Raw genomic sequence first — 72089 nt, forward strand, 5'->3', positions numbered from 1 at the left:
GTCATTTATTTTATTGAAAAACTACTAAACTATGTTCATTTTACCAGATAAGACCCACTGAGCTATGCATCTTTTTTTCAGAAGCGACCTGGCTACACCTAACGCTAGCTCTATGAAGTGGCTGAAATGTAGAGGAGCAGCCAAATACTCCAAACGCGTGGTGTTGATTCCAAAAGTGGAGGGTTAACCGGAGGACCCACAGGAAATGCACGTGACCATGGGGAGAGAGAGAGACAGAGATGCAAACTCCAAATATACAGGAGGTGTCAGGTTCAGGATGCAACCCACGACCTCCTGCATACCAGGCAAGGTAGTTAACATCTCACCAACGAAGCGCCTCGATCTGCAACGTGAGTATGATTGTCTATTAACAGTCTCCGTGTGAGTATATGCTTATCTCTGTGAGTCTGGCTTTGTATGAGACGCTGGGTCTCTGTGAGAGTCTACAGCTTTATGCGTGAGTCTATGGCTCTGTGTGAGTGTATGCCTCTCTCTGTGACTCTATGGGTCTATGTGAGTCTGTCGGTCCCTGTGTTAGTCTATAGGTCTCTGTGTGATTATGATTCACTGTGTGAGTCTATGGGTTTCTGTGTGAGTTTGTGTTTCTCTGAGTTTGTCTATGGCTCTCTGTGTGAGTCGTGATGTATGTTAACAGTTTCCCAGAATTCTCAGTGTTTGACATTAAAAGCATTTAATGGAGCTGCCCCAAAGTGTTTAGAGTCACCTAGTTTTGTTTATTTCCCTCATTTAAACTAACTCTTATAAACTCACTATAGCAGTGGCGTAATAACTAAATCATCAACTCAGAGCGTGGTGTGGCAAACGGTCACGTAGGGTCCCAATTTTTTTTATCTACTTCTTCATACGGTTGGATGCACACTATTATTTATCACGGCTCCTCTTGCCCTAATCGCATCATAGTTATGTTAACGGTCTTCTAGAAATGCAGCCACTAACATTTCTGAAGTTGTTACCTCTTTGCAATATTATGTTACTTCTCTAATTAAATTAAAAGTGAAACGTAAATGAAAGCATTTCGGTTGTCAAGGGGGTTCCCCAACTCGTAGCTTTGGCCACCCGGTGGGACCAAGGCACCCGCTGCCTGCCCCCACACTCGTTACTCTTCTCCACTACAGCTTAGGTATGAATGTAAATATTACAACACTAGAATTTCGGCGAACTATGGCCACCTTATTCTAGCTCGTAAAGAGGGCTTCTCGGCACTTCGCGCCTTTCCCGTGGCCCCCATTGATGTCCTCTTCTCGCCACCTCCGCCCTGTTGTATCTGTAATAAAAGGACTCAGACACTTCTTGCTGACTCCGTGTCCTTTATTTGGGGTTCGCGTTCTCCTTCCCACACGGCACTCCTCCTGAGACTCTCTCCCTGGCAGCCCCACATCTGCCTTCGCTCCCGTAGCCTTCCACGCTCCTGCAGCTCCGCTGCAGGCTCTTGGTACAGCCCTCTGGCTGCTCCCCCAGCAGCTCCATCGCTGCTCCCTGTTCCTCCGTGCGTGGCGATCTCGCCACCTCCCAATGTCAGCCCTTCGTGGCCTCTATGGCTATCTCGCCATTTCCTACCTCATTCCTCCACTTTCTCTTCCACCCCGCTGGCTGGCGCCGTCATGAGCCCCTCAGCCACCAGGCTGAGGCACGGCGACCACCCAACGTGTTCACCACCCTTCACTCCCCCGACTGACCCAGATAGCTTCCTGTCTCCCCGCTATAACTTCTCCCCCACGTCACCCTGACTCCTCCCTCTCGGATCGTCATATCCGCCCCGCCCATTTACGCCCGCATTACACTACCCTCCCCCGTAGAGAAAATCCCAGCCGTCCTCGGCTGAAACAGAACAAAATAATGCGGGCGAAGACATCACAATCAGGAGTCCCCCAGACACAACGGAGATTATAACAACAACAACACAAGCAACGAAAGGGGAGGTATCAGGAACTGGAACAGAACACCGGCCTGTCCTCCGCACAACAACAACAAGAATAAGAATGGCACAATGAACAAAAACGGCAACTGACACGCAAGAACGGCCAACGCGCACAACCCAGAAATGTGATGTTTTAGTGCGTGTCCATGTTGCAGTTCCATCCGCTCGGCTCAAGTCCAACGTCAAAGAGCAAGTGGTAGAGCAGAACGACGAACGGTGCTCAATTGCTCCTTCAAGTCCTCATCCAGCTAGCACACCAGGTAACACCCAGTGCGACGGGAGCTGAAGAATCTGTGACGAGAAGGAGAATCCAATCCCCTGAGGCACAGCACAACAACGCACATCCGCATGTCGTACACGACAGCCACCCGGCCTCAGGGTAGTGGAGATGATGTAAATCCAGCCCGCTTAAAAAAACTCCCCATAAATACCCAAAATAACGCAATGGATGCCCCAGTATTTACATTTTAACAACAATATTATTTACACGTGACAACAACAACAACAAAATTTTCTGCTCTTACCCACCAGCAGTCCTCCCTTGAGGACCAGCACAGACATCGCACGTACACAGCATGTACCCACGGTCACTCTCAGCAACCCAACAAAGCGCCTAATCGCACACCCTCGCGTGGAGAGAGCCACGCTCCCCAGCGGTAATGTTTAACTCGCCCTAACCCCCACCGTGGTCGTCAACCCACAGCAACATCCACTGACCATACTCTCAGCTAGTGCAATTTCGGGGATGAGCAGCAACTCGGCCACGCTCCTCCCTTACTATCCCATCAGAGATGGACACACACCAGCCTCGTATAGTCCGATGCTTTATAGCCCAGGGAAGGTTCATCCCCCAGCAATGCCAGACCCCCTGTACTCCCCCCACGGGGCAATGTTCTCTTATAGAGACAATAACACCCTAACCCAGATCCCGTGAGCCCCCGGCACACCAGGTTCAGTTTGCCACCGCACAACTGAACCATGACTCCCCGAGCCATATGAGCACATGGCCCATTAGTTTAAGACATACCACGGAGGTTTCGCCTCCGGGCTGTCAGGTCAGCCATCAGCCATAGCCCGATGTGACCACAACTCGTGCATCACCCAATCAACAATGGCAGGCATAACAGATGGAATATTTGCCCCACCCCGGTTTTTCACGCGCGCTCAAAATGGCGTCCCCCTTCGCCCAGCGCGTTCGCGCAATCTCTCGCGCGCACTCAAAATGGCGGCCCTTTCCGCAAAGCGCATCGTCGCCATACCCCGCGTGCGCGCAAAATGGCGGCCCAACGTGCGAACACGTGGCCAGTTTTCTCCATTAGTGCACCCCAGCTTCCCTTAGCTGGGGGTCACAAGACGCATCCCCCGTCACGTTATAACAACCCCACCAACGATAGACGCACAGCCCCAGCTTGCTGCGCACAGCTGTCATATCGTGGAATTTTTAACCAATATTTTACCAACCACATTGGTTACACAACCCAACTCGCAAAGCAACTCGTGGCTGCATGCGATCAACCGAATACGCGACGCCACTTGGCGCCAATTTACGATCCCATTAGCATTAACATCTAAACCACCCACAACGGCGTCATCGCGCACCCTCATTCTCAAAAAGCTCAATTACCCCTATAATATACACGCAATCTCGTGTGCACAACACCCATACAACCAAATTTTTGGGTCCCCCTCTATAATATACACGCAATCTCGTGTGCACAACACCCATACAACCAAATTTTATGGTCCCCCTCTATAATATACACGCAATCTCGTGTGCACAACAACCATACAACCAAATTTTTGGGTCCCCCTCGAATTTGTTACCAATTTCCAACAGGTACGCACAATATAATAACAATCCCAATTCCAATAATCAACCACTGCATCGCACCCCATAACCATACAGAACAGTATAACAGCACATACAATCAGCATATTGCGATCACACGCGTACATTTAAACACAATAGCAAGCAGATCTGCAGGCAACCAACACACCATTAATCCTGTCGTAACTTTGCAGCAACAACACAATTATTCTCTCTCTTGCAACAATCGCATCGCACACAGCACCTCGCAGCACAATACACCAAAAAAAAATATTTTTTTTTTTTTCCCAATTAAGCCCATCGCACAAGGTAACCCACAATATACAGCGCAAGATACCCGACGCTCCCAAGTTAATAATTAACTTCACCATCAAGATAACAACTCCACGCAGCAGCCCACACACACAATTTGACACTCAGCAACTACAGCAGACTCTCCGTCCATTCTCAACACACGCACACACTTATATTGACACCAAGCAACAAGCAGATAGCGCGTTCATCGTTATTACACACACATACACACAGTCCGAACCGCGCTCCGCACAATCGAGTCATAAGAGAAACCCAAAATAGCCCCCCGGCCCTCGAAAGATGAGTGAGGTGTGTGTTAAGGCCGGGTGCGTATCGTTATGACTCGCCCGGGGCTGCAGCAAGAAGAGGACGGCAGGGTGGCAACTTGAGACGCCTCGCAGAACTCGTTCGGCGACTTGACGGCTCCGTTGTCACGCACCCGAGCCAGGACGGGAAGCTCCCGCCCCAGCAGCTGCAGCATCGGCGTCTTCTCCTCGCAGCACCCCCTCGAAAAACAGCAGCTCACAGCAGGCTGCTCACCCCGTGGCACCTCCAGATGGCAGCGCAAGGCTGCCTCTCCGCCGCGATGTTGAAGATGGCGGCGTCCTCCCGCCGCGGTGAAGACAAGATGGCGGCTTCCCGCCTTTTCTCCCCTGCCACGCCCAAGATGGCGTCTTCGTGCCACGTGGCAATGGCGCTGGCAGCGCAGGAAAGGCAGAGGCCTGCGGATCACCACCGGGCCTCCCCGACGTCGTCCTCGGCGTGGTGAACTCACACAGTCGCGCCAGCACGATTTTCAAGGTCCCCATCTGCATCACCATCTGTCTCCATCGTAAGTTAGCGTCCTCCGGCACAGACAGGTCCACCGACGCGGCGACACCTTGCTCACCCGGACCCGTACTCGTTCCAAAACGGATCACCTCTTCCATCGCAGGCAGGTCCACTGTCTGAGGAAGGTCGTCGTCGTCGTCGGATGATGTAGCAGGAATATTTTTTTTTTTTTTCTTCTTTCTCTCAGGTGTTTTGAGATGCCGTTTCACTTCTGACTCCAGTGTAATAAAAGGACTCAGACACTTTTTGCTGACTCCGTGTCCTTTATTTGGGGTTCGCGTTCTCCTTCCCACACGGCACTCCTCCTGAGACTCTCTCCCTGGCAGCCCCACATCTGCCTTCGCTCCCGTAGCCTTCCACGCTCCTGCAGCTCCGCTGCAGGCTCTTGGTACAGCCCTCTGGCTGCTCCCCCAGCAGCTCCATCGCTGCTCCCTGTTCCTCCGTGCGTGGCGATCTCGCCACCTCCCAATGTCAGCCCTTCGTGGCCTCTATGGCTATCTCGCCATTTCCTACCTCATTCCTCCACTCTCTCTTCCACCCCGCTGGCTGGCGCCGTCATGAGCCCCTCAGCCACCAGGCTGAGGCACGGCGACCACCCAACGTGTTCACCACCCTTCACTCCCCCGACTGACCCAGATAGCTTCCTGTCTCCCCGCTATAACTTCTCCCCCACGTCACCCTGACTCCTCCCTCTCGGATCGTCATATCCGCCCCGCCCATTTACGCCCGCATTACATATCTATGCCGAAACACGAGGGCGGCTGATGGTTTCATGACAAAAAAAGGGGCATTTATTTTGTTTAAAAATCGCCAGTGGTCAAATCGACCACTGATAATTTTTAAAAGGGCGTATTGTTGTATCTATGCCCCTTTTTCCAAAAATTAATATTAAGAATAATTAGGCCAAATTTTTTTAATATATATTTTTAAAAATTAAATAATGAAAACAACTCACTACTCGCCACATTCCACGCCGGGCATCTGGGAAAGTAGAATGCCACCAAAAACAGCAAACGTCAGGAACACCCTACCACCTTTGTCTTCCAACGGTTCGGCACAAACATGCCAGCCATCAAATAGAGAGGGGTCTGGCCTCGGGATGACCCACTCAGGGGGAGAAGGGGTCAAAGGGTCGCGAGGGGGGGTCGGTGCCTGGCATAGCTGGGGTGCCTGTTTTTCGGTTGTTGTTTCTCTCGCAAGAGATGCGCAGAGTGGAGGAGTTCACGTTTTTGGGTTTTAAACACAAACGCACATCACGCAGTGCAGTCTGGTTCGAGTCGCGCTCAGTCTTGCAACTCGGCTTGCGACGCAGCGTTGCGAGGGAAGCTCGCAAGGGAGTGGGGGCGCATTGTGCCTCGAGGAGAGATGGGAGGAGGAGGGGTCGTTAGAGTCGCAGAAGTCTGAGTTCAGTCTGGGTCGAGGCTGGGTTTCAGCCGTGCTCCGGTGGCGGTGCCGTCGTGAGGGAGCAAACACCGATACCGATGGCCGGCGTCGCTTCTCGCAGAACGAAGTGGCGAGGTGTGGTCGAGGTGCGAGTGAAACTGACGGAGATTTCAGTTATCATTCTCGAGCAATAGTGAAGTCAACTCAATGTCAACTCAACGTCAACCCAGCAACGAACGACAGCATCGTTCATCGCCAGAGTGCTCCAAGCCGGTGAGCGCGCACAGCCGCATCGTCCAGAGCCTGAGCCAACGCAGCCCTGAAGTAAGGGCGGGTGTCCGTGTGAAGCTGGCAGCGATCAAGGAGAGAGCACGGAGAAAATGAGGAAGAGGAGAGCGCCATCGAATGCGCCGTGTGTTTAATACACACACATATCGACCAACACCCGCTGAGAACAGAGAAGACGTCCAGCGGTGGCGACGACGGAATCATCGCTCACCACGATGGCGAACGTCGTGCCGACGCCACTCATCTAGCAGTGGAGAGAGAGAGCGCACGAGCAGCACGACCCGGGCGTCACCGAGCGTCGTGCCGACTCGTCATCCAGCAGTGGCGGAGCTGCGCACTATCCGACGACGAAATCATCGCGCGCCACGACGGCGAGCGTTGTGCCGACGCCACTCATCTAGCAGTGGAGAGAGAGAGTGCACGAGCAGAGACACGCCCGAGCGAGGGAGCAGGACCGGCTCGCTGCGGCCACGCCCAAGCGAGAGGAAACCTTTCTGGCCGCTGGTTGTATCCCCTCCCCCACCCCACAAGGTCCGACACAGCGCCCTTCCTCTACTTAAAATATTAATTTTACAAGGGGACAACGCACACACAGGACACACACGAATAAGACTTTCAAAAAGTTATCTTTGTGTTTCAAAAAGGGTTGCCATTTCAAGGTGGTGCGTTCAATATCAACTGATCATGCAAAGCAGTTGCTGCCGTCGAGTTACATGAATAAGAAGTGTTTTAGTCATTCATTTTTGTTAATTGCATAATCTTGCCGATGAATCTATTGATGTATGCTTTCGCCTTTGCATATTAGTGTCATATGTTTGTTTAGAATTAAAATTGCTTAACACAAGTGGGTGGGTGTTTCTTTCCAAGTCCATGCAAAACTCTTATTTATAAGAACTGTATCCTGCGTTGAGATATGAATTTGGAGACCTAACATAATATAAACACACTAAGATAATCAATAAATGTTTAATCAAAGATAATCGTTTTATCCTGATTGATACAACTCTGGATAACGAAGCTAAGTATAATTATCATAACTGCACACATTAACATAATTACAAGCATTCGCATACATTAATACGATCATCTCAGTGATTATCATAATTTATGCAGATAATTTTAAACATTAGCATAATGTATGCAAATTAGGCATTTTTAATATTTTCATTTTCTTAATCAAAATTTCATAATCCGTCATATACAACAGCCCCCCCCCCCATGTGTGCAGATACATCTCACTATATTGTATGTAGGGTGTGTAGGCACATATGCCTACAAAAGTTATAGAAATATACATATATTTGGGAGGGGTTGTCCACTTTCTAAAACTTTTTGATTCAGGCCTTCTGAAAGGCTCTTATAATTTAGTTGACGGACATAAGGACAAATGCAACAGCATACTTTTATCATGTATTATTGTTATTTTAATTAACTTTATTTCAATCTTTAATTGCGTGGAATGCTTTGATGTTTTCTGCCTGCCGAGTCGTTCTTGAGTAAGATCCTCGTAGCACATGGGTTTTACTGAGTGAGAAATAAACGTCTGAAAAAGTAGAGTGGACGGCTAAATGCGCACGATAAAATTGTGCAAACGTTTTGCATGATCTAGGATAGCTACATATGGCTTCAGAGTGCCTTCATTCAACAATTAATTGATCATGGCTGGCTGATGATGATGATAATGTTGACTTAACTAGTCTTTTTAGCTCAATGGGCTCCACTCGGGAAATACACTTCTGATCCTTCTCATACAGATCTATCCTACCTCCGATTAGTGCGGATGGCTACGTATGGTGAGAAAGGAGTTCAGCATACATACATACAGTAGAAACCCACACACCCACATATATTGAACATTTTCGAACTGATTTTTGTGTTTAAGTTTGTTGTCCTTCCACCACACCTCCAATTAGTACAGTTGGCGACATGCGGTGCAAAAGGAGTTCCACACGGCAAAACCTATGCCGCTATATAGCTAGGCTCACTGGCGGTGAGGCTATGGGTTCTCTCGGAGAGCATCGTTATCTTTATGAACCCAGATCAAGCGTTTCACCTTAATGGCCGCGTTAGTGGCCTCCTCGTCCCAGCAGTACTCTGGAGATAATATTTTACTCGGCTTGTTGTCGATAAAATAGCGGTTCAGGTGACTTTCGTCGTGCCAGATGGCTTCAATCTCAGCACTGCGATCTTTAGTGATTGCCTGGAAAATGTTGTGCGTGACGTTCTTCATATGTGACCTGCGGCCACCGAACACGGCCGCGTGGTAGTAGAAGTCTCCTTCTCCGTTCGCAACGTAGGCCATAGACTCTGGCCGGCGCTCATAGGTGAACATCGCTGGGTCCAAATTGAAGAACCACGAGTGGAGGACGACCACGGTGCTGCCCAGAACTTCGGGACCCCAGCGGTTTGTGAACAGCAGATCCACGTCGAAACAGAAAACATACTCCTCCTTCACGGTCGTCTCAACAAGCCCATTGATGATCTTGAAGCGATCCATGCAGATGTCCTGCCAGCGTGGGCGCTTTTCCACCTGAAAAGAAAATTACACATGCCGCCAGAGTCATTGTCCTCTGCTTTCAGTTTGGTCAACAAACTCAGTGATGGTGCGACTAAAATGTTTTGTTCATTTTCTTTCAGTCAACAATTACTCTTTGAGTGAAATAAGTTCATCAAACGTGAAATCACTATCGCTAGCATCCGTCCCTCCAGAAAAAAAAAACATATTTTCTCCCCTAGCCCATCATCATCATTATCCTGATACTGCCTAACCTCACCCCCTAGCGAGAACAAGGCATACCCCAACTCCTATCACTACGCCTACCCCAAATCCTATCACTACCTCAACTTATATCACTACCTCAACTTATATCACTTGCCCAACCCCTATCATTAATCCCAAGCCCTATCACTACTGCAACGCCTATCACTACCCCAACCCCTATCACTACCTCAACCTTTATCACTACCCAAACCCCTAACATTACGCCAACCCCTAGCACTAACCCACCCCTCATTAAGCTTTGCAGCCTGTTTTCCTGTCACTATAACTACACGACGACTCTGAGTAACCCCACTCTTTACTATCTCAACCATTATCATATTAAATACAATTGTATAATTGTTGTAAAGCGCCTTGAACCCGGGCACTATATATATAACACATCTATATAATATACAACTGTACCTATCAAAGAACCAAGTACGATAATAACAACAATAATAAACTCGGTATTAAAAAGTCAATTTCAAATTAGTAGACTCAAAGCGCTGCTGCTGTCCTATCACATGAATGTCATGCACGTCGAATTGACGAATTGAGGATCTACGCATGACATCTGTCTTGCCAGTTAAAATTATAATTGTTATTGTAGCAGACACTCCCCTCATCAACACACCAAGACAGGTCAGGGTTCCAGTCCATTTATTTCCCCTCCATAACGTACAGCTCCCTCCCTCATCCACAGCCCCCTCCTTCATCCACAGCTTTCTCCTCCATCCACAGCTTCCTCCTTCATTCACAGCCCCATATTTAATTCACACTTCCTTATTTTATTCATGGCTCCCTCTTCTATTCACAGCTCCCTGCATCATACAAAGCTCCCTCCTTTATGTACAGCTCCCTCCTCCTTCTACAGTGTCCTCCTTCATTCACAGCTCCCTCGTTCATCCACAGTTCTTTCCTTCATCCACAGCCTCCTCCTTCATCCACAGCAATATCCTCCCGTCCCTTCTCCAATGCCCCCTTTATCTCCACGGTCCACTCTTCTATTTCCTGCCCGCTCCCCTCATCCCTGTCACCTCATTCCCAGACACAAATCACATATCGTCATACTAAATTCAACTTTTTTAAATCTTACCAAGTAAAGTCCACTGAGCTTTATAGTTATTTTTCAGAAGTGACCTGGCTATCACAAATGTTAACCCAATGAAGTGGCTTATCATCACGTGGAAATTTATTTCAGCCAACTACTATAAACGCACAATTCTAAATATGGAGAAAAAATGCCAGAGGACCCGGCAAAAAATCCTGGTGACCATGGGGAGAACATAACAAACTCGATTACAAAAGGGTTAGAGATGGGATTGAACCGACGACTTCCTGTATACAAGGTGAGGTAGTTAAAATCTCGCCACCTCCAGGATTTGTAGACCTAAATCGATTATTCATTTTCTTTGGTTCTTTCGGTAAAGTCACGTAGATAGTAAAATAAAAATTAAATGAATAAAAATAATAAACAAAAAACACTAATGTAGGCTGTAGCCTGGTTCTTAATCTGAGTGAGTGTTCTGGCAGTCTAAAATGTAGACTGTAGCAATAGTTATTAAGCTGGGCGAATGTACTGACAGTCTATAATGTAGACTGTAGCCTGGTTCTTAACCTGAGTGAGCGTACTGGCAGTCTATAATGTAGACCTATTCTTGGTTCTTTTGGTAAATTTTTATTCTTTTTTTTTGCTTGATAGTAGGGTTTTCACATATGTCCACGAGTAGCAGGTCAGAACGTTACAACAAGAAACGATACAAAACATGATAGGAGTACAAAATGTAGGAAAGGTAAGCAAATCACAAAAAAATAAAATAAATACAAATCAACAATTTTAAATTGACCAGGTAAAGCCTGTTGTATGTATGCCCCTTTTTCCAAAAACTTATATTAAGAACAATTGTGTTAAATTAAATAATGAAAACAACCCACTACTCATCACATTCCACGCCGGGCATCTGGTAAACGTGGAATGCCATCAAAAACAGCAAACGTCAGGACCTCCCCGCCACCTTTGTCTTCCAACGGTTCGGCACAAACATGCCAGCCATCAAATCAGGAGAGGGGTCTGGCTTCGGGATGACCCACGCAGGGGGAGCAAGGGAGTTAGAGGGTCGCGAAAAGGGTTTATGACCTGACATTCCTGGGACGTCTGTTTTTCTGTTGTTGTTTCTATTGCAAGAGATGCGCAGAGGGGAGGGGTTCACGTTTTTGGGTTTTAAGCACAAATGCACATCACGCAGGGCAGTCTGGTTAGAGTCCTGCTCAGTCTTGTGACTCGGCTTGCGACGCAGTGTTGCGAGGGAGGCTCGCAAGGGAGCCAGGGCGGAGGCTTGCCGAACCATCAACACCAACCATGGGTGCCGTGCCTCGAGGGGAGATGGGAAGAGGAGGGGTCGTTACGGGCTGAGTTCGGCATGGACCGACAGAGTATCGCTAAAAGTTTGATTCTACATTGTGCGCGAAGCTGGCGGTGGCACGCCAAGGGAGAGTGCACGGAGATATTACAAGAGCAGTGGAAAAAGCCTGGACCAGCGCAGCCCTGAAGGAAAGGCGGGAGAGGCACCACCGGGTACCCGCGTGATGAGCTGCGAGCGCTATTGGGCACCGCCGAAGGCGAGCATCGTGCCGACTCAACAATCAACCTGCATCTTCTTGGTTCTTTCGGTAAAGTCACGTAGAAGGGAAGTAATAAAATAATAAAAATAAAACGTAATAAAATAATTCTCACGACGTTTCGGCCACAACGCAAGCAGCCGTCCTCAGGTGAAGACCAGGTCTGTCGGGGAGACAGCGTCTTAATGAAACACCACTACGCTTGGAGCGTATATTAAAGCTGGGTTGGAAGGGGGGAAGGGCGCCTTGACAAAATAATTTGCATATCAAGAGCAATTTAGCATATTTATGGGAAATGCAGGTATGTGATTAGTACTAATTGTGAAATGCGTAGGAGGTGGGCGGGGGGTTTCAAAGTCATATTATGCCCGTGCATTATGCAAGATTAGCAGCATCAAAGGGAGGGGATAGGGGTAGCATTAATAAAGGGAAGGAATGTTAATAGTGTGTAGCTTCAGTAACTGAACAACCACGTAAAAAACTAAAGTATAAACTACATAGTATCATCAGAATACTAAATATACTCTCCAATAAGCTGAGCTACTAACAGTAAGTAATACATTACAATTCTATGTCGCAAAAAAGTAGAATATGCTTCCAGCTAAACTTTTCCCTTACATCACACGGGTCTACCCCGTACTATATGCTGCCATAGACAAACCCAACATTAAATTATATACTGTATTACTATACACCACCTTAGATGGCTTAGAATAATACATAGTGTAATATTACACTATGTATTATTCTATCCACCCTACTGTATATCACACTGCTGTATATTCACTATACAATTACGATACTATATATTGCCTTATACATTGTATTAAACATTACAATTTTATACTATGTATTATTATACAATCTGCTATACACTATACCATTGACTGTCGAGTGAAAGATACTAAGAGGAAGCAACGAAATATGTCAATGGAAGAGTGGGTGGTAGGAGACTTGCAGCGGAGCAAAGAATCCATTCCCTGCAGAGAATACAAGATATATAGTCATGCCAGTGAGTGGACTGCGGTCTGAAAGTCACCGTGAACGTGAACACAATCACTCATCTAGCAGTGGAGAGAGCGAGCAAAAAAGCAGACACGCTTGAGCGAGGGAGCAGGGCGGGAAACTCCCGGCTCTAAAAAAATGATTAATTTTACAAGGAAACAACGCGCACACAACACGCACACGAATAAGACTTTCAAAAAGTTATCTTTGTGTTTCGAAAAGGGTTGCAATTTCAAGTTGGTACGTTCAATATCAACTGATCGTGCAAAGCAGTTGCTGCTGTCGAGTTACATGAATAAGAAATGTTTTAGTCATTTATTTTCGTTAATTGTATAATCTTGCCGATGAATCTATTGACGTATACTTTTGCCTTTGCATTTTAGAGTGTCATATGTTTGTTTAGAATTAAAATTGCTTAACACAAGTGGGTGGGTGTTTCTTTCCAAGTCCAAGCAAAACTCTTATTTATAAGAACTGTATCCTGCGTTGAGATATGAATTTGGAGACCTAACATAACATAAACACACTAAGATAATCAATAAAGGTTTAATCAAAGATAATCGTTTTATCCTGATTGATACAACTCTGGATAACGAAGCTAAGCCTAATTATCATAACTGCATACATTAACATAATTGCAAGCATTCGCATAAATTGATACGATTATCTCCGTGATTGTCATAATGTATGTATATAATTACATACATTAGCATAATTTCCGCGAATTACGCATTTTTTATTTTATTATTATTCATTTGTATTATTTTTAACAAAATTTCATAACCCAGCATATACAACAAGCCCACTGAGCTATGAGCTTTTTTTCACAAGCAATCTGGCACGCTAAATATAGCTTAACGAATTTGCTTATCAAGTGTACATGTGTAGTGACAGAGAATGAGTCACTGTAGCGCGTGCCGCTGGGCGATTGGTTGACAATAGAATTAGGGGTAACAGCCGTCCTACCAGTTGCACGGGTGGGTAAGGCACGGAGCCCTCTGGGGGATCCAGAGGGGTGTGGGGCTGAGGGCGGAGCCTGGCCATGCTGTTCAGGATAAGGCGAGCTCCAACTCACAGTCGGGGCTGCTACGATCTGCAGTGGAACTCGTCGTGCCGTCGTCGTTGTGATCATCTACACTCAGCAGCCGTGGTCTTCATCTTTGTTTTGAGCAGGTACGGGTGGTGTAGGAGAGAGTCCATTCCTCATCTTGTGCGCCTGCGTACCTGCCTGCGTACCTGCCTGCGTACCTGCCTGCGTACCTGCCTGCGTACCTGCCTGCGTACCTGCCTGCGTACCTGCCTGCGTACCTGCCTGCGTACCTGCCTGCGTACCCTGGCTATTGGGCCAGTGGTTGCCTCTCGAAATCGCAGGTGGACATGGAGAACTGCCGTGCTGTCCAGGCGAGCCAAGAAGACCAGGCCATGTCGACAGCTGACGAGGTGGGAACCGCCACGACTCGACCATCTGGAGGACGTGGGTCCGTGAAGGAGGGCGATGTGGCGCAGGCGTCAACCTCGACTGGGAGGTGGCGGGCTACAGAGGACGCCTGGAGGCAGCGACCAAGGAGAGCAGAGGTGCCGGCGCGGAGGGAGGTGACCTCCGTCAGTTTGGGCCAGAATACTGTGGAAGCTGAGGACTCAACTGGCCAGCGGGCACAAGGCGACCAGAACAAGATTACTAAGGTAGATGCAGAATCTGGGGGCAGAGCAGCATCAGAAATGTGTGGGGCGTTGGTGCGGTGGACCGGGGGTAAGCTTCACACCGGTCCATGCTACGCGACACAACGGCATTCGGGTGGCCTTTAAGGAAGACGTACCAGATGAAGTAACGATGGACCACTAGACTTTTTGCGCGGACAGTGGTTGGGAGGATGCTGCAAGTCGAGCCTATTGACCTGTTTTGTTTAATAGCTTTGCCAGACGGCAGGGGCGCAACAGAATAAGGATGACGAGGGATCTTTCGTGAGGACAGCAAAAAGGAAGCGGAGGACACCGAGTACTTCACCGGGATCTGCCCCCTGGGAAGGTCCTCGACCGTCAGACTCGTCAACTGACTTGGTTACGACTGAATAAGAAATAACAACCAAGACGAGCCAAGAGAGGGGGTTTGCCCCGAAACCCATGAGTGCTGAATGTCTCCTGGACTTGGTAGACATGAACTGTTATTCATTGCTGGAGGACGTCTCTGAGCCGGACTAGACACCCCTGGTCATTGAGCTCTCCATGGCTGCATAGCATCAGCCAATGTGAGGGGAATTTAGGGTGTGGTTAAGCGTAGAGCAACGGTGCATTATCTGCAAACTTTAAGGAAAAACATTTATTTCCTGCAGGAATGCCACCTGCCGTACTCCCTCGGCCGGGCGAAGCTGTTTGAGCCCTGGGACGGGCACTGTTTTTGGTCACGGGAGCAACTCTAATAAGTGCACTGGGGTAGCCATCCTCCTAGGATGTAGAAGGGTCGAGGTATAGGAAGCCCAGGAAGTGGTCCCTGGCCATCTCCAATTTGTCGACGTCACATACGACGGAGCTGCAGTATGCCTTATTGACGTATGCAGAGAGAGTGAAACTATGGGGCCAATATAGCTGCCCTGCTGGTTACGCATAAGCATGTCGTATTGGGGGGTGATTTCAACTGCCCGCTCAGCCTGTCAGATGTGCTGTCTACTTTTGGTGGCCAGAAGATAGACCCCTCTTCTAGGAAAGTCAGTGCCTTGTTTAAGGATATTCATTTAACTGACACCTTTAGGTTGCTGCACCCAGCACGCCCAGGCTTCACTTGGGCCAGTAGTTCAGGTTCTCTACTTTCAAGAATAGAGGAGTATGTGGAGAATGAACCATTCTCATTTTCGGATCACAAACTGATTACGGCAAGGTTACAAATTCCAGGTGGATTACAGATAGGGAAAGGGATCTGGAAGATGAACGTGAGTGTCTTAGCAGACGAGAAGGTGACGAGGGCTTTCATCAAATGCTATGAGGAATAGAGAGGCCTACGGTGCTGCTTTAGCACTATGGCAGAATGGTGGGAAATGGTCAAAAGCCAGACAAAGGAATTTTTTCAGGTACACAGCGAAATAATGAGCGTCAGAAATGAGTTAAGGGGCCTGAATTATCAGCTAGAGAAGGTGTATCGGCTGCTGAAACTAGGTTTCCAGTGATGGACGAAGTAAGACATCTAAAGGATAAAATCTCCTTGTCGCTTGAGAGACGGGTAGCACAGCTCGTTTTTAGGGCACAGGTTAGGGCAGTAGAGGAGGGGGAAAAGTGCACGCGCTTCTTTTAAAAAAAGTGTAGGAAGCCGGAAAGCATAATCCATGAGCTAATCAGCCCTAATTTGGGCAGACTGACGCAGACAGAAGGCATCGTTGAGGCGGCGCGAGACTACTATACGGACCTGTATGGTCATATGACATCGGAGGCAGAAGCCCGGGATTTCCTTCTTCGAGAAATTAAACAGAAGGTCAGGGCTCCTGATGAGATGAATAAACAAATTTAAATGGAGGAACTGGATGAGGCGGTGAGAGGTCTACGTTTGCACAAGACACCAGGGAATGACGGAATACCGGCTGATGTTTTTTGCCAAATTCTGGGACACCATCAAGCATGACTTATAATTGAACAGGGAAATTTTGGCAGGGGGTCCAGTACCAAAGTCCACGAGGGAAGAGGTAATATCCTTTATATATAAGGGGAAGGGGCCCGCAGCGACCTTGGGAGCTGGCACCCAATCACCCTGCTAAATACGCACTATAAGATTTTAGCCAAATCCATCGCAACACGACTAGGAAAAGTGGTAGAAGAACTAATACATGCAGACCAGACATGTGCGGTCTCAGGTAGGAATATTTCAGACAATTTTATTTTACAAAGAGAGGTCCTAGAGACCACGGTGGATGGGGGAGGGTTACTTGGGCTCATTAATTTAGACCAGGAAAAGACTTTCGACCGCATATCGCATGATTATTTGTTTTCGGTTTTCGCATGCATGGGGATAGGAGAGCGTTTAGGTGGGTGGGTGGGTGAAAAAGCTAGATAGTAATCTTTCTAGCAGGCTTTTGATAAACGGGGTCCTTTCTGAAGCAGTCCCAGTTAGATCGGGCGTGAGACAGTTGTGCCCCATGTCACCAGTCCTATTCGTCATGTGCATGGAACCGTTTGCCCAGGCGGTCAGAGCCAATCAGAAAATTCGAGGGGTGCACACCCCGGGGTGTAGAGAACAAAGATAGCAATGTAAAAGGATAATGTTGCGGTGTTCTGCAGGGATGTTTCCTCGGTTTGGGAGGGACTGGAACTTGTAAGACATTTTTTTTTAATTTGGCCTAGGGATCCAGGATTAATCTGGATAAGAGCGAAATTGTGATTTTTGGAGACCCTAGGCTGTTTGAAGGTCGGCCAACACAACTGAGAGTGAAGGTAAAAGGGATTCATATCCTGGGGGTCACCTTCTACCAACAGGAATCTGCAAAAAATAACTGGAATACAAAAATAAAGGCAGTGAAGGGCAGGCTGGCCAGGTGGATGACCAGCAACCTCCCCATGGAAGGAAGGATATTGGTGTTGAAGGTAGAAATGCTTCCTAAGCTCAACTACCTGGTGCACATCTTCCCGCCAGTTGCGAAAATGGTGCATTGTATGGAGACATTGTTTTTCGAGTTCATTTGGGGAGGCGGGGTGGACTGGGTGAAGAGGAAGACGATGTACAAACACCCTGCAAACGGTGTCGCGCGTACCCTGACTACGATTTTTTTTGTAATACGTTCCGCTTTTTTTTCCAGATGGGTCCCAGGCAAAGGCTCCATATTTTTTACAGTATAGGCTGGCATGGCTCCTTCGTAGATTAGGGATGGCTCCATTGCCTTGCGGAAAGCCCCTCGCCTGGACACAAGGGTGCCTATGTGCCGCGGTAAACAAGTACATCGCAGAAGATGCGCCGACCCTGGTAAGAGAGTCGTGTCACCCACGGAGTGTCCTTGTTGAGATTGGCAAAAGGGAAACCTGCGCAGAGGTACCAGGCACACGGAGTGCCCTACACCATCAAATATGGGAGAACGTTGCGTCTGAGGCCTTAACAAAGACGCAAAGGGACATATTTTTGTTTGGTCGGCCTGGGACAGGTTGCCATGGAGGGCGTTTATACATTCCCGCAATATGACCCACACCCCTAAATGCACAACGGGCTGTAATTCGGACGAGTACACTAGTCATCTTTTTGTGCGATGCCCCTTTGCACTGGAGTTGTGGGAGCTATGCCAGCCTTTGCTAGCCCGTTTTTATCCGGTCAAGGTCACAATTCCAGATCTTATTTGGGGAGTTTTTTGGCGGAAAGCAGGAAGGGCTTTCGCCCAGACATGGGCCGTTGTGGGGGCTATAAAAGAAGCCTTGTGGAAGACGAGTTGTTCTGATGCTCTAACGTACCTACATCACGCCTACCGAGGTTTACCACCTAACCTGTAGGCTGATCGGCCGGGTGGTGGAGGTAGACAAGGCAAAAAAAAGTGTAGTGACTGTGAATGTCAATGTGGTGCCGGGCTTACGAAGCCACAGCGGATAATGTTGTCATTATGTGCAGCCCGGTTACTGGGCATAGAGTAATCCAGAGAGAGACGACCAATTAAGATGCATATTAGTGATTGGTTGGCTGAAAATGCAGACACGGTGTAGGTGCCCCAGAGTCTGCAGATTGAGGAAAAAGAAGCGGAAACCATGTGCGAGGGGTGATGAGAGGACGCCAGCTTAATGAGTGCGTTTAATGAGTAGCAATATAAATATGGCAACGTGTGAGGCAGGGAGTTGAGTTGGTTGGAGTGAAGAGAAGAGTGAACACAAGAGAAGTCCCGGGCCCTACTCTCCGCACCTCGTCCTCTCCAGCGGTGATGGCTGATCCACCATTGGAGGTAAGGGCGAGGTTGGAGAGGCGAGGGTAGACAGGCTAGCAATAGAGAGGCTAGCGGAATTCTAAGTGTGAGTGCGCGAAGACTAGCAGTAGAGAGGCTAGCATAGTATATAGTGGAAGGCTAGCAGTAGATACGCTAACAGAGTATATAGCGAGAGGCTAGCAGTGGAGAAGCTAGCAGAGTGTATAGCGAAAGGCTTGAGGTGGAGAAGCTAGCAGAGTATATAGTGAGAGGCTCGCAGTGGAGAAGCTAGTAGTGTATAGTAATACGCTAGCAGTGGAAAGGCTAGCAGAATGGACGGTGGGAAGCTACCAGAGTGTGTAGTGATATGCTAGCAGTGGAGAGGCTAGCAGAATGAGAGAGTGGAGCGAGCAGAACGTTCCATACAGGCTATCAGTGGAGAGGCTAGCAGAGTGAGAGAGAGCGGGCTAGCAGAGTGAGAGAGAAAACAGGCTAGGAGAGAGAGAGCAGGTTAGCAGTGGAGAGGCTAGGAGAGTGAGAGAGAGCAGGCTAGCAGTGGAGAGGCTGGAAGAGAGATAGAGCGAAGCAAGTGGGAGAGTTGCGACGAAGTTACATGGTGTTGAACGTGAGGAGTCCTGTTCGTATAAAAGTGACACAGAAGAAATACAATTTGTCCGTGTAAAATAACGCCACTACATTTGGTGTCGAAGTGGTAAAGAACTACGCAGCCATGTCAAAGAAAGCGGCTAAAAGAAAACTTACCCGTCGACTCTTCCGATGATGAGAATGCCGAGGAGGTTGTTCCCACCACGGCTCCCGAAAATGTTGCTCAGCCAGCGGAACCAGAGGACCGGCTGCCCTCGGCATAAGTGGGTGAGCGCGAGAAAACTCCGGCCAGCACAACGAGACGGAGTTGGTGGGACGTTGCTGCACACTTGGAGACCACGCTGGCAGCAGTTACATACATGTTCAACATGTTGATGGCGGCGGGCTGAACGATGTCTACGGGGATGGCGACGGAATCGACGGTCTTCACGTCCCTTCAACAACGCCGATCTTGTCCGAGAAGTTTCAGTTTAATTTATTAGGTGCAACTGCAACAAAACAAAAACATGAACAAGAAACATCTTAAAGTGACTACGTGCAACAAAAAAATCCTGGAAAAACAGCAAAGTCTTCCATGACCGAGGGTGACTAGACGGCATTTCATCGACGCTTTGAAATGAGTGTATTGCTCTATCGACTGGTCGGAGCACGAGGCATTGTGGGCCCTGCCAACGGCCCTCGACGATAACTTGCTGGCCATTTTCTACTCCATCACCCAGACCGATCGATCATCACTCGCCGAAGCCTGCGCTGCGATGGCAGCTATTTTCGAACCACCGTCGACCATCTGAAGGAAGTTCCAGCTTAGAAAGCGGGGGGTCATGGAGTCACCCTTGGTGTTCCGCAGTGCTCTATTAGCCCTCAGACGGGCAGCCTATTTCTCCTTGAATCAGGCAGCTCTCGACTCGCTCGCCCTGGAGTGGCGCATCTGGACCGCAGGGAAGAGCCAAGCTGCAATGGCGTGCACGACAGAGAAAGGGGACTCAACGGCCACCGACAGCAGCACTGGATATGCAGCACTGGTCTTTAAGTTCACGACGTGCAGAGATGCGAGGAGGTCAGTCGCCGGTTGGGTGGCCACCATGGCGCGGACCGCCAAGAGGATACGCCTCACGTGGGTGCTACAACTGCGGGCGGATGGGCCACATCGTCAGGAACTGCCGGCTGCATGTTGGCGGTATGCCTGGAGCTCCTGCGACCTACGACGTCAATGTATCTTCACTCCGAGAACCACAGGAGAGTCGCGACACATCATGAACATGGCCACTCCATCCCCATCACTCATCCTTACCGCGTTGCCCTGCCCTGTAAATGCTCATCACGACGGGTTGTATGACGATGGTAAATGGTGTTCGTTGGCTTATCGGGCGTTCGGTGCCATGCCGGGTTCGTTGGACATTATGGCGCTTATTCAGGGGGTAGAGGTCTGAGTGGTAATCGACATGGGTGCTTCGGCTACCCTCGTTTCACTGTCGACTCTTCGAACGTTGCCAGCCTCACCCCAACCACTAGAGCAGGTGGACGGGCAATGAAGGTAGTCTCGGGATTGTGGGTCGCATGATTGCTATGATACAAATAGGGGATGTACGCATGGATGGCCCTGTGTTGGTTTCCATTACTTTGGCCGTGCCATGCTTTTTAGGCGTGGATTTTTTGCGCAGGATGCCCCTTAACATTCGGCTGGATAGGGGCTGTATTGAGATGCCATTGGGACAGCATCTGAATTTTTTGAAAACATCTATAAAGTATACCGCGATCGATGCTGTTATGCAGGCTATGGTTTGCCGCACGGTACGTGTTCCACCAGCCACGCAGATGTTTGTGCCACGACGTCTGCGTAAACACTTGCCCTTGGCGAACCCGGCGGAAGGGGTCTTGTTGACCCCCTCTAATACGGTGTCGCGGACACCCTCCTTGGTGGAGGCATTGACTGTGGTGTCGGCAAATAGCGACCCTTTCATTCAAGTCGTTAATGCGGGCATACGCCGATTGTTATTCAGGAAGGCACTGTATTGGCACAGGCGATGGCAGCCGCGGGTACAGAACAGAGGGCATGCATGTCAGGGGAGTTGTGGGCCGAATTGAGGCATTGATATGGATTGGTGATACTGAAAGGACGGGCCCAGTTGGTTTCAATTTCATTGGCAGTGCCTTGTTTATTGGATGGATTTTTTAAGAGGATGCCCCTCCGGATTTTACTTGACCAGGGTTGTGTGGAGTTACCGTCGGGGCTAAGGTTGAGGTTTTTGGAGTCCTCTACTGGATGGTGTATGGCTAATGCTGTGGTTCGGGCCCTTGTGCGTGAAACTGTTAGGGTCCCCCTGGTGCACAGATGCTCACTTTGATAGGGGCTCAAACGATAGTGAGGGGGTATCAGGAGCCCTTCCTGCAAGTATTGAATGCTGGGCTAGATACCGTGGTCATACAGGCGGGTACGGTGTTGGCCCATGCGACGGCTGCGTGTTGTGAAGAAAAGGATGATGTAACCACTCGGGTCGTGACCACAGTTGAACGGGAAGTGGTGTTGTATGACTCGTGGAAGGATCCGTTGTGCATGGGTAATCCGGATTTGTCGTGGTAGCAGAGGGGCGAGTTGCGGGCATTGCTTTGGGAATTCTCTGATGTATTTAGTAAGGGTAAATTTGATGTTGGCCGCACGTCCCTGATGCATTACCAGATTGATACGGGTGGCGCCGCTCCCATTTGTCAAAACTCATTTCGGTTAAGTCCAAAAGAAAAGGACTTCGTTCGTCAGGCGGTCGACGAGTTGGTGGCCACCAATATAATATGCAGTCCGTGAGGTGCTCCCATTGTCCTGGTTAAAAAAATGGGAGTTTGCGGTTCTGTGTGGACTTTTGGAAATTAATTAAAGTCTCTGTGGCGGACGCGTATCCTCTCTCACGGATGGACGATTCGTTGGATGCCTTGTCGGGGGCGCGGTTTTTCTCCACCCTGGATCTATTGTCAGGGTTTTGGCAGTTGCCCCTGGAAGAAAGTTCAAAATCCAAAACAGCGTTCCAGACACCACAAGGGCTGTTTCAATTTAACGTGCTTCTGATTGGGCTTCACTCAGCTCCGGCCACTTTCCAGCGACTTATGGAGTTGGTACTGTCGGGGCTCCAATGGGAGTCATGTCTGAACTATTTGGATGACGAGATTGTCTTTGGTCGCATGTTCCAGGAACATTTGCAGCGGTGGCGTGTGATATTTGTTAAAATGCGGGCAGCTCATTTTAAATTCAAGCCGCAGAAATGTTACCTCTTGCAAAAATCCGTTCAAATCCTGGGACAAATTTTTAGCGAGTCTGGGATCGCCACAGACCCTGACAAGACTGCGTGCATACGTGCCCCCCCCCCCCACATCGGTGGGTGAGGTCCGCAGTTTTATGGGGTTTGTGTCGTATTACTGCCGCTTCGTGCCCTGGTTTGCGACGATCACTAAGCTGCTCCAGAGGTTGTCGGTGGGGAAAGGAGGAGGAAGGCTGCATTTGTTGCACTGTGCGACGGCATCGTTAACACGCACCCCCTTTGATACCCTGATTTCTCCTTGCAGTTTACGTTGGAAATGGACGCTAGTGATACTGGGATCGGCGCCTTGTTGTCACAGGTGGAGAACGGGGTGGAGAGCGTGGTCGCGTCTGGGTGCTGTCCCCCGCAGAGCAGCGCTATTGTGTTTATGCGCTGCGAGTTGTTGGCTATTATGCACTTTGTACAACAGTACCACCCATACCTCTACGGTAGGCAGTTTATGGTATGCACAGATCATGCGGCTTTGCAATCAGCCGTCCGCAACAACTCTCGGGATGGTTGGAAATCTTGTAAGATTATTCATTCGAAGTCACCCATGGGAAAGGGTTGTGCCGCTGCAACCCGGACGCTCTGTCACGGTTATGGTCGAATAACAAGTACACAGGTTTGATGGGTGCCAGCCGTTGTAAGCAGGTAGATGAGGGGGAGTCAGGTGCCGTCGTAGCATCGGTGGATGCTCCGCCACCTGTACCAGGCGTGGCGCATGATAATACTATTGGTCTTGCGCACGAGGAATGGGGGCGCCTCCTAGCGGAGGACGCCTCCTTACTAAAGTTATGGCACCTTGTTGATGCACCAAGCGATAGGAAGGGTCCAGGGGGTATGTCCCCCGTGGTCCTCCGAGATGGGCTACTTATGCACTGGGGAACGGAGGTACAGCGGTACTGTATCGTGGTGCCAACTGCTCTGCGGGGTAGAGTAATGAGAGCTGCCCATGTGCGATTGATGTACCTCGGGTGCAAACAACGTTGTCTACATTTAAGCGGACTTATTTGGGCCCAGAATAGCAGAGAACATTCACAATGTGCTCAAGGATTGTGTAGCTTGTGCCCGCCAGAAGCTCCTGGCGAGACTGACCCGACCACCGCTGTAGTCAATTGGGGTGTCTCGTGTGAACGAGCATGTTGCCTTCGACATCCTCAGGCCATTTTATACAACTCCGGGGGAAATAAATTATTGCTGGTAGGGATAGAGTACCTGTCACGGTGGCCGGTGGCATGGCCCTACCGGATCAGTCGGCGGCATGGCCCTATCGGATCAGTCGGCCGCGTCCAATATGGACGCGTTCCTGCATGGTTATGTATTGGATAAGGGGGCTCCGGAACATTATTGCAAGAGGTACGAAGAAAATTCAAACCTCGCCCTATCATCCTCAGACTGACGGGATGGTAGAGCGTTTAGATAGGACATTTACGACCATGTTTTGCCAACAGGTTAACAAGGTACAGTCCGATTGGGACCTACATGTTCCAGGAGATCTTGCGGCCTATAGGATGGCTCCTCATGCCTCTACTGGATTCTTTCCATTGTTATTGATGTACATGAGAGAATGCGACCCCCCCCCCCCCCCAATGGAAGCCCAGTTAAATATTGAGCCAAGCAAAAATAGAGTCGCTGTTCTGGGACTGATGAGCCTCACCCTATAGCGGTTGATGGAAGCATGGGAGGCGTCCCAGGGAAATTCAACCAAATGGCAGGCTGCAAATGAAAAAGTGGATGGGCTTAAGGAATCGGAAATCGTGGAAACCTGGGGAGAGGGAATGATTGCATTTCCCCCAGGTATCTGTGGGCAACATCTCCTAAATTACATAGGCCATGGCAGGGTGTAGGTAATTGAGGTTAGGTGACCGCAGTGTGTACGGATCCAGGTTGGTCGGAGGCATTGGTATGTGCACCCGTCACGACTGAAACCCTATTTTCCACCTTATGAGGGAAATTCAACTCCACCATCTGATGGCCGTGTGTGTGATGTTTCGAACGGGGATGGACGTACGGTTACGGAGGTCGCACATCTGGTTGGTCGGAGGCATTGGTATGTGCACCCGTCACGACTGAAACCCTATTTTCCACCTTATGAGGGAAATTCAACTCCACCATCTGATGGCCGTGTGTGTGATGTTTCGAACGGGGATGGACGTACGGTTACGGAGGTCGCACATCTAAGAGACTGTTCTTCCATCCGCAGGATCCCAGGGCTTAACGCCCATGGAACTGCCAGCGGTGCCGCCCACAGGCGGACCGGGGTGGACGGTACAACCGCCGCCTGCTTCTTCCTCTCCTCCACCTTCATCCCGGTGGGGACCACGCCCATTGAGCCAGCTGCGAGTCACCCCCGGGGTCCCTGGGGGCCCCATGCCAGGCCCATACGAGGGACCTGCGACAAGGACCCGTTCCAAATCGGTTCGGTGCAGATGACCGCCCCTACTCGTCGTTGGCTTGCTGTTATTTTGGGGGCTGGATTGTTGACATGCATTGCGAATATTGCGCTGGGTTCTTTTTTTCATAGGGGATGCGGAGGGGGGGTGATGTAGTGACAGGGAATTAGTCACTGTAGCACTGTAGCGAGTGCCGCTGGGAGATTGGTAGACAAGAGAATTAGGAGTAACAGCCGTTCTACCAGTTGCACCTGTGGGCAAGGCACGGAGCCCTCTGGGGGATCCAGAGGGGTGTGGGGCCGAGGGCGGAGCCTGGCCATGCTGTTCAGGAAAAAGGCGAGCTCCGACTCAGTCGGGGTTGCTGCGATCTGGAGTGGAACTGGGTCTGGCAGCATGTTGGCTGTCCCGACCCGGTGTGTGGTTATCCCCTAACGCTGGGAAGGCTGGAATAAAAGAGAGAGAGAGTACTTTTGTATATATGCCCTTTTTCCAGAATTAATATTAAGAATAATTCGGCCAATAATTTTTGGGTTCACAGTCACTCGGAAGCGCAAACAACGAACCCCCCCTCCCTTTTTCTTTTTCGAGCAGCTGCAGTCACACGCTCGCATCAAAAGGCCAGAGGGCAGGAGATGAACCATAAAGGATAATAAACCCCTCCCCATACACACACAGATAGAGAGGGGGTGGGGAATTGCAAATGGGGTTAAAACAATGACCTCCACTTCAAAAGGCCCCCACACAATACAGGCAGTAGGCGTCACGAGACATATATAATTTTTTAGCTCCCTTAATACCACGATTAAAAGTTCAAAAATTGGCAACAGGGAAAGCAAACAGACTGGTTTTGAGCCATATTAGTTAAACAAAGTTACAAACTTTGCGACAAATATTAAGCAAACATTATCTATTCTCACCCTCACTCCAATTAAAAAGCAGACTTTAGTCTGCACCAGGGGGTCGTGAGTCCTCATTTGTTAATTCAATACCAATGTTCTGGTTGGAAAATAATGATAATAATATGGCAGTCAGGATCGTTCCTAGGCCAAAGCGAATTACCTAACCCTGGCATCAGATAATAGTAATGACTCGAGAACGGGCAGCGCAGGCCCAGAATGCAGGCAGTGAAACAAAGGTTAATAAACGCTATGAAAACACGTAGTAATAATAATTCTAAACAAACCAAAAACAAGTATAAACATTATTATTACGAATAGTATACAAGGGTCATCTAGAGGAGTTAAGTGCGAAATAAGTCGGTCATACCTAACCAATATGTAACATACTCCATGGGAAGGGAGCCTCACAGCCGCCTTTGTCTTCCCGAAGCATCGGGACAGCGCAGCGAGCACACCAGAGCAGGGAAATGGCCCTCCTCATAAAAAGTTTTATTGCAAGTTGGGAATCTGTGTCCACCGACGAAGGGACGGCTTGAGAAAGGAAATTCAACAGATGTCTCAATAAGAATAAAGAACGCACACACACGCATACCCCCCTCCAACGGAAGAGTCGGTCATAAAAGGAAACACACACGCATACCCCCCCCCCCCCCCCCCGACGAGAGAGGACACAGGCTTCGCTTTGATTAACTTTTCATGTTCCCTTTAATAACGAAATTCCGAAACTTAGCGACAAAGAATGGGGGAACATTATTTATTATCACTCCAATTGAAGACCAGACGGCACAACCCGGGGTGCAGGATTAGAGTGTGCTCTGTGGACAGGGAGCCCCCGACCGCCTTTGTCTTCCCGTGGCACGGATAGCAAGATTTGCACACAAAGGATAACATCTCCCCATAAAGAAATCAAACCACGATGGAAATACTGTGAACACAGCTACAACATACCTTGAATCAATTACAATAATACTATAAGAAGTAAAGTGAGTCTCATTTTAACTTCCAAACAGAAAACGAAAAACTTAAAAGTTGTGTGAGACAAAGGTAACGCCCAGAGCGAGGCAAGGTGGGGGCCATCTGGAGGAAAGTCCTTTGTTGGCGAAGAGCCCGCGGGAAAGCCGCCCCCCCCCTTGTTCTCCACACCAAGCAAAATCAAAGCAAAGTGTACTTGTTAACAGAAACAGAGTGGGAAGGGATTATATAATTTTCGGTGCGAACGCGAATCGTCAGTCTTGTTTTAGTCTGATGACTCATCTGTGACACCGTTTCGCGAGGAAGACCCCCCCCCCCGCCTCTTTCCATGTTAATTATTACGGAGGCTGAGCGAACGGCTGCGTCGCTTGAAGAATTGTATTATTCCAATAAACACACACACGGACACACGCGCAGCTGTGTCCACACACACGCGAACAAAAATTATGGTTCCGGCCCTTTGAAGCCAGGCTCGGAAGCATAGTAGTTTTTCTAGATATATACCCAGACACGATCATCTCAACTCAGATCATCGGAGCTCATCGGAGCTCAGCTCATCACCGGGGCTCCGCTAATCATCATCTCATCTCATCACCTCCAACGGAGGAGCTCTCTCATCACCCAGAATGGCGATGCTCGCTGAGTAGCGACGTGCTAAGCCGAGGTCTGCACCACCGAAGAAGAATCGCTACACCGAGCCGCCGAGGTGCGATGAAACTGACGGAGATTTCAGTTATCATTCTCGAGCAAGCGAAGACACCCAACGTCAACCCAACATCAACCCAACGTCAACCCAGCAACGAACGAGAGCATCGTTCATCGCCAGAGCACTCCAAACCGGCGAGCGCACACAGCCGCGTCGTCCAGTGCCCGAGCACAAAAGTGCCAGCCACCAGCGCACGAGTGAACGAGCACCGCCGCGCCACCAGCGCTACAGAGTACAGAGGGTGCCAGCGCCAAGCGCCGCCAAGCCCCACCGGGCGCCACCCAGCGACCGAGCCTCTCCACGGACAGCATCGGGCCGACGCCGCTCATCTCCAGCGGAGGGAGAAAGTCGCGTCTCGCTGCAACCCCGCACGTGCGAGAGGAAACTCCCAGCCGTTCGTATCCCCTCCCGCACTCACAAACCCAAGGAAGTAATCACACACACACACATCTACATCCCCAGGGCTCATGCAAGAATTTATCTAAGAGACAATCCACCTCTCCCACACAATGGGACCGACCCTAGACAATCATAAGAATACTAATTATAAAGTATGAACACCAGCTGGCCGTGAGGAATCGTGGCCCATCGAGTGATTAAGAATCCGTCGGTTATAAGTGTATTATGCGTTTCTTTTTTTTATTTCGTTTTCTCTTATCGCATAAACGACCAATAGATTCGTCGATGCAAACTAAAACTCTTGAAATCCTCATCACGAATCTACACGTTTACAGAGAGAGAATATTGTGTCAAACCTGTTCCTTTGTCATAGAATCTCGCTTAAGAATTAATTAAAGCGGAGCCCAGAATACGCTCTCCCACAAAGAACACACGCACACACTCACACACCAGTGTTTCAAACATTTAGTTAAAACAATTTAATCTTGCCGACGAATCTATTGACGTATGCTTTTGTCTTCGGGATATAATAATTTGCTATTTGCCTTTCGTATGACTATCGTTGCATGCCTGTTTTAAGACCCGACCTGTCGCCGGATATGCTCGTTACGCGGTGGAATTAATGAGATGTGCGGTTGAAAAAGAAAAAAAACAGTGATGGTTAAATATGCTGCTCACTGAGAGAAATCTCCCCGATGGTACCATGGATAATTCCGAGCATGAGAGTTCGCATATTAGAGTGTCATATTTTTGTTTAGAATTAAAATTGCTTAACATAGAAGTGTTTGAGTGTTTCTTTCCAAGTCCATGCATAACCCTTATTTATAAGAACTGTATCCTGCGTTGAGATATGCATTTGGAGACCTAACATAACATAAACACACTAAGATAATAAATAAATGTCAATCAAAGATAATTGTTTTATCCCGATTGATACAACTCTGGATAACGAAGCTAAGCTAAATTACCATAACTGCCCACATTAACATAATCACACGCATTCGCATACATTAATACGATTATCTCCATGATTGTCACAATTTCCGCGATTTACGCATTTTTCCCAATCTTCATTAATTTATTATTATTTGTATCAAAATTTCATAATCCGACATACAACACCTCCTACGAGTGTCTGTGAATTAGTACACTACACAAGTATTGCCGCAAAATAATATAAATAATCCAAATGCATGTTTCTAAATATTGAGGGAAAACCCGGAGAACCGATCACAGGGAGAACATGCAAAACTTCAAATATATAGCTGTCAGGGTCAGGAAAGGAAGATAACTTCTCTGCACCACAGCACCATTTCATCTGAAAAGTGTGTCTGATTGCCTATTAACAGTCTTTGTGTGAGTCTATAGCTCACTGTGTGAGTCGATGGGTCTCGTTGTAAGACTGAGTCACTGTGAGTCTAATGGCTCTCTAGTTGATGGTGAGAAGACAATATCTCGTGATGAATTAAGTGCAGGGATTGACGTCTGTGAGTAGGGGACAGGGAATTACGATTTGGGGTGGGGGTGGGTTGCGTTATCGAGGACCTGGCCACCTCTGTGGAGAGGAGGGGTTGTGAACTGACCTTGACAGGAACGAGCATTCTCTTGGGTGCTAGCAAGAGGTTGGGTATACGCGATGGTTGGTCTGTCACGACGTAGTAGGTCACGCTGTAGCCGACGAAGAAGTGCAGCTCGGCCGAATCCACGAAGTTTTTCAGCAACAGGTCCAGGTAGCTGCGGCACAAGTGTGAGTGTGTGCGGGTGCACACGTGGTGTCGATGGGTTCAAGGCATGGAGCCGTGAAATTGTACGAAAATCGCTGGGGTGGTGTCAACTCGCAATGCACCAACGCCGCTCGGTATTCTCTCACTCTGTCTCTTTCTTTTCTCTCAAAGAAAGCAGAGACAGAACGAGAGGACCACTCGGAGAGAGACAGGGAGAGGGTGACTCCGAGGACGACACTGTCTCTCTCTCTTTCTCTCTGAGTCTTCCTCTCTGTCTACGAGAGTGGTGGTGGTGAAGTTGTTGGTGGTGGAAGTGAGCGTGGTGCTGGAGGTGGTGATGGAGGTGGTGATAGAGATGGTGATGGTGGTGGTGATGGAGTTAGTTATGGTGATTGTGTTGGTGGTTTGGTGGAGGTTGTGGTAGGTGTGGTGGTTGTGATGGTTGTGGTGGTGTTGGCGGTTGTATTTGAGCTCCCCTACCGTCCAATGGCGAACACGGTGATGCCCACTGTGACCTCACGCCTCGCGTACAGCCGGTCCACGTATGATTGGTCAAAAGTGCCATTCCACAGGATGGAAGCTCCCCACACCGTCACAGTCTGTACATTGGTACGGTGACTGTGAAGAGAGCAGTCGCCTCGTTGTTATTCTTCTATCGCTAATACTACCCCTACGAAAGACATTCCCCGTGTAGCCCTTAATAGACTGCTGGGTGGCGACCTTTACACACCACTCTACCAGGTTACACATTTGAAGTTGAGTCAATCTAGGGTAGACCTGGGGCCAAGTCGGATACAATTATCTGTCACTGGTGTTAGTGGTGATGGTGGTCATAAGCAGGAATTGAACTCGGGTCTCTCTCGGGTTCCTAGTAGAAGAGTGATTTCTGCTCCCCCGCTTCCCTCAACGTGAAAACAACCATCCCCCGTATAGCCTCAACAGGTTGTTTGGTCAGAGCCATCTCCACCACCAAAAACAACAACCGTCATTCACCATTAAGCGGCGTCACCACGGCGCTTTTGCCAGGCTATGGGCACGTTAAGGCCACGTGAAGTATCAGAACGCCCGCTAGCAGGAGTTCACAGCACAGACCCAAGTGCTATGGGTAGACTGATTGAGATAACTGGCTGATACACAACCTGTGTCCTCTACTGTGCGAACTTGCTGTGTTTTAGCCACCCGCCGCTCCACTTGAGTGTGACTGCCTCCAACTGCCCCATAGCATCCTTCATTTGCCTCTGTCACATGCTGATCTTGACACCGCTGTTACCAGTCATCAGTAAGTCCACTCAGCTCCACATCCTCTTGTACCACATCACTCCATCTCTTCTCTAGCCCGTGCACTGCCCGTTTAGCCCCGTCTATCCGGCCAAACAAAAGCTGTTTAGGCATGCAGTGGCTGGGAATGCAGGCTACATGACCCAAACGCTGCCTTACCTGCCGAAGGAGCTCACTAATGAGACTTTGTCCAGATCTTTAAAGGATTTGTGAGCTCACACAATCCAGCCTGGTTAAACCCAGGATAGATCATAGGCAGGCCAGCCTATATGTTTCTAACCGGTGAAGATGTTCCATTAGGGGGGTCCACGTTTCGCAAGTGTAGATAATAGAGGGCATGACCATGGCCGAGAAGAGCTGAAGTTTCGACTGGAACGACACACCAAGTTGCTTCCACACAGCGTTACGCAGCCGATGAAAATATAATGCTGCTCGACTAATTCGGAGTGAGACCTCTGCTGTCAAACCGGAGCTGGTCATGAGCACACTACCCAGGCATGGAAAACTCTCCACTCTCTCCACAATTGCCCAATCACCAATAGGAAGTTGAAGGGGTGGATTGCTTGTTGGCACAAAATGCCCAGGCAGGTGCTTAGATTTGGTAAGGCCCCACCTCTTAGTGGCACATTCCAGGTTCAGCAGCAGCACCTCCAACTCCTGAGTGAGCAGTAATTACCAGATCATCAAAATACATAATGCGGTTGACCAATAGGGAGCCATCCCTTGACCATACGCGGGCATCGATCAGCCTCCCATTGTATCTGTACCAGATGGAGATTCCACTGGTACAGCCATAGAAGTCTTCACAAACTACGTGATAGAAAAGGATGTTAAATAATGTGGGTGCCAGAGGACATCCCTGTCGCATGCCAAGGTGAACAGGGAAATGGCTCCGACTCCCAGCCACACGGTTTAACCTGGGTCTGCCCACCAACATAAAGGTCCTTGATGATTGTGAACAACCCAGAGCTCAGGCCTATTGATGGTATCATAGGCCTTGACCAGGTCAATAAAGCAGAGATGTAGGTCCTGTTGGAATTCCCTACATCGCCGCTTTAGTAGATTAATAGAAAATATGGCATTTGTGCAGGACTGCCCAAGCTTAAAACCAAATTGAGGCTTCGCAAGCCTCTCTGCAGCCTGCTTGGAAAGGCAGTGTTGAATAATCCTTAGCAGAACCTTTCCCGACACACCTGAGGAGGGTGATGCCCCTGTAGTGTTCCTTTCTGTGCGGTCCCCCTTCTTAAAGAGGGGGACCACCAGGCTATTCTTCCAATCGTGTGTAACCCATCCAATGGTCTTCTTGGTTCTTACGGTAAAGTCACGTAGAAGGGAAGTAATAAAATAATAAAAATAAAACATAATAAAATAATTCTCACGACGTTTCGGCCACAACGCAAGCAGCCGTCCTCAGGTGAAAACCAGGTCTGTCGGGGAGACAGCGTCTGAATGAAACAGCACACGAGCTTGGCGCACATATATATGCCCGTGCATTATGCATTATGCACGGGCATATGTAGTACTAATCACATTCCTGCGTTTCCCATAAATATGCTAAATTCCTCTTGATATGCAAATTCTTTTGTCGAAGCGCCCTTTCCCCCCCTCCCAACCCAGCTTATATATGTGCTCCAAGCTCGTGTGCTGTTTCATTCAGACGCTGTCTCCCCGACAGACCTGGTTTTCACCTGAGGACGGCTGCTTGCGTTGTGGCCGAAACGTCGTGAGAATTATTTTATTATGTTTTATTTTTATTATTTTATTACTTCCCTTCTACGTGACTTTACCGAAAGAACCAAGAAGATGAATCCCTGCAGTCACGAAAGCTTTACATCGAACTCCATCCAATGGTCCAAATTGTTATTATGATATCATATAGGGCCACTGTATAATAAAAACGCTATGTGTCTTGACTTTTGGCCCACCCTGTATAAGAATAACCCTATGTGTGTTGACATTTCCTGTATCAAACCCCCTGTATGTATATATATATTTATATGGATAGGCACAGAGCCATTGTAGTGAAACTTTGGATTTGACCTACGTGTACATATGGAGTAGATAGCTCGCAATCACAATGGATGTGACTGCGAGAAGTACGATGTTGATCTTCATTGCCACAGTTTTTCCTGCATTCAGGGACACGCAGGAGATTGTAGATATGATTAAAATCACCACTAATCATCAATATCACTATCAGTCACCACCAATAATCAATATCACCATCAATAACCAATATCACCATGAATCGCCATCAATGTCACCATCGTGACATGAGAACGACTAATGTTCGGAAGCATCGCCATATTAAGAAGTTCTCGCGGTTGTGAGGAGATGTTATCTCCATCGCCCGATATGCAGGAGGTTAGGATTCGATCCCGGATCCTGCCGATGCCTGTTGTTTATTTGGAATCACGTTTTTTCTCTCTTTCTCTCCATGTTGGTTGCATGGATTTTTTTCGGGTTTTCCCTACACATTTAGTAATCAACGTCACGCGTTTAGATCATTATTTGGCTGGTACTATAATTTCCCACGTGATGACAATAAGCCCACTACGTTAAGCTATAATTTGGACATACGTGTCAGTACACCGGTGCAGCATAACACACTCGTCCTCATAAACGGAAACTTTGTGCAAGCGCAGTTGCCGTTGGTCGACCAGCCAATTCTCCAATTGACGATGAAGCCCATGCAGATGCTGAAGCCGTTGATGGAACTGCCGACTCGACCAACTGGTGATGAAGCTCGAACAGACACTGTAGCCATTTCTGACGCTCCACCAGAAGGAACATTACAGCGCCGTCGCTGTTGCTGTTTCCGCTGACTGAGCTGCTGCTGGAGAGCCACCAGGTAAATATGAAGCCCAAACTGATGATGTCGTTATTGCCCCTTGAGTGAAGTTACATAATTCTCCATCAGAAGTTGCTCTTAGATTCAGCAGCTGCTTTCCCATTCGGACGTGCGGTCATGACATCAGTCGTAATCTTTTGATGCCACGGTCTGCCGATAAATGATTCCGAAATCATTCAGGAACTGTCCGACCAGGTCTAGGGCACGACACAAAACTGCCTTTAGATTACGGAGCAGCCTATGGTCAGGCTGGGTGCTGGGATATAGCAACAGGCCGTAAAGTGCCATGTTCAGCCGCTAATAACGTTCGTCTTCGGACCGCTTCGACATCACGAGAACTGATTTTGAGGCATCTCCCAAGATTTTCTGATTGAGGTTGTGAATCGAAAATAACATAATTGTCATTTTTTGTTTATACTGTGTACTGATACGTCGCCAATACGTTAATTTGCCGTCTGGTCGCTTCTGACAAAGAACTACATCGCTCAGTGGACTTTACCTGGTAAATACAAATAAAATAGTTTTGTTTTAGTCTGGGTCTTGATGAGTATGTGTCTCTATGGGTCGCTCTGAGTTTCTGTGAATCTTTGTGGATCTCTATGGTTCACTATGAGTCTGTCTGGTTCTCTATGAGTATGGATCGCTATGGGGGGCCATAGAAACGTGCTTTTAGATTATTTGGTTGCTGCTATAAATTCCAACGTGATGATATCAGCCACTTCGTTGAGCTATCATTTGTGGCCGAGTCACTTCTGAAAAACGCAGCTCAGTGGGTTTTACCTAGGAAATGCAATAGTTTTAAAATAGTTATTAATTCGTCCAATTGTCGATTTACGCATTCCACGTTCGTGGCTGAAATGAAGAATCCAGCCGAAATATTTCAAAGAGCAGCAAACAACTTCAGGTGAGAGAACCGCACCAGGGAAGCGGATTCGAGCTTCCCTATCCTATAAGTACCACTCTATTGTTACCATCTCCTCTCCTCAACTCATCCCCATCCCCTACGCACCCCTCTATCCTGACCACCTCCCCTACCCTACCCTCCCTCTCCCCTATGCACCCCTTTATCGTGACCACCTCCCTACCTTTCCCAATTCCCAAAAGCATCTCTCTATTACGACCTATCCTTCCCCTATCCCCTACTCAACTCTCTATCATAGTCACCGATTCATCGGCCATCGCATGCCACCTGCCAACAGTATTGTTTTATTGTTATACTATTTTTTTCTTATATTTTCAAACGATGTAGAGCACCTTGATGAAAATAGCTCTAAATATGAATACGAAATAAGATAAGAACAGCTGGCAGAGTGCGGAGTTCAATATCATTCACGTTTAATCCGATCTGTGTTTATTTAAATTCTTAGAGCTAGAATATTTTTTCTTGCCGAATATAAAAAAGATAAATCGCGATGCAGTGCCAACTGAAAAGGGCCATGGAAGGGCCAAGCGATTCGACAGCATCGGCAGAGCAGAACGTGAGTGAAAGGTAAAATACTGCGAAGTTTGTTTTGAACGTAGCGATTGACGGAGCAACGATGATGCCATTCGAGCGATGGCGTGATGGACGGACGAAGAAAAAGGGAAATAAAGAAAAAAAGAATGAAAAAAAGAACGAAAAACTAAAGAATGTTAATAGAACGAAAAAATAGCGTGATGTCTTCCGCTCGCAGCTGACAGCCTCAATTTAGTTTTTGCACATTTCTAGAGATTTTAAACATATATTGTATAGATATGATTTTCTCATTGTACAAAATGTGTCGATGTCTATGGGTGCAGACTAAATGTGATGATGATAGAGTTTGATTTTCAGATTTTCTTTCAGAAAAGCGCGACGTGACTTGACTCACCCACTCACTCACCAACTCACTTTCCCCACTCACCCACTCAATTACTAACTCACTCACCCACTCATCCACTCACGTATTCACACACCCAATCACTCACTCACCAACTCACGCAACCACTCACTCAATCACTTACCCACTCATCCACTCACGCATTCACTCACTCACCCACTTACTAATTCACTCACCCACCCACATCCCCACCCATCCATTCAACCACTCACTAACCCACTCACTTACCCACTCATTTACCTATCCACCTCCCTACCCACTCACTTGCCCACCAACTCACCCATTCGCCCACCCACCAAACCCGTCGTCAACGACTTACTGCTTGAATCTGATGCCTCTGGATGTCAATGGATTACAATCTCAAACCTCCGTTCCTTCCCTCCTCCCGCATTTAAATGAAAGTAAGTTAAATTTCAATTTAAAGCTTTCGTGACTGCAGGGATTCATCTTCTTGGTTCTTTCGGTAAAGTCACGTAGAAGGGAAGTAATAAAATAATAAAAATAAAACATAATAAAATAAAATAATATTATATTATTTTATTATATTATATTATTTTATTATATTATATTATTTTATTTTATATTATTTTATTTTATTATGTTTTATTTTTATTATTTTATTACTTCCCTTCTACGTGACTTTACCGAAAGAACCAAGAAGATGAAAGTAAGTTAGTCAGTGGGAAAGTGAGTAAGTAAGGGTGAGGGTGAGTGAGTGGGTGGCACCGCAGCGGTGCCTCAAATATTGGAAGAAGTCACCCCCTGTGAGTGGCTGGCTGAGGTGCCATCTGTTGAGGAAGTACTGAAGGCGATCCGGAGTCTGAGACCAGGAAAGGCACCGGGCAGAGATGATCTCCCAAGCGAAATGCTGAGGGAGGGTGGCGTTTGTGCACAGACTGCCCTATATGACATCATAACAACAGTCTGGTCCACTGGACGGGTTCCGCAGGATTGGATGGATGCCCTCAGTGTGCCAGGAAAGGTCCTGGCAAGGATTATTCAACATCGCTTTGCTAGTCACGCTGAGGAGAGGCTTGCAGAGCCCTAATGCGGTTTCAGAAAAGGGCGGTCCTGCACAGATGCCATATTTTCTGTCCATCTGCTACAGCAGAGGTGTAGGGAATTCTAACAAGACCTACATCTCTGCTTTATTGACCTGGTCAAGGCCTATGATACCATCAGTAGGCCTGGGCTCTGGGTTGTTCTTTGTGCTTTCGGAGTCCCTGACCCTCTGCTCACGATCATTAAGGACCTTCATGATGGTGAGCGGGCCCAGGTAAAACTACGTGGCCGGGAGTCAGAGCCTTTCCCTGTACACATTGGGGTGCGACAGGGATGTCCTCTGGCTCCCACGTTATTTAACATCTATTTTGACCACGTAGTTCGTGAAGCCTTCAATAGCTGTACCGGGTGAATCTCCATTTGGTACAGATATATTGGGAGGCTGATCGATGCCCGGGTGCGATCAAGGGATGGCTCCCTATTGGTCCCACGTTATGTATGCCGATTATTTGGTAATAGCTGCTCATTCAGAGGAGGAGTTGGAGATGCTGCTGCTGAGACTGGAGCTTGCTACTAAGAGGTGGGGCCTTACCATCAGCCCCACCAAAACTAAGCACCTGCCTGGGTATTTTGTTCCATCGGACACTCTACCCCCACAACTCCCAATTGGTGATGGGGCAGTAGTGGAGAGAGTGGAGAGTTTCCCATACCTGGGCAGTGTGTTTATGACCGGCTCCAGTTTAACAGCAGAGGTCTCACTCCGAATCCGTCGAGCGGCAATATCTTTTCATCGGTTGCGTAACGCTGTGTGGAAGCTATCTGGTCTGTCGCTCTGCACGAAACTTCAGGTCTTCTTGGCCACAGTCATTCCTTCCCTTCTCTACGCTTGCGAAACGTGGACCCCCCTAATGGAGCATCTTCGCCGGTTGGAAACATTTAGGCTGGCCTGCCTACCATCCATCCTGGGTTTAGCCAGGCTGGGTTGTGTGAGGAGCTCACAAATCCTTGAAAAATCTGGGTAAAGTCCCATCGGTGAGCTCTGATGGCAGGCAAGGCTGCGTTGGCTGGGTCATGTAGCCCGCATGCCCAGCCACCACATGCCTAAACAGCTTTTGTTCAGCCGGATCGTGGGGGCTAAACGGGCGCGGCAAGGGCTAGAGAAGAGATGGAGTGATGTGGTACAGGAGGACGTGGAGCTGAGTGGACTTGCCGATGACTGGTACCAGCGGTGTCAAGATCGGCCTCTGGAGGAGGCTTGTGAAGGACGCTACTGGGCAGTTGGAGGCAGTCGCCCTCCAACAACAACGGAGGGCGGAGGAGCGATGCTCACAACAACGAGCAGAGCGCCGGGTGGCTAAAGCACATCAAGTTGGCACAGTAGGGGGCACAGGTGGTGAATCAGCCAGTCATCTCGGTCATCTCAGTCATTCGACCCGTGGCACCTGGGTCTGTCCCGTGACCTCCTGCCAGCGGGCGTTCGACACTTCACATGGCCTTAAGGGGCACATGGCCTGGCACAAAAGTCGTGGTGACGTCACCGCCACTTAGTGGCGAATGGCGCTTGTTGTTGTTGTGAGTAGGTGGGTGAGTGGGTGAGGTGAGTGGGTTAGTGAATAAGTGAGGGACTGGGTGAGGTGAGTGGGCAAATGAGTGATTGGGTGGGTGTGTGAGTGGATAGGTGGAAAAATGGGTGAGTGGGTGGGTGAGTGGGTGGGTGAGGTGAGTGGGTAAGTCAGTGGGTGGATTAGTGAGTGAGGTCAGTCGGTAATTGAGTGAGTGGGTACGTGGTTGGCTGAGTGGGTGATTGGGTGGTTGAGAAGGTAGCTGAGTGGGTGAGGTTAGTGGACGGGTACGTGATTTGGGTAGGTGAAAAGACTTATTTATGAACTCGAGGGTTTGTATGATTTCAAAGTTCTCCCCTTTCAACAAGGACGGTCAGCGTGGTGCTTTTCAAGGCGTTAATATGTTAAAAACACGAAGGAACAACGTAGGGCAAGTCTGCATGAACTACACATCATGTTTGTGGTCAAATATGCAAAACACACATGCTCTGATAATAATGTATGCATTGTCTTTGAAACTGATTAACCTACACCAGGGCTGCAGCCTTCTTTATGTGTTAGACCAAAGAACGGCAAAAGGCGAAACAATAGAAAGGCAATGCATAAATAAAAGCATGATTAGCTTCGTTTGAGTGAGCAGTTATATCTATGGAACCTTTTTGCCAGTATCCAAAATTATGATAATCAGAAGAAGAGGCATTTCCCTTTCTGGCAAAATAAAGGCTCCGACATTGCAAGGCATAATCGACCCACCTTGCTTGTGGTAAAGCATGATAAACAAACACACGTATTGGTGACAACATTGTACGTATTGTCCTCGAGTCGCCCAATAGGGAAAACAGTCCAAGTACAATGCAACTATCAAGCATTATTAGCTTACGGGGACACTTTTTTGCCAGTATTAAGACGATGCAGCGTTACAATCATCGGTGTCTATTTGGTATTGTTGCTAGTGAGTAGCAGGCTAGCACCGTGGCACACGAGGGGTTGGGGTGGTCAGCGCACGTCCGACTGTCTCCCCAGTGTCGATGTTTACTACACACCGCACCAGGTACTCATTTGAGGCTGAGTCGGCCAAGGGGAGGCCCGGGCCCAGTTCAGATATTTGTCACCAGTGTTGGTGGCCGGGTTCGTAGCGCAGTGCTAACCACTAACCTCTGCGCCACCTCTCCCCATACTCATAGCACGACATTAACATTATCTTGATGCTGGTAACAAAAAACGGCCCCATAAAGAACACTGCGAGACCTGAGCTATTTAAATGCCTAGGTGTTGGCATTATCCTTGTTCCGTTCACCTTAAGGTCACTGTTCTGTGGTCTAACGCTGGTTTGGACGCGAGGCTGTGTCACTAAAATGAAAGGAGATGTTGAAAATATTTACACCAACAATTGTAAGCTACACGGACTCACACAGCAGAGGCTCATAGTTTCCCTTCCCAAGCACCTTCGATTAGCACGGTTGGCTAAATACTGTGCGAATGAAGTTCAACATAAATAACAACATCCACCATTCGCCACTAAGTGGCACTGACATCACCACGGTGCTTGTGCCAGGCCATTTGCACGTTAAGGCCACGTTAAGTGTCGAACTCCCACTGGCAGGGGGACATGGGATAGACCAAGGTGCTATGGCTCGACTGAATGAGATGACTGGTGCTTTAGCCAGCCAGTGCTCCGCTCGTTGTTGTAAGCGTCGTTCATCTGCCCTCCGTTGTTGCTGGAGGGCGACTGCCTACAACTTTCCAGTAGCGTCCTTCACAAGCCTTCTCCATAGAGGCCGATCTTGACACCGCTGGTACCAGTCACCGGAAAGTCCACTCAGCTCCAAACCCTCTTGTACCAGATCACTCCATCTCTTCTCTAGCCCAAACTGCGTCCGTTTCGCCCTTTCTAAAAAGCTGTTTAGGCATGTGGTGGCTGGGCCTGCCGGCTACATAACCAAACCATCGCAGCCTTGCCTGCTGTAGGCGCTCAACGATGGGACTTTGTCCAGATATTTCAAGGATTTGTGAGCTCCTCATACAATCCAGCCTGGTGAAACCCAGGATGGATCGTTGGCAGGCCAGCCTAAATGTTTTTAACTAGCGAATATGTTCCATTAGGGGGGGGGGGGGTCCACGTTTCCCACGCGTAGAGAAGGGAGGGCATGACTGTGGACGAGAACACTTGAAGATTCGTGTGAAGCAACAGACCAGGTAGCTTCCACACAGTGTGACGTAACCGATGAAAAGATAATGCCACTCCACTGATTGGGAGTGAGACCTCAGCTGGTCATAAACACACTCCCCAGGTATGGGAAACTTTCCAATCTCTCCACAACTGCCCCATCACCAATTGGGAGTTTTGGGCGTGGAGTGTCTGATGGTACAACATACCCATCAATTAGCTTAGTTTTTTGGTGGGGATGATGGTAAGGCCCCACCTCTTAGTGGCACGCTCCAGGCTCAGCAGCAGCAGCGCATCCAACTCCTCCTCTGAGTGAGCAGCAATTACCAGATCATCGGCATACATAACATGGTTGACCAATAGGGAGTCATCCCTTGGTATCCCCTGGCTATTGATCAGCCTCCCATTGTATCTGTATCAGATATAAATTCCTCCAGTACAGCCATCGAAGGTTTCACGAACTGCGTGGTCTAGATAGATGTAAAAAATATGTAGGAGCCATAATACATCCTTGTCGCACCCCAAGGTGAACAGAGAATGGCTCCAACTCCCGGCCACGTAGTTTTACCCATGCCCGCTCACCATCATGAAGGTCCTTAATTATTGTGGGCAAAGAGTCAGGGACTCTGAAAGCACAAAGAACAACCCAGAGCCCAGGCCTACTGAAGGTATCATAGGCCTTGACCAGATCAATAAAGCAGAGATACAGGTCTTTTTGGAATTCCCTACACCTCTGCTGTAGCAGACAAACAGAAATTTGGCATCTGTGCAGGATCGACTTTTTCTGAAACAACATCGGGGCTCTGCAAGCCTCTCTTAAGCTTACCTGGCAAGGCGATGTTGACTAATTCTTGCCAGGACCTTTCCTGGCACATTTAGGAGTTAGATGCCCCTGTAATTGTTACAGTCTGTGTAGTCCTCTTTTAAAGAGGGCGACCACCGGGGCATCCTTCCAGTCCTGCGGAACCCGTCCAGTGGTCCAGACTGTTATTATGATGTCATGTAGGGCAGTCTGTGCACAAACGCCACCCTCCCACAGCATTTCACTTGGGAGATCAGCTCTCCCCGGTGACGTTCCTGGTCTCAGACTCTGGATCGCCTTCAGTACTTCCTCAAAAGATGGCACCTCAGCCAGCCACCCACAGGGGGTGACTACTTCTTTCAATATTTGAGGCACGACAGCCTCTTCAGGGTCATCCCCACGTTGTCCCATGATGTTTTCCAGACTCATGGATTTCCCCTACCACAAGACCTCACAGAAATGCTCAGCAAATCTGCCAACCTGTTCCAGGGGGTCGGAGGTTGGATCACCATTCTTTCCCCTCATGATGGTGATAGATGTGGCTCTGCAAGTAACTTTTTTATGGAATTAAAAAGTAATTTGTGATCGAGAGCCACTGAGGCAGATTTCATCTCCTCAGAAACCCGCGACCACCACCCATCCTTGCATCGCCTCACGGCTTCCCGATCCTCCAAGCAAAAGCTGCGGTAAGCCTCCTCATTCTCTGACGTAGGATGCTGTCGAGGGTTCAGTGTGGGCCTGTCGCTTTTTCTCAGCCAGCCTGAACACCTCCTCTGTCAGCTTGGGTCTCTGCAGAGGTCTGGGCCATGTACCCAACGCAGCCATTGCAGCTGCATGACCCACTGTCCTAAACCTCGCTCATTTCCCCTCGGCATCAGGAGGAATGGGGGACGATGCCAACCCCAGATGCAAGTGATGATGCAATTCTAGCTTGAAACTTTCATCAGCTAGCTGAGACCAGGCCACTATTGGTTTTAATGGGGTTCTGAGGTGTACACTCACCACCGGAGAGGAACAATGACAAGTCAATGGTCAGATGGCAGATCAGCTCCATGGTAGGTCCTGGTGTCAAGGACATGGGCCTGTATTCGCTTCTCCGTCACTATATAGTCCAGCAAATGTTTTTGCTTGGACCTGGCGTGCATCAATAATGTTGTGTGGATGTGCCGATGCCAGAGCAGCATGTTGGTAATTATAAGCCCATGGGCTGCAAAACAGTTTAGCAGCCTCCTACCGTTATTTTTGAGCTGATCTGGCCCATGCCTTCCAATCACTTCTGACCAGGTGCCAGCATCATGACCAACTCGGGAATTATAATCACCCAACAGGATGACTCTATTCCGAGGGGCCACTTTGGCTAGAACCTGTGACAGGTCATAAAAGGCATCTGACTTATCGGCCTTGGCTGCATCCCTCCACTGATGTTCATCTTCGGTGGGAGCATAATTTATCATGACCACCGCTCCTCGCCTCTGATTTATGGAAAGGCAAGCCCAAAGTAGCCTGTGGCTTACAGCTTCCCACACCTCACCACCAAGCTCCCATGCCCCTTCATTCTTGTGTTCAGAAGAAGAGCCACTCCTTGTTGTTTGTCAGTCTCCTGCCCCGAGGGAATCACTGTCCACCTCTCGTGGTGGCAGGAGCCAGAGCCGGTCCACTGGACCTCCTGAATAGCATAAAGATATAGGCGGTACCAGTCCAGCTCCCGACAGAGGAGTGGCAGCCTCTCCTCCGCAGTGAGCATTCGAATATTCAACATAAATATATACATAGGCTCTTACAAAGACCCATGGAATTACACAGAGAACCATAGACTTACACAGCAGTGACCCATAGTTGTTTGTCCTTCCTCCACACCTCTGACTAACACATTTGGCCATGTATGGAGCGGAATAGGTTGATTGCGCATGCATTAAAGTTGTTATGGACCACAGTCAATGGATGATTCATTGCTTGATTGTACAATCTCCCGACCTTGACCGGCAATAAATCACCGGCTATAAGATAGAAAATACGACCCTCCCTTGTCTTTGTGTGTGTATGCAGCGGTGGCGCAGCGGTTAGCGTGCTGCTTTTTGAACCTGGCAGAGACCCGAGTTCGATTACCACTCACAGCCAACACCAACATGAACAAAAACGATAATTTAAACAAGTCCTGGGTCTCCCATAGGTCTATCAGCCTCAACTGAGAAGCTGGTGCGGTCGGTAAAAAAACCACCACTAGGATCACAAAGACAGCCAAGCGTGGTGCTGGCCACCAACCCCCTCATGTGCCGGGCCGGCCTTCATAGGCTTTGCTCGCAAACAGCATTTGGCCCAACAGTCTGTTCAGCCCTATGGTCAGTGTTGAGTCTATGGGCAGTACTGAGTCTTTGGGCAGTGCTGGGTCTGTGGGCAGTGTTGAGTCTATGGGCAGTGTTAAGTCTATGGGCTGTCTTTATTTTAAGCTTTCGTGACTGCAGGAATCCATACACTTTGGTTATTTTGGTAAAGTCACGTAGATAGAAAATGAATAGATCACAATGTTTCGATTGCAACACAAGCAATCATCATCAGGTGAAATAAACACAGCAGGAGAACCGCTGACATAAGAGAAAGAGCTGCTGCAACAAGAGGTTATATCGACTTTTGGTGGGCCCAACCCAAGGATAAGTGGGCGGAGCTAGAGAAGGAATTTGTACGTAAATGTAAATGTAAGAGATCAGCATGTCAATGTGAGACGGCTCCAGTAACCGGGGGTTGTGCCAATGAGAAGATTAGCATGTCAATGTCAGAGAGCCGGGCAACAGGAACAAAACACCCGCAAGAGCAAGAGATACAAATGATGAGAGAGAGAGACACACACAGAGAGACGCACAAAGAGACACACACAGAGAGAGACACACAGAGGGACAACCCACAGACAGAGGGACATCCACATAGAGAAAGACACACAATGGCACACACAGATACACACACAGAGCGACAACCAAAGAGATAGAGAGACACACGTAAAGAGAAACAAGCACATCGAGAGAGACACACACACAGAGACACACACACAGAGAGAGACACACAACCTAGAGAGACAGAGAGAGATACACCTAGAGAGAGAGACCCACACAGAGAGAGAGACACATACGGAGACACACACAGAGACACAACACAGAGAGACACAGAGAGAGAGACACAGAGAGAGAGACACAGAGAGACAACCCCCACACAGAGAGACACCTACACACAGAGAGACACACAGAGAGAGAGAGACACACACAGACAAAGAAAGAGAGATAATCGCACATAGAGACACATACAGAGAGAGAGAGAGAGACACACACACAGAAACACACAAACAGAGATACACACACAGACAGAGAGACACACACAGAGAGACAACCACAGAGAAAGAGACACACACATCGAGAGACACAAGGACATATAGAAAGACACACACAGCGAGACACAGAGAGAGAGAGACATACACCCAGAGAGACACACAGAGAGAAATACACACATAGAGAGACACACACAGAGAGAGACACACACAGAGACACATACAGAGACACAACACAGAGAGACATAGAGAGAGAGACGGATAGGGAGACAACCTCCACACAGAGACGCACACACAGATACACAAAAAGAGAGAGAGATACACACATAGAGACACATATAGAGAGATAAACAAACAGAGAGACACAAACACGAAGAGAGAGACATACACAGAAACATGACAGCCAGTAATAGCCTGTTAAAAAACGAGAGTTTCTGCCACATCGAGGGAAAGGGGGTAAAGGTAGCTGTGTTATTGAGACACTTAGCCCGTTAATGTAAAGACATTTAACCTGGTGATGTTCTCAGAGAGTCGGAAATAACAGCTGACATAGGCAAGTAGGATGGAAACATCAGTCAGTTAAGACATTACTTGGTTAATAACGTCCTTCCAATGATTGCTCAGTTTGTACCCATCTTCTCGGTTGAAGTTGTGTCTGTGTTTATATATCTGGATGGCTTCATGAACAAATCTCTGATGATAGCCGGTGGGTTTGCAGAGTACCTTCGTGTGAGCTCACAGCGTTAAAACAATGATCAGCAACTGCAGAGGTATTGGTCCTACCGTGTTTCAGATCTGCCTTGTGTTCGCGAACACGGTCGGAGACATGTCGTTTCGTTTCCCCAATGTAACTGCTGCCGCAGCCACAACTTAATTTGTAGACACCAGGGTATTGCATGTCAGCAATAACATCCTTTACAGATGGGATCAAATCACGGATTTTTGGTACTGTGTTGAAACGAACCTAGATCTTGTGTTTGTTAAAGATTTTTGAAAAAAAATTATTGGGTCCTCAGATGGTTGTCTCCCCATGGCTGGGGAGACAGCTTTGCAGATTGTACGGTCAGAATATCCATTCATCCTGAATTATTGGTGTACGTGCTCCAGCTCACTGGCTCGGTGGTGCTGGTCGGAGATGCAATGGGCCCGATGGTGTAGAGCACGTACACCAAGCCCTCAGGATAAATGGCTATTCTGACCGTATAATCCGCAAAGTTGTCTCCCCAGCCATGTGGAGACTGTTGTATATGTTGGATTATGAATATTTTGGGAATTTTTTTATAAATAAATACATTTTTAAAATGCGTAAATCGCGGAAATTATGGTAGTGTGTGTAATTATGTGCATACATTATGATATAATCGTATTAATTTTTGCGAATGTTTGCGATTATGTTAATGTTTGTAGTTATGATAATTAACTTAGCTTCGCTGCCTCGTATAGTATTTATCAATCGGGATACTGCAACTATTTTTTTAACATTAATCGATTATGTATTAGTGTGTTTATGTTATGTTAGGTCTCCAAATTCATATCTCAACGCAGGATACAGTTCTTATAAATAAGATAGTTATGCATGAACTTTGGAAATAACCACTCGAAACACTTATGTGTTAAGCAATTTTTATTCTAAACAAAAACATGACACTCTAATATGCGAACTCTTATGTTTGGAATTGTTAACATAGTACGCCTGAAGATGTTTCTTATTGATCTGTGCATTTACCCTCAGTGATTACGTTGTCAAAGTGGGTAATCATAATAATCAGTTAATTCCAGAGTAACGCGAGCATATTCGGCGACAGCTAGAGTCTTTAAAACAGGCATGGAACGATAGTCATACGAGAGGCAATACGCAAATTATTATATCCCGAAGGCAAAGTATACGTCAATTAAATAATTGTCAAGATTATGCAATTAGCGAAAACGAATGACTAAAATACTTCTAACAATCGTATTCATGTAACTCGATGGGCAGCCACTGCTTTTCACGTTCAGTTGATATTTAACGCACCACCTTGGAATGGCAACCCTTCTCGAAATACAAAGATAACTTTTCGAAACAATCTTATTCGTCCCGATATGCGTGTTGTGTGCGTGTGGATTGTCTCCTTGATACATTCGTTGTTTTAAGCAGAAGCCGGGCGCTATCACGTGCTTGTGGGGTGGGGGAGGGGTATACAACCAGCGGATTCACGCCCTGCTCCCTCGCGCGGGCGTGTCTGCAGTGAGCCGCCGGCTTTCTCTCTCCGCAGCTAGATGAGCTGCGTCGGCACGATGTTGTCCTTGAAGAGGCTCGGTCGCTCGACGCTCGGTGGCGCCCGGTGCTTGTCGGCGCTCGTTCACTCGTGCGATGACGGGTTGGCTCCCATGCTCTATGGCCGTTTGCAGCTGTTTGTACGCAGCTGGATGACGAGTTGGCACGACGCTCGCCGTCGTGGTGCGTGATGATTCCGTCGTCGGAGAGCGCACGCAGCTCATCCGCTGCTGGATGTCTTGGTTCCCAGCCGGTGCTGGTCGATGTGTGTGTGTATTAAACACACGGCGCATTCGATGGCGCTCTCCTCTTCCTCACGGGCGGCCGGTCAGGCTTTTTCCACTGCTCCGTTCTCTCTCCTTGCTTTCACCTTTGGCGTGCAGCTGACAGCTTCACACAGGCACCCGCTGGTGCCTCTCCCGCCCTCACTTCAGGGCTGCGCTGGCTCAGGTTCTTTCACGAGAGTGATAGCTGGAATTTCGCAAGCCTCACTCGCACTTAACCACACATCGTCTCTGCGTTCTGCGAGAAACGGCACCCATGGTCGGTGTCTGGTGCCTGCTCCCTCGCGGCGGCACCGCAAGCCTGAGCAAGGCTGAAAACCAGACTGAACTGCGTGATGTGCGTTTGCTTAAACCAAAAACGTGAAACCCCCTCCCCTCTCTGCGCGTCTCTTGCGAGAGAAAAAAGCAACCAAAACAAGTAAACCCGTAAAAACAAAGTTTTTCACTCTAAATCCTTTATATGCGTGGCGGCTAGAGTCTTCTCGTCCTCTGGCTTGAGATGGCTGCAATCTATGGGTCAGATGATTGTCTGCCAGTATTAAGCAATTGGTAATTAAATATTAAATTTGTTTTCCCTAAACAGTGTAACATTTTGGAACAAAAAATTTCACGAAAATTAATTGTCACGCACAACGAGTCTGTGTGGAAAATGTCAGCTCGATTGGATCACGGGAAGTGGGTTAAAAAACGACCGAAAAATTTGCACGGCCGTAAGCAAGCAAGCAAGCACGCAAGCAAGCACGCAAGCAAGCAAGCGAACTTAATATAAAGGATTTAAAAAACAGATGCCCTCCACGGCCTCTCCCCGCGGCCTCTCCCCGCGCTCCCTCTGAGTGCTTGTCATCTCGAGACCCCTTCATACGTATTTATGGCTGGCATGTGTTTGTGCCGAACCGTTGGAAGACAAAGGTGGCCGGGGAGGCTTTGGTTCTATGGGATACATATTATGTGGTCCTGTGTGTTAGATTTATTCCTTGTATCTCTTATGAGTTACCCCCGGTCTTAATATATCGTGGTTATTACTCGGTTCGTGTTTAGTCATTATTTTGAGGGTTTTGCCAAGCTTCGTTATGAGTGACTCCAGGGATTAGTGTTTTATTTTGAGTTATATTTCGATGCTGGGGAATAGTTTTAGTTTAGACTTAAGTTTTTCGTGATGGCAGGGCTCATGTATTTGGTTCATTTGGTGAAATTACATGGATAGAAAGATACAATATAAAATAATATATATTTGTGGTGAATACGAGTAAAATAAGGAAATTAATAATAAAACCACTATTGTAGACTGCAGTCGTATCACGCTGACTTGTTCTTTTTGCTGAGTTTCAAACTTTTACCGTTAAAGAAACGCTGTTTGTCTCTGCTCTGAGCGTATGTGTTTTTCTCTGGCCCGCATATTTTGTGCACCTCCAGAGCGTTTTGGGAATGTTGGGCCATAGACCTTTCGTCAATCTGGAGATTTCCAGATAGCTTCTAACCCCCATTTGCTCCGAAGTTTGTTGTTGAATGGTATTTTACGACCTCCAAATGCTGGGTTCTGTGAGTAGCGGATTGTTTTCATTATTTAATTTAAATAAAAATAGTCCGAATTATTCTTAATATAGCAGGGGTTACAAAAAATATTTCCAAAATCTTAAACAAACACAAGGTACAGGTTCGTTTCAACACAGTACTCAAAATCTGTTATTTTATCCCATCTGTAAAAGATGTGATTAATGACATGCGGGGGTTGTCTCCCTATGTGTGTGTCTCTCTTTGTGTGTGTTTCTCTGTGTTGTGTCTCTGTGTGTGTCTCTGTGTGTGTCTCTGTGTGTGTCTCTCTGTGTGTGTGTCTCTCTCTCTCTCTGTGTGTGTCTTTCTCTGTGTGTGTCTCTCTGGGTGACTGTGTATTTCACATTGAAATCGCCTCCAGTGCTTTTGCTGCTGGCGGCAATAAAAGTTGTTTAAAAGTCAAAAGTCTCTCTCTGTGTTCGGTCTCTGTGAGTGTCTCCATATGTGTGTCTCTCTCTCTCTCTATCTCTGGCGCCGTGGAGGGTGGCCGTACCTAGTGGTTGCTCCTGCCTTCCCAGGTGTACAGACGGAGGCCCGGGCACAGGTGAAGCCTAAGCCTGGCCTAGAGAGAGGTGAACGGGGGGAGAAATGCGCCGTCATCCTGCGTGTTTCTCTCCGTGTTTCCAACCTGCAGTAGTATTATTATTACTGTTGTTGGTTTATTTTTTGTTATTATTTATGTTGCTGTCGCGCTGCAGCCATGCGAGTGTCATGGCTCAGCTCGGCAGCACGAGGCCCTCACGGACAAGCACGGCTTCCGATGTTTCCCGCCGCCGGGGATGTCGCCTGATGACGTTGCTGCCGCCTGATGACGTTGCTGCCGCGGTGACGGTGCACATCGGGCTGGCGGCCTTCCGTGTGGTGCAGCAAGAGAACCGCGGCTACATGGTTAACGTGGCCACGGTGGCTGCGGCGGCGCGTGTCATGGAGGGGGGGCTCAGCATCGGAGGGGAGGGGGAGCTGCTCGTCCAGTGCACCCCTCTCTCCACGCCGGCGGTGAGAGTTACCATCTCAGGCGCGCCGCTGTACCTGACAAACGCAGAGCTGGTGGGAGACTTACAGCGCTACGGCCCGGTGGCCTCGAGCATCGTCCTGCTGCCCATGCGGTCGCGGAACCCTGCCATGAGGCACATCCTGTCGGGGCAACGGCAGGCCTTCCTCATATTAAAAGGTGGGCGCACCGAGTTGGACGTGGCCATCAAGTGCACCGCTGGTGGCCGCGTCTACACGGTGTACCTGACCACAACCGCGCCGCGGTGCTACGGGTGCGGCGGCCTGGGGCACCTGAGGAGGAACTGCTCGACCAGGACCAAAGAGGGAGTGGTGGGGTCTGGTGGAGCAGCGACAGAGGAGACGACGCCGACGCTGCAGCTGCAACAGCAGCAGCAGCGGGAGCATCACGTGCAGCAGCAGCGGCAGCAGCAGCAGCAGTGGCAGCACCAGCAGCCGCAGCAGCAGCAGCGGGAGCACCCCCCACCGCCGCCGCCGCCGCCGCCGCAGCAAGAGGAACAGCAGCAGCAGCTGCAACAACAGCAGCAGCAGCGGGAGCAGCCGCCGCAGCCGCCGCCGCAGCAGGAGCAGCGGCAGCAGCAGCAGCAGCAGGAGCAAGGTGGTGCCGACTCTGTGCCAGAGTGCAGAGAGTCGGCACCTGAGAAGAAAACCGACGACGACGGGGGAGGGTTCACCATCGTCGGAGGGGCGCGGAAGAAGAGGAGGATGGGCAGGCGCGAGAGCGCCCAGCTCATGAGGGCAGCAACAACTGGCGACGTTGTCCAGCCAGCCAGCCAGCCACCCGGTGGAGATGGGAGGAGAGGCCATGGATGTCACTGGTGGCGTGCACCAGGCGGACGCGACCAAGCCGGGAGCGCGACCGCCGGACCCGGCCTCACCCACCCCGATGCGGGGAGAAGAGGAGTCACCGATCGCCCGTTTCGACGGGGGGGGGGGGGGGGGAGGAGGTGACCATGGAATCTGAGGGGAGTGGGCTGCCTGGGCTTGGGATCGAGCCCAGTGAGGCCCTGGCCACAGACTGGTTGGCGGTGGGGACAGAAGGGACCTGCACCGACATGACGAACGACTTTGACGCTGAAGCGTCAGAGGTGAGCAAGGTGAGTGGCGTTAGCAACGACGACCTGAAGGGACGGACGGCGAGGCCGAAGAGCTGGCCTCCGATGCCCAAAGAGGCGTGCACACCCGACTACCTTGAAGTGGTCGTATGGGAGGCGCAACGTCCGGGTGCAGGATAGCTTCCCCAAAAGGGGGATCTTCATGAATACGGCCCGGTGTGTGGTCCAGGACCCGAAAAAGTATAATTATAGCCGCCAGGAAATTTACCGCTTGAAGGCCTTGATGAGCAAGGTCAAAAAACAGCCACCCCCCCACCTCCGCCCCCTTCCCCCCATAGCGCTAAAGACGGCACCACCACAACCGTCGCCCGCCGGGGAGGAGGGTGAGGGTGTGGGAGTGGAGGGGGTGTTCTGTCAGGCAAAGGGACGTGAGAGCCTGGAATGACAAGCGCATCGGACACTTGGCTGTGGGGCGGTGGCGATGTTGTGCGGATGGTGTGTGGTGAATGTGGGGCCGACTCTGCGCGTCGCGGAGTGGCGCGTGGGCCGATCTGAGTTTTTGTTGCCATAAAGGCTGATATACTGATATACTGGAAACATTCCAGCGCAATTGCCGTTGGTGAATAAAATGTATAAAAGTCAAGTCTCTCTGTGGGTCTCTCTCTCTACGTGTGTATCTCTCTCTTTGTATCTCTCTAAGTTGTGTCTCTCTCTCTATCTGTGTGTGTGTCTCTCTCCATGTGCTTGTGTTTCTTTATGTGTATCTCTCTCTCTCTCTCTCTGTGGTTATCGATCTGTGTGTGTCTGTGTGTGTCTTTGTGTGTGTCTCTCTCTATGTGGATATCCGTCTCTGTTTGTGGGTTGTCCCTCTGTGTGTATCTCTCTGTGTGTGTGTCTCTCTGTGTGTGTCTCTTTGTGTGTGTCTCTCTCTACATGTGTATCTCTTGCTCTTGCGGGTCTTTTGTTCCTGTTGCCTGGCTCTCTGACATTGACATGCTAATCTTCTCGTTGGCACAACCCCCGGTTGCTGGAGCCGTCTCAGATTGAAATGCTAATCTCTTACATTTACGTACAAATTCCTTAAATAGCTCCGCCCACTTACCCTTGCGTTGGGCCCACCAAAAACCTATATAACCTCTTGTTGCAGCAGCTCTTTCTCCTACGCCAGCAATTCTCCTGCTGTGTTTATTTCACCTGATGACGGTTGCTTGTGTTGCGATCGGAACGTCGTAATCTATTAATTTTCTATCTACGTGACTTTACCAAAATAACCAAAGAGTATGGGCAGTGTTGAATCTATGATCAGTGTTCAGTCTATGGGTAAGTGCTGAGTATATGGACATTACTGAGTCTATGGCAGGTGCTGCTCACTAACAGCACTTTCCCCAACGGTCTGTTAAAGGTAAAGGTGGGGGGGGGGTCTTTGTCTTTTTCAGAGGTTGTGAGAATGGATCTTGTTCTGGCAAGGTCCAATCTCGCAACGAATAGCTTCAAGTTCAACACGGGCATTGTGAGTCATGATGGTTATCTTCTGAACTGATATATATGTTCACGTAATAATCAGCCCCTCCATTGAGCAATCATTTGTTACCAGGTTACTTCTGAAAAAGAAGCTTAACAGCTCAGCGGACCTTTGCCTGGTCAAATAAAAATTGTGAAAAAAATCTTTAAAATATATATATATCATTGGCTGTCCGTTTGCCAAACAGATAAAGTAAAATGTCATCACACTATTTTTACACACACAAAGTGCTTGGCACAAATGAACCACGAAACATCGCTGCTGATCTCAAGGAGCTCTAAACCATCATCAGGCGAACTCCGCTTGTCATCTCACAGCAGTCGGAGCAGTTTCTGGCTGGCCATCGAACGAAGGCAGTCACCGCATCGCGCGTCGCTTTCGGATATGCTTCTGCACCAACTGAAACTCTCTTCTTTCCGAATTGAGGAAGCCACTGAGAGCTATGCATATTTTAATCCTATTTTGACCAACTCATTTCTTTAGAACTGCTTTTTGTATTTTAGTTTGTTTCGATCACGGTTGGCTACGTACGTGGTAAAGAAGTTCAACGTAAATAAATAATTACTAGAATGGCACTTCAGACTAACATTGCAGTTTAAAATAATATTGCACATCTACTCACATTGCACAACTCTATGAATGCCTATGCATATCTGCGAGCCTCTGCGTATCTTAACGTATATTTATTAAATACAACTGGACAAACAGCTTCATAGATCATCTGATTTATCCAGGATAACTACATATTTTGAAAGATAAATTATTCTTATTATATGTATATCTATGTATCTCTGTTCATCCACGAGTCGAAATGCATCTCTTTGCATCTCTATGTATATCTACGTATCTCTAACGTATCTCTATGAGTCTCTATCTGTATAATTCTATATGTATCTCTATAAGGCTCAATTAGTCTCTGGTATCTCTGTGCATTTATATGCATCTCTATGTGTCTCTAAGTTTATCTACGAGTCTCTATATATGACTGTATAAGTCTATATGCATCTCTATGAGTCTCAATGCGTCTCTTTATCTCTATAAGTATCTATGCCTCTCTATGAGTCTCTATGTACCTCTATGGATCTCTATGAGTCTCTGTGTATCTCTGGATAATGAATGATGCATCTTATAAACAGGTAATCAACTTCACGTTGTGCATCTTACCATATACCGAAATATTATTTCCTACATTAACCCGGGTTGGTATGGAGAAGAAAAAATATATATAAACAATGAAATTTAAACATTAAATTTTTCGTATATTTATAGCTACGTTAAAGCACACAACGGAATTAAAATATAAACTCGCGAAACTGATAGCACGACAATATTGCAGATGATATCGTACAACCCTAACCCATTTATAGTGGTGTGTTTAAACTGTGTATGTGTATATACAGGGTGGCGCAAAAGTCAGGATACATAGGATTATTGTTATAAAGGGTGGCCCAACAGTCAGGACACATAGGTTTATTGTTATACAGGGTGGCCCAAAAGGCAGGACATATAGGGATATTGCTGTTATAGGCCGAGCTCGCTGTAGCAAACAAAGCTTGGACGGAGAGCCCAGTCATTGACTCCACACTGCGACTTATCCTCGGCAGACTCCACAAGCAGTAATGCTGTGCATAGTGTTCGCGCCATGTGACGATTCACCATTGTAGTATTAATATTTTGGTTCTTTCGGTAAAGTCACGTAGATAGAATAAAATAATAATAAATAATGAAGTGAATTTAAAAAATGTTATGAAAATAATAATGAACAAAAAACACGAATGTAGACAGTAGCCTGGTTCTTAATCGGAGTGAGTGTACTGGCAGTCTATGATGGAGACTGCAGCTTGGTTATTCAGTGTGGTGAGTGTACTGGCATTCTACAATGTAGACTGTAGCCTAGTTCTTAATCGGAGTAAGTGTACTGGTAGTCTATAATGTAAACTGTAGCCTGGTTATTCAGTTTGATGAGTGGACTGGCAGCCTATAATGTAGACTAGAGCCTGGTTCTTAACCTCTGTGAGCGTGCTGGCAGTCCATAATGGAGACTGTAGCCTGGTTTTTAAGCTTGGTGAGCCTATTGGCAGTCTAGAATGTAGACTGGAGCAATGGTTATTAAAACTGAGTGAGCGTACTGGCAGTCTATAAGGTAGGTAGCCTGGTTCTAAACCTGCGACGGCGTACTGGCAGTAAAACATATAAAATAAAATAAATATCTCTTAAAAAATAACACGACGTTTCGATTACAACACAAGCGATCGTTTTCAGGAGATAAGAGGAATGTCACCGAAGGCAACCGCTTATAAGATTTCAAAAATGGGCGTGGCACAAGAGCTCCGCCGTGCAGTGAAATGGGCGGGGCATATGTGCCCTTGGGAAAGAAAACAAGAAAAACAAGAAAACGACACAAATCAAGTCGTAACCTTGACAATAAAATAAATCATACATAGCAGGGCTAACCAAAAATATTTCCAAAATCAGTGTGTCTCTCTAGGTTGTGTCTCTCTCTCTTTCTCTGTGTGTCTTTCTGCGTGTGTGTCTCTCTCTCTCTCTGTGCTTGTGTCTCTTTACGTGTGTCTCTCTGTGGTTATCGCTCTGTGTGTGTCTCTGTGTGTGTCTTACATTGAACCAAGCTACAGTCTACATTATAGACTGCCAGTACACTCACCGAGGTTAAGGCTATAGTCGACATTATAGACTACCATTCCACTCACCCAGCTTAATAACATTGCTACAGTCTACATTATAGACTGCCAGTACACTCACCAAACTTAATAACCAGGCTAAAGTCTACATTAGTGTTTTTTGTTTAATATTATTTTTATTTATTATTATTATTTTTATTCACTTTATTTATCTACGTGGCTTCACCGAAATAACCAAAAGAATATGAATTCCTGCAGTCACGAAAGTGTTAAGTCAAAACATTGCATTAATTTTGTATTGTTTGTCGTTGTAACTTGCTGAATCCGTGCCCCTACTGGACATCTGTGACAAAGAGCTTCGTAGCTCATCGGATTCCTCCCCCTGCTGCTGTCTAAATACAGATTATGATTCAGAATATAATTGTGAATATAATCGTGACATGACAGATACTAGGATTAAGTTATATCTGTACCAGAGAAAGAGAGAGACTGAGATAGAAAGAGATTGAGAGACTTGACTTTTAAACAACTTTTATTGCCGCCAGCAGCAACAGCACTGGACGCGATTCTGATATGAAATACACAGTCACCAGCAAACAAACAAACATAACAAACGCTATAAATCCACGCGCTGTGGCGCTAAATGCACCGCGCACAACATAAAAGAAAAGTCACGTGGTGGTGGTGTTGTTCATTGCGCACGCCACGGTGATGAGTGAACGTTTCTGAAGGTGAATACGAGGGTGCCGTCCACGCTGGTAAAGAGGGCTTTTCCGGCTCCCCAGCATTTGAAGAAGACGTCCATATCACCGACAGGTGTGTTGTATGCGTGATCTAGCCGGAGTCGCGCCTTAAGCTGGCGCCTGAACACTGGAAACACAGAGCAGCCGTCAGTGTCACCTTCCAGCATCTTTTTAAATCCTTTATATTAAGTTCGCTTGCTTGCTTAGGACCTTGCAAATCTTTCGGTCGTTTTTAACCCACTTCCCGTGATCCAATCGAGCTGACATTTTGCACACAGACTCGTTGTGCGTGACAATGCATTTTCGTGAAAAAAAAATTAAAAAATTTACACTGTTTAGGGAAAAATATATATATATTTAATTACCAATTGTTTAATGCTGCCAGACAATCATCTGACCCATAGGTGGCAGCCATCTCAAGCCAGAGGACGAGAGGACTCGAGCCGCCCCGATGCCACGCATATAAAGGATTTATAGTGAAAAACTTAGTTTTTACGGGTTTACTTGTTCCTCGTTCTGTACACCGCCATCTTCGCCTGAGCACAATTTGTATCCATCTTCTCGGTTGAAGTTATGTCTATGTTTATATATCTGGATGGCTTCATGAACAAACCTTTGATAGTAGCTCAAAGGTTTGCAGAGAACCTTGGTCTCGGAAAAAACAATGCCATGTGAGCCCACAGCGTTATAACAATGGTCAGCCACGGCAGAGGTATTGGTTCTGTCGTGTTTCAGATCTGCCTTGTGTTCGCGAACACGGTCCAAGATATGTCGTTTGTAAACTCCAGGATATTGCATGTCAGGAATGACATCCTTCACAGATGGGATTAGATCACGGATTTTGTGTACTGTATTGAATCGGGCCTGGATCTTGTGTTTGTTTAACATTTTGGAAATCTTGACGATTTCTTTGAAGGAGACATTCTCTGGCGCAAACCGCGAACTGAGCACAATCGCCATGCCGGCGAGGTTGTCCTCGGCATGGCTGAAGAAGGCCCGGCCGCCTAGAAAAGGTTGGCATTGGGCCTCCAGAGTGACGTCGAGGAGAGTTTCCTGGAAGAGAGTCACATCTGCTTTGTGTTCCCTGACAAAGCAGCAGATCTGGTCCCACCTCTTGTCACTGCGAGCGCTGTTTTAGTTCAGACTAGCAACCTTAATAGCTGAAGCCATCATGTAGTTGTGTGGTGGTGGTAGTGTTAAAAGTAGTTGGGGGAGGCTGGGCTACTTCTGGGCAGAAGTAAGCTCCTTTTTCGCATTGCACATCAACGCTTTTAGGCGGTAACATTCCTGAGTCGAGAAACCAAACCTGTCGCTGTTGTGGCAAATTTTTTGGGACGCTTTGAGGAAAGCGGTGAGGTCAGGGAAAATGGCCCCGACCCTAACTTGACGCTTCCTGAAAGTTTTCCCGAGGAAGCTGTGGATGTCCCCAGGTGAGTAATTGCGCTCCCTGTTGACTTGTGAGTAGCTGAGCTCACTCACGTTGTCCTCTCCTTCAGTCTCCGACACCTCGTCGTCTGAGTCCTCCAGCTCGTCAAACTGTGACTTGGCAGAAAGCTCGTTTGCCGTTGGTGATGTCAGGGCCCCATCGGGAAGAGGGTGGCTGCCCTCTGGTAGTGGAGGTTCTTTTGCTCTCCCTTCCGGTGAGGTGAGCCAGTCTTCGTCACCTTCCTGCAGCGTGGCGCCGTCAGGTCCCGCACCGGCTGGTGGTTCCTCTTGACCTGAGGATGCTGAAGCGGCGTGCGGTGGTGGCAGCGGGGGTGTTGGTGGCACTTGTCCCACCGTGCTGTCCTGAGGCGGGTCGCCATCGAGCATGTCTTCATCCCCCCCCCCCCCACAATGCCGTCTGGGATGGCGTTCAGGGGGGGGGGGGGGGCGTTGCTCGTCCTGCTCTGCGACTTTTGGATAGGCCTCGTGATCGGCAGTGGCCGCGCGCTTAGGGTTAGGGGCCGTGTGGCCTCCTCCACTGTGACAGAGAGAGACAGAGAAAGAAAGCCAGACAGAGAGACTGAGAGAGAGATGAAGTGACACTAAGAGAGATATTGCGATACAAAGATACTGAGAGAGACAGATAAAGAGAGACAGAGAGAGACACCAGGAAGAAAGAGAGAGATGGAGAGATACAGATATACTGAGAGAGATGAATTTAGAGAGTTTGAGAGATTGAGACAGCGACTGAGAGAGATTGGGAAAGAGACAGAGAGGTTGAGAGCCAGAGAGACTGCTGGAGAGACAGAAGTAGACAGATTGAGAGACTTAGAGAGAAACAGAGAGTCACAGAGAGAAATAAATACTGAGAAAGAGAGATGAAGTGAGACTCAGAGAGAAAGAGACCGAGATAATTTTAAACAACTTTTATTAGCCGCCAGCAGCAACAGCACTGAGGCAATTCCGATACGAAATAGTCACCAGCAAACAAATAACAAACACTAGAAATCCGCGCGCTGCGGCGCTAAATACGCCACGGCGACGAGCGAGTGTTTCAAAAGATAAACCTGAAGGTGCCGTCCACGCTGGCACAGAGGAGAGAGCGAGACAGACAAAGCACAGAGAGAGAGAGATAAAGAAAGAGGCAGACAGGGAGACTGAAAGAGACACAAAGACTGAGAGATACCGAGATAGATAGAGGTTCTGAAGGAGACAAAGAGACTGAGGTAGACAGACTGAGAGACTGAGAGAGACAGAGACATAGATATACATAGATACTGAGAGAGTCAGAGAGAGAGGGACAAAGAGAGACAGAGAGAAACACACACGGGGAACGCGTTTCAACAACATACGCGTTATGCCACATTAAAGTAGACTATGTAATGTTCTTATTTATAAACTATCCACGTAGCTATTGATTTTAAAACGAATACGAGAACATGACCACAACTCATGAGCAGTGTCGGAGGCGTCATCGTCACTACGAAGCGAGAGTCGAACCGGTCCGTGCTTACCGTGCCGGCCTGGAGACAAGTGGAGAGGAGACGCCCTCGGGCCAGCTCACGACGTCCGAACAACGTCGTCTATCCCCCCTCCCTCTCTCTCCTGCCCGCACTACGCACGCACGCAGATATACAACTATAAAGATCAAATATGCCCTGTATAGCCTGTAACAAACTGTTGGGCAAGTGCTGTTAGCGAGACCTATAAAGGCCGGAACGGGACATGAGGGGGTCGGTGGCCAGCACCACGCCCGGCCGCCTTTGTCTCTCATTGTGGCTTTTTTTTACACAAAGCACCAGGTACATTGTTTTTCAATGCACACACTTTATTTGCACTCAAAATTAGAAAATACATTATTTAGACCCCATAATTAATAAAATTTTGATGTGGGATGCTGTAGATGGTGAGAATGGGCCTGTCGATTTTTTTTATCAGCCAGCCGAAACACCGCATTTGTCACCAGGGTCTCTGGGAAGGTTTGGACCGTGTACCCAAAATAGCCATTGCAGCTGCATGAGAAGCAGTCCTAAACCTCGCCAATTTCTTCTTCGTATCAGGGGGAGTGGGGGACGATGCCAACTCCAGCTGCAAGCAGTGATGAAATTCTCGCTAGCAACTTTCATCAGCTAGCTGAGACTAGGCCACTGTAGGTTTGAATGGTGTATTGGATGTACACCAACCACCGGAGTGGAAGAATGGCAGGTGCATCTTACAGATTACAAGCCGATGGTCAGTGGTCAAATCAGCTCTTTTGTAGGTCTTGGTGTCAAGAACATGGACCCGCATCTCCTGTTCTGTCACTATATAGTTCAGCAGATGTTGTTCCTTGGACCCGATGTGCATCCATGATGTTGTGTGGATGCGCCGATACGGGAACAGCATGTTGGTAATTACAAGTCAATGGGCTGCACAGAAGTCTAGACGCCTCCTACCTTTGTTATTGGGCTGATCTGACCCATGGCTTCCAATCAGTCCGGCCCATGGGGAGGCGAGCCTAAAGTAGCCTGGGGCTTACAGATTCCAACACCTCACCGCCCGGTTCCCACGGTCCCTTCAAGCTTTTATTCAAAATAATAGCCACTCCCTGTTGTTTGGCATTCTCCTGTCCCGAAGAGAGGACTTTCCACTCCTAGTGGTAACTGGAGCCGGAGCAAGTCTACTGAACCTTCTGAATGCCACAGAGATTCAGACGGTACTATGTGGCCACTCGCGGTGGAGTGTGGGTCCAGTCTCCTTGCTCCACCAAATGGGATTTGGTCAAGAGACGTAATAGACCCATCTCCTCGGGCCTTCAGCACAAGCTTAGTTACTAGTACCTCACACCCTATACAGAGCTCCCTTTGGCCACTGTGGTGGCTACGAGCACCATCAGGGGAAAATTCGCTTTGAATTGGCTTTCTTCCCATAGCACATCCACTAAAGTGTGACCATTCCGGCACCACCAGGATGTGGTGCCAGACCACAAAGAGACCCATAGTATCATACACACGGAGGCCCACAGACTTACACAGGACCCATAGAATCACACAGAGACTAACAGACTCACACAGTCCGATAGATTGACACCAATACACATAAACTCACACAGAGACCCATAGACTCACACAAAGACCCATAGACTCACATAAAAACCCACTTACTCACACATAGACCGATCGACTCACATAGAGACTGACAAACTCACACAGAGACCCATAGAGACACAAACTCATAGAGATGTACTCTCTGCTGAGTCTATGGTACAGTGTTAGGTCTACGGTGCAGTGATGAGTATATGGGCAGTGTGGAGTCCACAGACAGTGATGAGTCTATGTTGCAGTGTTGAGACTATGGTGCAGTGTTGAGTCTATGGGCAGTGTGGTTGTGGAGGCGGTTTGACCATACTTCACCCCGGCTGGTCAGTGCAGATTGGTAAAGGTGGCCAGTATAAACGTATAGTCCAACACGATATAAATACAAAGTGGCCCTCCAGCCTTATGACAGCCTGTGTGTGCATGGTGGGTACCCATCCAGGCACTGTCCAAGCTCAGATATGCTTGGTTTTCGAGGTCCGACCACATCGGGTATGTTCCAGGTCCTGATGATTTTTTCATAGGCGTTGAGGGTTTTCGTGATGCTATTCTTAAGAGCTAAGATCTCGCAGTTCCGAGATATTAACTACCTCGCCTTGTATACAGGTTCGATCCTGACACTGACGCCTGTATATTTGGAGTTTGCATGTTTTCCCCGTGGATGCATGAATTTATTTTTTCCAGTCCTCCAGTATTTCCCTGCATATTTATAAACATGTGCTTAATTTTGCTGCTATAAATCTCCACGTTATAAGCCACTTCATTGGGCTATCATTTGTGGACAGGTCGCTTCTAAAAAAGGCATATATATAGCTCAAGTGGACCTTACCTGGTAAAATATATTTGCTGTTAAATAGTTACAATATTTTTCATGCTAAAAAAGGGAAGAACAGTTTTTTTTCAATGCACACACTTTTATTTGCACTCAAAATTAGAAAATACATTCTTTTGACCCCATAATTAATCAAATTTTATGTGCTGAATATAAGTGTCTGGTTTCATTTTGTATGTTAAATTGTCTTTATACGAACCACCCACTTTTGTTCAGCACATCAAATTGTATTAATTCTGGGGATAAAAATAAATGTTCTACTTTTGAGTGCTCGTAAAAGTGTGTGCGTGCAAAGAATAGTTGTTTGCTGATTAACACATTCACCAGAAACGTTACAACTTTGTGGGCACAAAAGTCGCATGAGTCAACTTAACCTTCCAGTGCGAGAGGGGAGGGGGTTTGGGTGACGCTGGTGGGGGAGGGGTGGGCGGATGGTTGTGGGAAGTGATGGGGTAAGTGGGGAGGCGTGGGGTGAGGGAATACTGTAGTGAGTCCAACTGAGTCGCAGACAATGTTCCTTAGAGGCCAACACTTTTAATGTAACATCAACCCGTTAACACAAAGGGGTAACTGCCCCTTCATCAAATACAGCCTAGGGCGGTGACCACCCAGCTAACTACTCTAGACGTAGGAGTTACAGCTACGAAGGGTCAGGACCCTCACGCGGGTTCCCGACCACGTGTTGATGCCTCATAGGACGTAGAGCTTTCAGCTTATAGACTTGATGCTTCAGCTTGTAGAATGCAGCAACCCCGGTCCCTCTCAGGAACCCACCTTATTGGGGCCGCTCCGCCCTTGGCCCCGCCCGCCTTCTCGAGCGTTCTAGCTCCCTCTCGATCCCTCTCGAGAGCTCTCTCCGGACACGTGATCACCCCCTAGCCCCCCCACTAGACCTCGGCAAGGTAAGGTAATTTACCCTTTTTACCGGGTAAAAGGGTAAAGGCAAAGGGTAAAGGTGTCGACATGCCAAGGGGTAAGGTAAAGGGTAGGGTAAAGGTAGCTCGGAAGAATTACCCGGTAGGCTAAAGGTAGCGCGAAGTATCACTCGGTAAATACGGTACCTTGTTTACCGCTAAAAGCTCCGTGGGGCAGTCCGTGGCTTCCATTTAATAAGTAATATAAAAAAAAACACTGTTTAAAAATACGCTTTAATGAAATGTACTAGTAATGGCAGAACTCCACGACTCCAGGAATGGCCCCGAAGCTTGCCATAACGTAAGGGACTGTGGCCAATTACAGCCAACGTCAGTTGTGCGTGGACAATTAGACCCAAGCCGAAACATAACATATACAAAATGTTTAAAAATATATATTTTAATGATATAATATAGTGTTGTCATCAGTATGACATAAGTATACCAAGTTTGAAGTCGATATCACATTGGGAAGTGGGTTAAAATTGAGTTACAAGATTTGAGGATATGACAACAACAGAGTGAGTTAAAAGAAAGCGTGTAAAATTGGAATCATGGAGAGTATTCTATATGAAGAAAGCGCTCTGCCTAGCATTTACCGTTAAAAACCTTTTGCATGTGTAGTACCCCAGTAATTACCCTGTAATCGGGTAATTTGTATGGGGTAAGGGTTAAAGGTAGGGTAAAGGTAGGCTTGTTTTTTTTACATTTTTAACTTTTACCTTACCTTGCCGAGGCCCCCCCCCCCACCTAGGGGCCTCTCTGTGGACACTCCGGATCACGTGTCTACGGGGTCAACCAGAGTGCCATGGCCCGGGGCAACCCTGCCCCTGGGCTGACACTCTCCCACTCCGAGTGGGAGCACGCACTACACGCTATGCGTGGTGCCCGCGCTATCCCAGCGCTCACAAAGCCCCACTAGGGCTGGTACCTCACTCGTCCACGGGGTGTACACGATGACAGTGCCATCGCACGCCGTGTTGTGCTAGAGCCGGCCTCACACAGCTACCCACCCGGTGCTGTCCGCGATGTAGGGACATCGCACGCCATACAGTCACATCCCTGATGTCACTACAATACTTTTGGCAGTGGTGCACAAGCACTGCATGGGAGGTACGGTATGTATATATAGTAATGTATAGTGATGTAGTGTGCGGTGTAGTGTAGAGTAGCGTAGTATGTATGTTGAACTTCTTTTGTGCCGCACGTAGCCAATCGTAGGTGCGGGGGAAAGACAATAAACTGAACTTAACAAGCAGTTATTAAAAAATGTCAATCTAGATGATTTCAAAGTTCATAGCTCCCAGTGGCTTCCTAATATAAGGAAGAGCGTTCCAGACGGCCACAAAAGCGCATCCTAAGGCGCGTGATATGGTGACCATCTTTCGATGGCGAGCCAAGTGTAGTATATAGTAGTGTAGTATATACTGTATAATAGGGTATAGTAATGTAGGTGTACAGTAAATTAGTGAATTCTTTATATCACCTGGAAGCACGCAATGCAGCGACTGTCTTTGTTTGACGGATAGGTAAAAGCCGCTGCTGTTGCAAGGATGAACGGAGTTCGCGTGATTGGTGGTTTATGCTCCTTGACGAAATGACGAGATCAGCAAGCTTCAGATTTTTTGTGCTTCTTTTGCGGCAACCACTTTGTGTGTAATGACGAATCAGTTCAGCAACCTGAGGTTAAATGCAGCTCCTCACCCTCATCACAGCTCAAATATAAACACAGACAGGAACAGCCCCTAGAAATTAGTACCTGGTGCTGGGGGAGAGACAAAGACTGCCGGGCCGGGGTGGTACTGGCCACAAAACCGCCTCATGTAGCCACAGTTCCGGCCTTAATGCACTTTGCTATGAACCTGCCGAAACGAGTTCGATTCCCGCGACGAGGCCAACAACACCAGTGATTAGTGATTATCTGAAGCGGGTTTGGGTCTCCTCCCCTATGTCGACTCAGCCTCTAATAAGTACCTGGCGTGGTTTGTAGTCAAGAAACAAAGGCGATCGAGCGTGGTGCTGGCCACCCACCCTCTCGTGTGCCTCAGTGCCAGTAAGCCTTCATGGGCGCTGCTGCTACTCGCTAACAGCACTTGCCCCAACGGTCTGTTGAAGGCTATACGGGGTATCTTTGTCTTTGTGATGGAGTTTGCGTTGTGCGCCTGTGGTATTTGTGGCAGAACGATTAGCGGTGGCGCTGTGGTAACAATAACATCGAACTGCGATGGAATCGCCGATTTGCTGATATTAGCCAATGAAATGAAGGGGGGCGTGTTGCATCATAACTCTGTCCATGGATCGCTTGGGAATGAATTGGCACAACGATTAACCCGCAAATTACGATGAATCCGGTACTGTTGATGTTTATTATATTCTTACAACCGTTCTTATATTAATGAAGAACATTGGACTCTGATGTCCGTTTTCATCTTAAACTTGATTCTGTAAGTGTTTACGAAAACAATTGGCGGGGAAAGGCGCTCGTTCCGTCTCTCTGCAGAATGTATAAATATAATTCCTGATTTGCATCTACTACCTTCTCCCCCAAATAATGCACCATCGGCATCATCAGCCAGGGTCTTTCTACTGCTGGATGAATGCCTCACTTCCCTAACCTCCCCCCTCTGATTCACCATCGGCATCATCAGCCAGAGTCTCCACTGCTGGATGACTGCTGCCGGTCTCCCATCCAGTAACTTTGCTCTGTTTTTACCCCATTGTCCCTCAAACCATTAAACGGTCACCTCATCCATCACATATGACACACCCATATACTTTCTCAAACAATGGTAATTCCCATATTCTTGGGTTTTTTCGGTAAAGTCACGGAGGTAAAAAAAACTAAAATTAAAATTAATAAAAGTAAAATAAAAATCACGACGTTTCGGAGGCAACACAAGCTTCCGTCTTCAGGTGGAACCGTCACAGCACGCTTGCTGTATCAAGTAAATGAGAAATTCCAAGAGATCCGACCCCGTATATATACTGGTTGAGGGGGGAGGAGCCAGGACAGGCCCCCTTTTTATTATTATGGTAAGGTTAGTGCGGCCGCAACTACGGCTAGTCTACATAACAAAGGGCTGAGCCTTTGTTATGTAGACTGGCTGAGAGGGGGGGGGGTACCAGAGTTGTTAAAGTGCAACTGCTGCTAATGGGACCGAGCCCCTGTCATGTAGATGGTGACTTTACCGAAAAAACCCAAGAATATGAATCCTTGCAGTCACGAAAGCTTCAAATCTAGACTTCCCATATTACACTATGAGACCTCCTTTACCAGTGGAAAAATATAGTAATAGGTTTTTACCCTTTCAACTGGTACAGAAACTGACACCTTTATACAAGGCATCATGTTTGCAATAACCACAACACAAGCAGTCAAAATGCAAACAAAAAGAAGCAACTCTGATGATGATAATGATATGCACTGTCTTTGAAGTTGATTGGTCCACACCCGAGACAGATTTTCTTAGAGCCTAGTCTCCATTGGTGTTGGACCAGATGACGCCAAAAGGCGTACAACTCAAAGACAGCGCACTATCAGAGTATTGAGAGCTCGGGGTAAGCATTTACACTATGAGACCTCCTTTACCAGTGGCAAAATATAGTAGTAGGTTTTTACCCTTTCATTTTGACTGCTTGTCTTGTGGTTATTGCAAACATTATGCCTTGTGTAATAAACCTTCTTGAGACGGCTTCGGAATCAGTCCTTTTTATTTCCACTTCCACAATTACACTTTACTCACACACTCTCCGTTGCTGGCAGACAACGGAGAGAGGGCAGACTTCACACCAAGTCCCCACCGCGCACGTGGCACCCAGAGCCCCCGTACGTGCGTGACTCCTGCTTTTGTCGTTCCCAAGTCTGCTCTCGATCGTTCTCTCTCTCTCTTTCTTAATCCCTTCGTCACGTGGTACCCCCCAGCCAATCCTCCATAGACAGCATTGACCGTTCTCGATGGTTCCCTGTCAATCCCGGGACCACGCCTCTGATCCGGCTCCCCATTAGCTGGGGCCCCGAATGGCCAGGCCAATCACCCCTGCTGACATGCCGAGATCACGCCGAGGCCATGCTCCCTGGCTCATCCCTTATTGGCTACAAAGCAGGACCGGCAAGCCAATCCCCACGTGAACCCTCTATGGCTGTTATTACATCACACCCCCCCCCCCCCCCCCGGTGAAAAAATGTAGCCGTCTCAGCTGGGAAAAGGGTGATGAACCAATTCCGTAAAATATCTTATTAGGGCACCAAGGTGCATTTAACAGTAGAGGGTGAAACGGCGTCCCCGCGCCTAACAACACTTAAAACAGTCACCCATGAAAAACCCGACATACATTAGGGCGCCCCTGCAGCGCAGTAACGACAGGGAAAATAGCCAAACGATCAAACGTTAACTAAACGGGAGAGATTTCGACCGCGTACGCGACGCGGGACCCTCTCCACTCCCAGCGCATGGTCGCTTCGCTTCCGGATGGACAGGAGGTAGTAGGCTCGAAGAAGAAGTAGGTTGTTGGTGCTTGGTCACGTCCAGGGCAGGCCCCGTTGGAGGGGGGGCAGCGGGGGCTTCCTCAGCCCTCAGAACCTGTTCATCTGTAGAAGGCACAACACAGTCCCCCTTGGGATCAACGGGTGTGGCAATCGGCGTAATCGGCTCGGCAGAACCCAGCAGGTCAGCTAGTGGGGATGAAGGACCGACACGCGCGTCAACATAGGGTTTAAGTCGCGAGGAATGAACATACCACCGACGTTTTCCGTACTGAACGCGGATACTTTGCGAGTTCCGAACATCTACCAGCGTCACAGGCCCCCGCCACGGCCTGTGCAGTTTGGGGGATGTGCCCGCCGGTACCTGGGGGCAGTGGAGCCACGCCAGGTCTCCCACTGACCAAGGCATGCGAGTATGCGATCGACGCGCATACCGTTCATTCCTTGCCTGGGCACGGGCCGTCGCACACCGGGCAGCCTCTCGCGCCTCCGTTACTCGTTCAAGCGAGTCACGCACATGGTCAGGCAAGGAACAGGATGGTCGTTTACTCGGCTTACCCAGTTGCACATCGATGGGTGAAACATTTTCACGGCCATACATCAAAACAAATGGTGAGTATCCCGTGGACGTGTGCGGAACCATGCGGTATGCCGCTAAGACGTCTGGTACGTGCAGGTCCCAATCGGTTTGCTTTTCACTGACCGTGTGACAAAGCATAGCTGAGAGGGTACGGTTGAATCGTTCCACCATACCATCTGTTTGTGGATGGTATGGGGAAGTGCGAACTTTCTTTGTACCCAGCGCGTCACAAACTTCCCTAAGCAATTTAGAGGAGAAATTCCGCCCTTGATCTGTGAGCAGCCTCTCAGGTGCCCCCTTGTCCATGACATACCCGTTCAAGAAAGCGTCGGTGATGGACGCTGCCGTTTGGTCGGGTAGAGGCCAGGCCATCGGCCATCGAGAAAAATATTCCACCCCGACCAGAAGGTATTTATTGCCCCTAGCTGACGGGGGAAACGGGCCCAGAATGTCGAGAGCAACTAATTCGTTGATACGGGACACTTCAATGGAACGTAACGGTGGTACATAGTGGTTCTGAGGCGGCTTCCTCTTCGCACAATCATGGCATGAGCGGACAAAGTCATTGACGTCTGCCGTCATACCGGCCCAGAAAAAATCCTTTTGCATCGCGGCCAAAGTCTTTTGGACGCCGAGGTGCATCAACTTATCAGCGTGCAGAGCACGGAGCAGGTTGTAGCGAAGCGAAGTAGGCACTACCAAGCGTGGTCGGTCAGACAACCCGTCGGTACACATTAACAATCCCGACTTGCCTCGGAACATCTGCCACTTCCATCCCGCCAATTGAGATTTTTGTTTCCCTACCAATTTCCGTAGCGGAGACAGCGAGGCATCGGCCTCCTGCTCACGCAACCAGACCGCGTGCGGCAGCCGCAAGGTATCATCGGTGTCCACCGACACCTGCTGGTCGTTCTCCTTCGCTTTCGCCCCTGCGTCGTCCTCATTCGCTATCGCCCCCATAACCGGGCAGGGCGAGGTGGGCGGTGCCGCACAGTGGTGCGTGCCCGTCAGGCAAGTGCACGGAGGAACGGGCGGCAGCCTTGAGAGCGCGTCAGCGTTCGCGTGACGGGCCCCCTTTCGGTATGTAATATCAAAGGAAAATTCCTGTAACGACTCCAACCACCGAGCCAGTTGGCCTGACAGCTGATCCAATTTCAAGGAGTATTGCAAAGCCGCATGATCAGTGCAAACCAGGAATTTCCGTCCATACAGATACGGCCGGTACAATCGAACAAAATGGACAATTGCCAAAAGTTCCCGCCTTGTCACGCAATATCGCGTTTCCGCAGGGGATAGAACCCTGCTGCCGTACGCCACCACTCGCTCAACCCCGTCCTTACGTTGCGACAAAACGGCCCCAATGCCGATGTCACTAGCATCCGTATCAAGGATGAACGGCTGTGAGAAGTCTGGGTAATCTAGCGTAGGCGCCGTGGCGAGGTGGTCCCAAAGTGCCCTAAAAGAACTTTCTTCCTCCGCTCCCCATTTTAATCTTTGATTTCTGCCAGTTAGAATGTGTAATGGTTTTGCCAACGTCGCAAAGTTCTTAACGAAGCGGCGATAATAGGAAGCGAATCCAATAAATCGCCGAACATCACCCACTGAAGTGGATGTGGGCCACTCTCGTACACATTTGGTTTTCAGAGGGTCAGTGGACACGCCGTCTGAACTGACAATATGACCCAAGTAACGGACGGAGTGTTGCAGAAAGTGGCATTTCTCAGGTTTAAACTTAAGGTCAGCCGCGCGCATTCTTTGAAAAACTGTCTCTAGGCGTTGGAGGTGTTCCTCGAACGTGCGGCTGAAGACAATTATATCGTCTAGATATATGAGGCACGTTTCCCACTGTAGTCCAGCCAACACCAATTCCATGAGCCGCTGAAACGTCGCCGGAGCCGCATTCAAGCCCATAGGCAACCGATTAAATTCAAAAGACCTTGCGGCGTGCGGAATGCCGTTTTGGCTTTCGACTCGTCATCGAGGGGAAGCTGCCAGAAGCCCGAGGACAGGTCAAGCGTGGAAAAGAATTTAGCACCCGATAAAGCATCCAACGAGTCATCCATCCTCGGTAAGGGGTACGCATCCGCCACCGAAATTTTGTTCAACCGGCGGAAATCAACGCAAAACCGCGTACCACCATCTTTTTTCTTAACCAGAACGACGGGCGCGCCCCAAGGGCTGTTGGACAGCGAAATAATACCCGCCGCCAGCAATTCATCTCCTGCTCCGCGCACGTGTTCCTTTTCCGCCGGGCTCATGCGATGAGGGTCCATACAGATGGGAGGTGCCGCACCGGTGTCAATATGGTGCGACAAAAGCGACGTGCGGCTGAGGTCCAAATAATTTCTGCTGAAAACATCAGCGTACCGTAGCAATAGTGAACGCAGGGCGTTCCTTTGTTCATTCGACAGGGAAGAATTCTCTCCGCATAAATCTTCGATCCAGCGTTCTTGTGAACGATCGTGCGGAGGCCCACCCGCGGGCATCCGGGCGCGCGGCGTTTTGTCACAAGAGGCGAAATCGGTAATGGCGTGAGCCAGCACCGATCCCTCCGGAACAACAACGCGGTCAGGTTCCCCATTCAACACCTGTATGAAAGGTGCCTGACCTGGTCGCACGATTGTTTGTGCCGCTGCTAAAGAAAAAGATTTAGATACCGAATTCGATGGGGATAATAGCACGCCCTTCGCATCCCTTCCCATTTGAAGGGGTTTTCAGTAACACAGCGGAATGAGCATTTGCGCTCCCGACGGAACCTCCACCGTAGCAGCAACTACGGCAGTAACTGCGTTACCTGTAGGCGCATTGGCCAGCAGGGAAGGCAGGAACGCCATCCTACGACCCCCCGCCATTTCCAAACAGTCCTTGTCGACCCGTATTCTCAGCGGCATCCGGCGCAGGAAATCAGTACCAAGCAAGCATGGAACAGCTAGCGAGCGAGAGATTAACACAGGTCCTGCGGCGGTAATATTTCCGATAGCGATGCTCACATCTACCTGACCACAGATACCCATGCTTCCCCCATTTGTAGCAACACACGCATCATTAACCCTGCGTATCCGCGACGTAGGAATGGACAACAAATGAAAAATAACATCTGAAATGATGGTAGCAGACGCGCCCGTGTTTACCAAGATACGGACGTCAATGCCGTCGATGGTACCCCGTACCGTCGACGAGCCCGACGCCGCAGCCACAACCCTGCGAGCCAATTTCTTCCACTGTGTAGCAGAGCGTGTAAATGAAGCAGGAGAAGTAAAATTATCCTTAGGAGTGTAAGAATGAGTGCGAGTGGATGAGTGATGTGACAAGACCTGCCGGGTGTCCGATTTGTGCCGACTCGCCCGAGGTTGTTGCAGCTCCGCAGCAGGTGGAGGAGATGGAGGTCCCCTTGGCGGAAGAGGCGACAGCAGAGGCCGGCAGCGGCAGTCACGGGCGAAATGGCCCTGTCTGTCGCACTTGAAACACGCGGCCGTCGTCGGCCGGCGGTCGGACAACCCGGCCCTTGCACGTGGACGGGCCATGTAGTCGCCACGCTGGTTGCGCAAGCCGCCGTCCCGGAATCCTATGCGGAACCGCAGCAGCCAGCATGTCGTCGTCACCCGAGTCGTCGGAGCAGTGGACAACCAGCCGCGGAGACCACCCCAAAGGCGGCCCGTCGATTTCGGGTTTCCCCGTCCACGCCACCATTTGGTCCCAACGCTTGATATTAAACTTAGCATCCAGGCAGCGCGCCACCCATCGCGATGTAAGCGGTTCGTGGCCGCACACTGGTAGAGAAATGTTGAGCTCCTGAGACAACTCCAGCATACGGGAAAAAATGAGAGGATCCAAATGATTGGCCGTTGCGTCGGGGTAGGCAGCCATGGCCAGCGCCATCAACGCCCCCCGATAAGCCAACGGCGACTCCTCCGATGCTCGTCGACGCGACATAAATTTTCTGGTGGCTGACGTCGGTGGGTCATAAAATTCTGCCATCTTTGCGAACGCATCCCGCAGTGTCTTCTTCTTGGACGCCGGGATGGAGCGGAAGACCCCCAGAGAAACATCATCAAGCAGTGTAGGTAGCGCTCCCAGCGCTTCATCCTCCGTCCAGTTCACGAATCTAAAAGCTGACTCGAAGCGCCACGTAAAAGCACTCCAATCGCCCCCGGCGATAAATTCTTTAATTTGTGGAAGGCGATGTCCGCGGTGGCAAACGCACGCCGTGGGCGTCTCCGACTGCCGTTCCCGCTCTCCACCCATTGCAGGCAAAATGGCGTCCAGTGGCCGCGTGGCGGTAGGCGCGCCCAAAATGGTGGCCGACGGCTCCGGCGCAGCCGCCCCACCCAAAACGACGGCGTCCTCCCGCGTGGCAGGAGGAATGGCGGACTCAGATTCCTTTGCAGGACCCCTTCCCGCGGCGTCCAGCTGATCGGCAATCTGGCGACCCACGGCTGGTGAAGACGCCACCGCGGTCACTAGGCTTAGCAGAATGGCGCGTAATGACTCGATCTGCTCCGCCATCAGCCGCCATTCGTCTTTTGTTCCTTGCGGTGGTCGCATCTTCCCCCGGTCGATGCTGAGAGGCGTCGAGGAGAGTATTATCAGTAGGCGGCATAGGGGCTGTAGCTCCCAACAGCTCATCTTCATCCGTCTCGACCTCTTCCTCCGATGGAGGCACGGGCAGGTTCGTTTTTCTGGGGTGCTTGGATATCTTGACGATCGTCCAAACAGTCGCAGAAGCACTTCTGACACCAATGTAATAAACCTTCTTGAGGCGGCTTCGGAATCAGTCCTTTTTATTTCCACTTCCACAATTACACTTTACTCACACACTCTCCGTTGCTGGCAGACAACGGAGAGAGGGCAGACTTCACACCAAGTCCCCACCGCGCACGTGGCACCCAGTACGTGCATGATTCCTGCTCTTGTCGTTCCCAAGTCTGCTCTCGATCGTTCTCTCTCTCTCTCTTAATCCCTTCGTCACGTGGTACCCCCCAGCCAATCCTCCATAGACAGCATTGACCATTCTCGATGGTTCCCTGTCAATCCCGGGACCACGCCTCTGATCCGGCTTCCCATTAGCTGGGGCCCCGAATGGCCAGGCCAAT

The 72089-nt window shown here is 48.7% G+C and overlaps 1 protein-coding gene across 1 annotated transcript; it reads right to left on the reverse strand.

The window, feature by feature from the left end:
- Window positions 1–6993: 6993 nt before the first annotated feature.
- On the reverse strand, window positions 6994–54719 carry LOC133348677 (N-acetyllactosaminide alpha-1,3-galactosyltransferase-like). Its single transcript, XM_061561618.1, has 5 exons — window positions 53901–54719; window positions 33115–33197; window positions 30273–30410; window positions 29652–29802; window positions 6994–9093 (listed from the first exon to the last, which is right to left on the reverse strand). Exons 1-5 carry the CDS (start codon window positions 53934–53936, stop codon window positions 8560–8562), a joined length of 942 nt encoding a protein of 313 aa, XP_061417602.1. The 5' UTR covers window positions 53937–54719; the 3' UTR covers window positions 6994–8559.
- Between the last annotated feature and the right edge of the window lie 17370 nt (window positions 54720–72089).

Source organism: Lethenteron reissneri, chromosome 27 (assembly GCF_015708825.2).
Source record: "Lethenteron reissneri isolate LAM-NWPU_2019-01 chromosome 27, ASM1570882v1, whole genome shotgun sequence".
NCBI classification, from domain to species: domain Eukaryota; kingdom Metazoa; phylum Chordata; class Hyperoartia; order Petromyzontiformes; family Petromyzontidae; genus Lethenteron; species Lethenteron reissneri.

What these genes read in the sequence shown, in the direction of transcription:
- LOC133348677 (XM_061561618.1), bottom strand. Translation starts at nt 53,936, where the DNA reads ATGCACAGCATTACTGCTTGTGGAGTCTGCCGAGGA. An exon ending in TATCTACTCCATATGTACAC is followed by an intron (nt 30,411 to 33,114) that starts GTAGGTCAAATC and finishes CTCTCTTCACAG; the next exon opens with TCACCGTACCAATGTACAGA. An exon ending in GAATGCTCGTTCCTGTCAAG is followed by an intron (nt 9,094 to 29,651) that starts GTCAGTTCACAA and finishes TTTTCTTTTCAG; the next exon opens with GTGGAAAAGCGCCCACGCTG.